This window comes from Pinus tabuliformis, chromosome X (genome assembly GCF_031772625.1).
Source record: "Pinus tabuliformis cultivar Carrire ecotype Pingquan chromosome X, CPIR1, whole genome shotgun sequence".
In the NCBI taxonomy this organism is placed as follows: domain Eukaryota; kingdom Viridiplantae; phylum Streptophyta; class Pinopsida; order Pinales; family Pinaceae; genus Pinus; species Pinus tabuliformis.
Genome location: NC_142308.1, coordinates 202455621 through 202527709, shown reverse-complemented (window position 1 = coordinate 202527709; position 72089 = coordinate 202455621).

Genomic DNA, 72089 nt, shown 5'->3' with positions numbered 1-72089 from the left:
CTAATTCTAATCTAATAATAAGGAAATTGTATTCTAATAAGCAGAAATATCTAAGTCTACACTAACCTGGGGTGTAACCTTTCTTTTATGTGATCTAAAATGATTTCAAATAACAATTGGTAATAAAGATCATTCAACTGTTATGAGAAAATAATTCAATAAGGATGAACCACTTCGTATAAAAAGTTAGACGAAACAGTTGTGAGAAACATATCGCATAATAAGCTACTCATACATCAAGCATAAATAAATAGCTATCACCGTACAAAAGTGCCAAATGATAACTCAGGCATTCATACATTAATATATAAATAACTGAACATGAAAATCACTTTAACACAAGGCAGAAATAGTTAAGAGATAGAAATACCATTTATAACTAGTCCTACTCATGAGCTTCAAGTGATAATGATTTATCTCTTCTTGATCTAACATCTACTAAGAGTACAAAAGTGCAACATCAGTAGCAGATGTCAAATGCAAACATCAATAAATCATGTTCCATTCATTCATCAAAACCTCCTCAAAGGGTACAAAAGTGCATGTTCTGGGGATAAGTTTTTGACAAATTTCAGGACCCTTCTCTAAATGCATGAGAAGGGTTTAAATACTACTAACTAAATCTAAAAATAAATTATTACAAAAATGTAGGATGCGGTTTAAATGACCGTCCTCATTTCAAGAAAATAAAAAAAAATTAAAACTAAAATTGAATCTAAAAATTAAACTACTTCTGTATTTGGTCCTTGAAATCGCATGCATGCAGCATCTGTTTGAGAAGAGTCGGCTGGCTGACTTCCGATTTTAGCTGAGCTGAGAAAACAGAATCGATAAGATTTGGCGCCATCTTTTCGGTCGAATTGATGATACACTTAAGAGTCATCCACTGGCTATGTGGCTTTACCAAGTATGCCCAGTAATAATCCCAGTTCAACTTGGTTAACCCTTGGATTGCTTGTGCCTTTTCTTGAGCTTTCTGCTTCCAATCTGTCTCTATCGTTGCTTTCTTGCAATTTTCGGGGCTTGCAGGTGACTGAGCAATTAGAAGCTTTCTTTTTTGAGAATTTTTTCTCAGCAATGCGTGATTAGTGCTAGGCACTAATCGCGCATCGGAAACTGCCTCTGTTTCTTGGTCTGGGTTTCCTTGATGCGTTTTTCGCCTTTTGCGCTTTTTCCTTCCAGCAGATATAAAGTTCAAATTTTGTGAAAATAATGATTCCGTAAGCTCTTGACCCTGAGTTTTAAACTGTCTATTTCTGATATCAACGCTGTCTAGTATCCACTTAACCATGTCCGTGTATGGGAGAATTTTGGGCCTTGCTGCTATCCGGTGCAAGAATGAGCAAGCTAGCTCTGTGATGGATGCCTCAGAAGAACTATTTGAGCCCGTAGTAGCAGCAACTTCCATTACTCTGGGATTCTCCTCTTCAAGCAGATTATACATGCCTTCCCACGTAGCAATTCCTGCGTCTCTGTTATAGGCCGTGTCTGTATACAAGGGTGCCATTTCTTTTTTTCACCGCTCAGAGCTTTGTTTTTCTTTCCCATTTTATCCTGCGTATTGCTTTGTATCATTCTTTGTTCTCCGTTCCTACAATTCACAAGTGAAGTGAAAATAATGACAAGGAAGGGTGATGGGAAAGTTTTAAATGCTGAAGATGCATAAAGTATACCACCTTACGTGAGATGATTTTTCGATAAGCATGAAACCATATTCCATTAATAATTGGCAACTAATTCATTTATTAGCATTAAAGCGCATAACCAGGTGTCAGTTTATGGAAAATACTTTTCTTGAATAACGAGCCCGAAAGATCTGCGATGAAGCGATTTTTCCATTTGCTTCGCAATATCGCAGATTGCAACATCGCGAAATGATAACGTCGCAGAATCGTAACATTGCAGAATTGACCGCTCGTGACATCGCATTATTGTTGTGTCGTTGTATCACGAAATCGCAATATCACAATATCGTAGATCGCAGGAACGTTATATATGGCAATCTTTGTTATTCTGTTTTCTGCGAAATGCGATTTGCGTTCGGTGTCATCGCATATCGGTAAATTAAAGTGTTTCAATGTAAATTGTGCTTGATGTATGCGATGTGATATTTGTTTATTATCGCATATCGCGACCTCGCAATGTTGGAATTTCATTTGTAAGGTGGTACCCTGTCATCTTTTTGCGATGCAATATTTCCTAAGGAAAGATTTTGTCTTACCTTATCATAAAACTTAGATTTTTAGATTTTTCAAGGGGGGCTTCCTAAGCTTATGATGGTAAGCTTATTCGAAAAGGAAAATTAAGCACTATTTTGATTTTTTAAATTTTTAACTAAGGGTCCCCACTTATTTAGTATTAGGAATAACATTAAATAAGAAGGGGGGTTGTTGTTGGCCACAACAATTGGTGATTCACTTGGAAGAACCAGTTATCTCTGCTGCTTTTTTGAATTTTCAAAACTTCCAAAACAGAAAATTTTCCAGAAAATTAAACTTTACTATAGAAATACTAAGTACATTATGCTTTTGCCTATCAAGGATATTTTATTTCTTCTTTTTCCCAACTTTGATTATTTACTTCTTCAAGCCAGTTCTTGTATCTACATTAGTCATTACTTGGTTTATAAAGATAAAAACAAAGTCTTCTCTGTAAATCAGTTTGAAATATGCTCATCTTTCGTAGGTAGAGCCTCTGCTTCTAGCAAGCGTTTATAGCTTCGACAGGGTTACCTATTATCCGGCAATGATCATGTATCCTACTTAGAGAAATTTACAACTTTTCAAAGAAAAATCCATTTCCACACTTTTTCTTTCATTTTATTTTTATTCTTAAAGAGAAATGTCTTGGTTTGGTAGCCAATTCATGACACAGTCATTCACTGATTTATGACTTTGCTGAAAAAGCTGGCTTGTGATGAGACCCCTTGTCTTTTGCTTGCAACAATCTTGAGTCATTGCCCTGTTGTGGTATGCAGTATTTGGCAAAGTCAGCAAGTTATAACATCTATGATCATGATAATTCGGCTCATGATGAGACCTTTTACTCTTTAAGTTAAAGTGCATCTTTGGTTCATTCTCTGAATATTGTAGTTTCCTAGGTGGGGAGGAAGTCATTTTTTTCCTTAAGACAGCTCTGGATGACAATGATAGAGTTTTTGGAAAGAGCCTTTCTATAGAGAATCTTCATTTTATTATTGATACCTTTCATTGGACTGAAATAAAACAATTTCTAACTAAAGGTGTTTTTTGTCAAAGTTTATACAGTTGAAACTAATATCATTTCTAGGCATATAGTCTTTAACTGTATCTTTCAATAGTAATGATTAATTTTTCAGAAAGAATTCTATTTATACAAGTGAAAAAACAAAATCTAGAAGAGAATTTGTGTCTTTTTCGTGAATCTCAAATGTAACCATTTACAACCGATTTTATTATGGAAAGAAAAACAACTACTCTACAAGAATAGAAGAATGATGATCTTCTATGGAAAATATTTCTTAATAATCTGACCATTAACAGGTAAAAAATCTCTTCTCCCTGTTAAATCTTGTAACATGAAGGTAGACGGACCTATGACTTCTATGATTTGAAAAGGACCAAGCCACATTCAATGAAATTTTGTATGTTTTCCCTTTTCCTCATGAGCCTTGTCCCATTTTAAAATTAGATCTCCCATCTGAAAATCTTTTCTGGATATCATGTTCGAATCAAAAGAGGCTTTCACCAATGCTTGATGATGAGCGTGAGTAAGCTTATCCCATTCTTGTTGTTCTTCTAGCTTAACCAAATCCAGCTGCCTTAGTTGTAGGGAAGAAGTTGGTGCTTCATCAATATATTGAACCAAGGATAAAGAGGGAATTGCTAGATGTGTTGGAAGAACTACTTCTTTCCCATAAACTAAATTAAAGGGGGAAGTGTCGATAGAGGCTTTCTGCATTATTCGATCTACCCATAAAGCATATATTAAAGACTTGTGCCAATTTTTATGATTTTGGTCAATGGTTCGCTTAATGATTCTGATTAAGTTCTTATTTATAGATTTAGCTAACCCATTCCCTTATGGGTAATAATTGGCCAAGTATTTAAGCTTGAAACCCCTTTTGAGTGAAAATTCAGTCATTGCATTACCAGAAAAATATGATGCATTATCAAACATTAAAGCGGAAGGCAATCCAAACCTGGTGATTATGAACTGATCTATGAATTCAATGATATTTTCAACATTAGCCGTCTTGAGTGGAACTGCTTCTACCCATTTAGTAAAGTAATCTGTTGTTGTAAGGATGTATCTATGCTGTTTAGAAGAGTGAGGAACGATCTCACCTATTACGTCCAATCCCCACTGATCGAAAGGCTATTCAATGGTAACTGGTTGCAGTGGCAAGGATGGTTTCTTTTGTCTCCCAGCAGTGGTTTGACAGACTTGACATTTCCTTACATAGTTATGTGCGTCTTTGAATAATGTGGGCCAGTAATAGCCTACGCATAAAATTTTGTGAGTAGTAGCGTCTCCAACGTAGCGTCCGCTTGCTGGCCCATCGTGGAGTTCCTGCAAGACTTTTTCAGCTTTAGCTTTCTCAAGACATCTAAGGAGAATAGAATCATAATTTATTCTAAAAAGAACGTCATTCACGAGTTGATATTTTTTGGCTTTTAACCTTAGAGCTCCTTTATTGGTATGATCAAGGTTTGAAGGAGCATATCTGTTCTTTAGATAATAAATAATATCAGCGTATAATGACTCAACATCGTTTAGGCCTACCTCATACACTTGTACCTCTTCAGATGGATTTTCAAATATTAGCGATGCTCCTGCCAGCATTTTGCAAAAGCCTTGACCTTTTACAATACTTGTTGGTTTGATTTCTACGTCATATTCCTGTAAGGCAGTAACCCAATTGGCCCTTTTCTCACCCACATCCTTCTGCATTAGAAGATTTCTTACCGCTGGAAATGATACTATGATTTTGGTATGTGTTTTGAGTAAAAAAGGTCTAAAATATTTAATTGCTTTAAAAATAGCGTAAGCATGTTTTTCCACATTTGAATAATTCAATTAGGCTCCTTGTAAATTGGAACTGAAAAAAGCAATTGGGGCTTCCGCCTTTTCTTGATTTTCTTGAGTGAGTATCGTAGCATATGATCTATCCGAGGTGAATGTATACAAAATAAGAGGATTGGAAAAGTTTGGAGTTGCTAAAGATGGAGCATTGATAATTGCTTGTTTGATTAGATTGAATGCCTCATGTTCATCTTGGCCCCATTTAAAGTTTTCTTTCTTTTTGATCATGGCTTGTAAAGGAGATACGATTCTTGAAAAGTCTGGAACAAATCTCTTTACAAAGTTAATCTGGCCAAGGAAAGATTGCATGGCTTTCTTGTTGTGAGGTAGGGGTACTGCGGAAATTTCATTGATTCTATCAGGATCAATGTGAATTCCAGTTTTTGACACTATAAATCCTAGAAGTTTTCCTTCACCTAATGCGAAAAAATATTTTTTTGGGTTAAGCGAAATCCCATACCTTAAACAACATTGGAAGATTTGTTTTAAATCTCTGAGATGGTTGTTTCATTTCTTGGAATAAACAGTTATATCATCCAAATAGATTACCATTGATTTATTAACTAACCCCTTGAATGCAATGTCCATGGCTCTCTGAAATGTGGCACCCGCGTTAATCAAACCAAATGGCATCTTTTGATATGCGTATGTGCCCCATTTAGTTTTGAATGTAGTTTTTAATTGATCGTCAGGATGTACCAACACTTGATTGTATTCTGAGAATCCATCCAAGAATAACATTATTTCTGAGCCCGCAACTGCCTGCAGTATTTGTTCCATGGGAGGTAAAGGAAAATTATCCTTTTGGCAGGCCTTGTTTAGGCTTCAAAAGTTAATGCATATTCTAGTATCTTCGTTTTTCTCTCTAACAGGTACCATATTGGAGAGCCCATTTAGAATGTCTAATGGGAAAGATTATTTTGGCTTTCAATAACTTATTGAGTTCAGTTTTGATCTAATTTTCTAAATTGGGATGAATCTTTCTTAACTTTTGTTGGACAGGTTTTTCATTATCAATCATTGGGATAGTATGTTGGATGATGGAGGTGTCATATGTTTTGAGTTCATCGTAATTCCAAGAAAAGACATTTTTGTATTGTTTCAAGAGATGGATATATGCTAATTTTTCTTCAAGGGCTAGGCCAAGGCCTAGCTTGATATTCTGCGGTTTGGCATCAGTTCCTAGATTTACTAATTCATAATTCAAAGTTGCACTTTGGAGTTTTGAATTGGTAGATCTTCTGAATCGATCTTTCAAATCATAAATGTCTTCTAATTTGACTACTGATTTAGGTATAGCATTGTTACTACTATCCTGTTGCAATTGTTGGTCATGTTGGTCTTCGTCAATTATTTAATTGGTATAGGATCCTTTAGATGTGAGAAAACTCACGATATCAGGATCGTCGTTGAAAATCCTCCAATTAGTAATGTTATCAGGAATAGATGGTCTAAAAATTAACTCAATTGAAAATCGGTCAGGGCTAAAATCTTCTGAAGGAATGAGCTTGGAAGCTACGTTAGCTAAGAGGTCTGCGCTAGCATTCTAGAGTCTGGGAATTGATGAAATATTAAATGCTATAAAATGTTTAGTCAGATCTTGAACTAAATATTGGTAATGCTTTAAATGACCTGATAAATAGTGTATAGTATTACGTACCTGTCTGATTACAATTTTAGAATCTATGAAAACTTGCAGGTATTTGACGTCTAATCCGATTGCTTTGTATAACCCTTGGACTAGAGCTTCGTATTCTGCGGTATTGTTGGTGCACTCAAATTCGAGTCTGAAAGTTAGCATGGTTTTATCTCCCTTTGGGCTTACTAACACGCATCCTGCTCCTGCTCCTTCGTTAGACTTAGAACCATCAAAAAATAATTTCCAAAACAAAGATTTATTTACAAGACTATCTATAAAATTAATGCATTTAGAACTATCTGTTTGAGAAAAAATTTCTACTTGAGATAAAACAGAATGTTCTAAGTAAGGTGAAGTATGAGCATTAAAATTTCCTAGGAAAGAATCTACTGAATAGTTTCCTATGATGTTAGAATTATATGCTACTGGTTCATTTTCTCCCTCGAGTTCTATTACTATGTATTTATGATGTTGTTCGTGCTCGAATTTTATCTGGTTTGGTTTACCATTTTAAGGTAGCCACATGTGAGACCAGTCAGTTACAAAGTATCCGTGAAGTTTTTCTGACCAATCTCTGCTAAGAATTAAGCCATTAAATTTTGGGATATCAGCAACTAAAATGTCGATAACTTGACATACCTTTGGGTTGGATGACAGCCTTATGGTAACCTGATTTAACTCGCCAATCACTTTGACTTGCGATCGATCTAGCTGAACTATGCGCACAGCGGATTTCTATGGTTGAACGTTCAATTTTGCACAAATTAGTCTTGGTAAGATATTCGATGAAGCTCCAGAATCCACTAAGCAATTATGCACATTTTTATTCAAAATTTCATAAGTAAGGAGAAATGGGGGAGTATGAGATCTCGATCTTCCTCCAATTAATGTGATATCATTTGGATCAATTTTATTAATCGTATCAGTTGGAGGTCTTCCCATATCATGGGAAGCTTGAGAGATTACAGTGGCTGGTAAAGGTGCAACTGGTACAACATGTAATTCTTTCAAAAGTACTTTTTGCTGGTGTTTTAACTTGCTCAATTCAAAAAGAGTAATATTGGCCCTAGTCTTTTTCATATCTTCTATGATATTATACTCCATTTCATCCAAGACGATTATCGTTTTAGATGGAGTTGATGTGTCTGTTTGGACTAGGCTGGTTTGAGTCGCTTTAGGTGATGTTTTCTTGGCCGTGACTTTATCCTTAGTCATCGAACTTGCGCTCTTTGGCTTAGGTGTAGGTTGAGGAGGATCAAGTTGATTTTTGCTGCGAGTACTAATCGGGAATGCCTCTTGATCCTCTTCATCTGGGAGGATGAAATCCCACATACCTTGTAATTCTACAACTTCTTCTTCATCGGTATGTTCTTCCGTAACGTTTTCCTCTTCTTCTTCTTTTGATTCAGTATTTGAAATAGCATTAGGGGGTTTGGAATCGGTTGAAGGATTTATTTTAAAAGGCCTGTATGGCTTTTTAGAAGAAGTTTCTACCACTTGTTTCTTAATGTTGACCATCTCGTTAGACATGGTCTTCAAAACTTTTTGTAATCCTTCTAAATTGAATGGATCTTTCGATTGTTTTTTCTTGGGATCTTCTTTGAAAGACACCACCTTATATTTTCGTTCCTCTATCGCGTTTTTCTTTTCTAGGGCCATAATACGTTTCTCTACTGCTATTGCTTCTTTCATATTTTCCACTAAAGTTGTTTTGTTAGCCCTATCAACAAAGATTGCTAAGTTTGATGGTAAATAAGTAATGTACCATTCACTTCGCACTTCTTGACTAGGCTGAGAAGCAATAGGAATTTTGTTTAAGATTTTATTGAAACGTAAATTGAAATCTTTGATAGGTTCTCTTGTCTTGGCCCTAAGGTTAGACAAGTCATTGATTAGTGTCCCTGTAGACCTGTCATCACCAAACTTGGTGAGGAACTATTCTTGGAAGACGTTCTAACTAGTAATAGATCCAGATGGTAATGAGAAATACTATGATCCGGCTCTTCCTTGCAGAGTATAAGGAAAAAGTCAAACAACAGCATCCTCATTAACAACTCCATTGAGATTTATGGATAGCATAAAGTTATTTATATGTTCTTCTGCTAGCATGCCTGCCTCAGGATTAAACTTAGGTAGCCATTTTTCAGGATGGGCCGGTAACTGACTCAAGGGTGCAGGCATTAAGACTGCCCCTGGGTTATTCCATGGAGATTGGGCCATTGCTGAACTACTAACAAAGGAAAGTGTAGAAGATGATCCCTGCGGTTGAGAAGATGAGGATATTACGACTCCAGATGGTTGAGAGGGAGTCGTGGAAGTTCCAGTAGGCTAATGGACAATGATCTGAAGTGGAGGAGTGGATGGTTGACTTCGCGGTGAAGAGGTTGAGATGGATGATGATGATGAAAGAGTCTCGCTATTGGATCCTTTAGGAGACTTCCTTGATCTCTTCCTAGTAGGTAGAGGTAATTTGGTTGGATGAACACCAAACTTTTCACTTTTTAACCTGGTAAGAGGATGAGTAGGGTTATATTGCGAAGTCATGCTGCCTTGACATTTATCAGATTTTTGAGGAGATAGTAGATTGTTCTGAAATGTCAGGGTTTGTAGTGCTCAGCGGCTGTTGCTCCAGCGACTTCTAACTCTGGATTTAAAGATTTTAAATGCAATGGAGAAGTCGGAGGAGATGGTGAGGGCGATTTACTCTCAAAATGGTATTTAGATTTAGATTTGCTTGCCATTCACTGTTCGGGGCCCTCCTTCTAGTGCCAAATATGCTGAAGCCCCAAAAATCGGGTCTACAATAAGGGGGATACCCACCCGGTCCGGACCTTGGTTAGCAGCTCCTTTTCCGTTTGGTATAGTGGGTCTGACTGGGGATATGGGACCAGTTTCCCAATTTATGTGTGTGTGTGTGATGGACTGATATTTCTTTTTCTAATAGTTTCTAAATGGAATACTTCTACTCTAATTCTAATCTAATAATAAGGAAATTATATTCTAATAAGCAGAAATATCTAAGTCTACACTAACCCGGGGTGTAACCTTTCTTTTATGCGATCTAAAATGATTTAAAATAACAACTGGTAATAAAGATCATTCAGCTGTTATGAGAAAATAATTCAATAAGGATGAACCACTTCGTATAAAAAGTTAGACGAAACAGTTGTGAGAAACATATCGCATAATAAGCTACTCATACATCAAGCATAAATAAATAGCTATCGCCGTACAAAAGTGCCAAATGATAAATCAGGCATTCATACATTAATATATAGATAACTGAACATGAAAAACACTTTAATACAAGGCAGAAATAGTTAAGAGATAGAAATACCATTTATAACTAGTCCTACTCATGAGCTTCAAGCGATAATGATTTATCTCTTCTTGATCTAACATCTATTAAGAGTACAAAAGTGCAACATCAGTAGCAGATATCAAATGCAAACATCAATAAATCCTGTTCCATTCATTCATCAAAACCTCCTCAGTGGGTATGGAAGTGCATGTCCTGAGGATAAGAAAATTTCAGGACCCTTCTCTAAATGCATGAGAAGGGTTTAAGTACTACTAACTAAATCTAAAAATAAATTATTACAGAAATGTAGGATGAGGTTTAAATGACCGTCCTCCTTTCAGGAAAATAAAACAAAATTAAAACTAAAATTGAATCTAAAAATTAAACTACTTCTGTATTTGGTCCTTGAAATCGCATGCATGCAGCATCTATTTGAGAAGAGTCGGCTAGCCGACTTTCGATTTTATCTGAGCTGAGAAAATAGAATCGACAAGAGTTTGCGCCATCTTTTCGGCCGAATTGATGATACACTTAAGAGTCATCCACTGGCTATGTGGCTTTACCAAGTATGCCCAATAATAATCCCAGTTCAACTTTATTAACCCTTGGATTGCTTGTGCCTTTTCTTGAGCTTTCTACTTCCAATCTGTCTCTATCATTGCTTTCTTGCAATTTTCAGGGCTTGCAGGTGACTGAGCAATTAGAAGCTTTCCTTTTCGAGAAATTTTTCTCAGCGATGCGTGATTAGCACTAGGCGCTAATCGCGCATCGGAAACTGCCTCCGTTTCTTGGTCCGGGTTTCCTTGATGCGTTTTTCGCCTTTTGTGCTTTTTCCTTCCAGCAGATATAAAGTTCAAATTTTGTGAAAATAATGATTCCATAAGCTCTTGACCTTGAGTTTTAAACTGTCTATTTCTGATATCAATGTTGTCCAGTATCCACTTGACCATGTTCGTGTATGGGAGAATTTTGGGCCTTGCTGCTATCCGGTGCAAGAATGAGCAAGCTAGCTCTGTGATGGATGCCTTAGAAGGACTATTTGAGCCTGCAGTAGCAGCAACTTCCATTACTCTAGGATTCTCCTCTTCGAGCAGATTATACATGCCTTCCCACGTAGCAATCATGTGTCTCTGTTACAGGCTGTGTCTGTATACAAGGGTGCCATTTCTTTTTCTTCAGCGCTTGGAGCTTTGCTTTTCTTTCCCATTTTATCCTGCGTATTGCTTTGTATCGTTCTTTGTTCTCCGTTCCTGCAACTCACGAGTGAAGTGAAAATAATGACAAGAAAGGGTGATGGGAAAGTTTTAAATGCTGAAGATAGCATAAAGTATACCACCTTACGCGAGATGATTTTTCGATAAGCACGAAACCATATTCAATTAATAACTGGCAACTAGTTCATTTATTAGCATTAAAGCACATAACCAGGTGTCATTTTATGGAAAATACTTTTCTTGAATAACGAGGCCAAAGGATCTGCGATGAAGTGATTTTGCGATTTGCTTCGCAATATCACAGATCGCAACATCGTGAAATGATAACGTCGCAGAATCGTAACGTCGTAGAATTGACCGCTCGTGACATCGCATTATCGCTGTGTCGCGAAATCGCAATATCACAGATCGCAGGAACATTATATATGGCAATCTTTGTTATTCTATTTTCTGCGAAATGCGATTTGCGATCAACGTCATTGCATATTGGCAAATTAAAGTGTTTCAATGTAAATTGTGCTTGATGTATGTGATGCGATATTTGTTTATTATCGCATATCGCGACCTCGCAATGTTGGAATTTGGTTTGTAAGGTGGTACCCTGTCATAATTTTGCGATGCGATATCTCCTAAGGAAAGATTTTGTCTTACCTTATCATAAAACTTAGATTTTTAAATTTTTCAAGGGGGGCTTCCTAAGCTTATGATGGTAAGCTTATTCAAAAAGGAAATTTAAGCACTATTTTGATTTTTCAAATTTTTAACTAAGGGTCCCCACTTATTTAGTATTAGGAATAACGCTAAATAAGAAGGGGGGTTGTTGCTAGCCACAAAAAGTGTCAAGCCTCTAACCTTTGTAACATAAAACGCCAATGGAGGTGATGTTCTTGACATGGGAGCATCGTTAGATGATGTGTCATTCCTCATGTGTAATGTCCTTTTAACGAAGTGACAGAGGATCATTGAGGCATGAGGTAAGGTTACCAATTGGGTCTACCACTTTAAATTGTTGGTTATGGAGATGGCATGGAAAACATGTGAGGTTTGTGTGAATGAGGGCAAGGTCAGCTACTCATTCTCCCTTTTGTGTTGTAAGATGGTGAATTTTATGATTAGTCTCACTTGTATAGAGTGCGATAGTAAATTCTTAAGGTAGTTGTAGTGTAATTTGTTGAGTAGCTTTGTTCAACCTGGTCACAATTTCCAACATTTATATTTCTGGGTGTTGTCGTAAAAAAAGTTGTTCAGATTATGCTTTGACAAATGTTGTTGTTGGTTGTGGGGTTATGTCATGTCTCTGAGTTGTAGGTTGATTGAATATATGCTTTCATTTACCCCATTTGCATGGAATTTGGGGGATGATTTGGTAGTTCTCATGTTCGAATACAGTTTTGTGTATCTCACCCATTTTCTTGTTTTAAAGGCAAAGTTTATTTTATTTTTTTTTCTCAATGTTCATTGGTTGTTGCACTCGTGCCTCCTAGGTAGAGGACATGCAATAAGAGAGCTGGAGGAGGAAATTATCTCTAAAAGAAGTTGACCATTTTCCTCTGGCTCTGTTGCCAACTTTTTTTATGCAGTCCCTTTGGAATTTCTGAAGGAAATTTTACTACTAGACAGTAGAGAAGCAGGAGATCTCCCATATCACTCATATAGGGGAGGATATGAAATGGATGCTAGACCCTAGAAGATTTCAGAAAAGATGACTTCATTTTACGAATTCATTGGCCTTGCATCAAAAAATGGTCACTCTACTATGCCTAACTTTAAAAGGACAAGCAAGCTCATAACTATAATATTTTTTCCTAATATGAGGATGTCAAATGAATGATTCATAATATTAGGTATTGTTTGGATACTGTGGACCCTCTCTTGGCTCGTGTAGAAGGCTTCGGGGTGGGTGACTCTGCCTCTAGAGACCTCACTGAACCTCGAGTTAAGAATTGGAAAACCCCTACCATAATTTTCTCATATCAAGATTAGAAATGGTTGGTTTCTAAAGTTTTGTTGTAAATTTTTGTTCATGTGTCCTTCAACTACAATTTTTATGGGAGTCTAACTTTAATGTCCACCAGATGGGATCTTTAAAATTTGGCCTCTTATCTCCTATCCCCTAGTTTTATCGGTGGTGAGTTTGGTTTCTGGTGTTCTCGATGCACTCTGGAGGGTCTCTTGTTATGCACATCATGTTTATGGTTTTGAGGTGGATGTCTATCATTATTTATGTTGTTGATATGCTTTCAAAAATATTTGTGGAATGTGGTGTTTGTTTAAGGTTTTTTTTGTGTGGATAATACCCTATTTCGAGGCTTTGAACATTTGTCTGGGTTGGTGCATTTGCAACTTCATTAATAAACATTTTCTATCTAAGTATGTTTATGTATGAGGACATGATGATGAGTGTTTTTGTGTTGGAAACATTACAGAAAGTTTGTTTTTTCAAACTTTATTATTTTTATTGCTTCCTTCCCATGGTTTCACAATATGTATGTTCAACCCTTGGTGAATTTTTAAATCAAAGTGTAGATGGGCATTGTTTACAGAGGATTTTATGGAAGATTGGAGCCCAATATGGAGTAATTGTAATATCTTCCATTTGTTGGTATTTACTAACTTCATTATAGGTTTTAACCCTACACAAAAATTACCTACAAAGAAATTCTTCAAACAGAAAAAATATACAATGGCAAGAACATAAAACAGATATACACAGATATTTTCCAGTGGATCCTAAAACCAAGACTACCAAATTGGTTTTTCATTATATTCCTTTCAATGTTACAATACACTATCTATATATATATATATATATATATATATATATATATATATATATATATATATATATATATATATATATATATATATATATATATATATATATATATATATATATATATATATATATCTGTCGAAGCACTCATAAACCCCAATCAAGTAACCCTCGATTAGAACATAACCTTATTTTCTTTAACCGGATCTACAAAATAACATAGGTAGAAAATCATCATGCCCAAAACCATGTGAAAAATCATGTGGATCCCAAAACATTATTCTGGGGTGAGCCATGGAAAGAATATAACACATAAACAACATTCTCCCACTTGTTGTTTTCTTTCCACATATGAGGCCACATGAGGGCATAGTGACCCATTGATCCAAGGTTGCAATGTGCATTGTTTCTCTACACTAAGAACACTTCTTAGTGCTTATAGACTTCACCAATGCATCTGCAACATTCTTCAAAGTTTCCACATTTACCAGAAACAACTTTTTGTCTTGAATCATATACCTCACAAAGTGATACTTAACATCAATGTGATTTTTATTTGAATGATAAGCAGGGTTATTTGCCGAGAAAATTGCACTTTGATTTTCAAAGTTTATCCTTATACCTTTCTATACCAACCTAATACTTAAGCACAATCTCTTCGACCAAACTTCTTCCTTCCTTGCATGAGTGGATACCATGTCTTCAACCTCTATAGTGGAAAGTGCCACTACAGACTGGCTCTTTCTCATCCAACTAACTGCTCCTATAAATAGGTTAAACACAAACCTACTTGTAGATATTCTTCGATCCATATATCTAGCCTAGTTTGCATCAACAAAGCCATGTATGTTCAAAACTCTGTCCAATCCTAGTCTTCCTTGGTAGCACAAACCCCAATCACTAGTGCCATGCAAATACCTGAAAACTCAACTCACTACTATCAAATGCTCCTTCCCGAGTTTTGACATAAACCTATTTAATACTCTCACTGCATATGTAATGCTTGTTCTGGTGCAAACCATTACATACATCAAAATACCAACTACACTTGCATATGGAACATGGTACATGTCCTCTTCCTCATCTTTCTCTTGGGACAATGTTCAATAGATAAATTTACACCTACGGGAATAGGAACCTTCACCAGATTACTATCTTGCATATTAAAACTCTGTAGTATTGTCTTGACATACTTCCTCTAGTTTAACCATAGCATCCCCTTTTCCCGATCTTGTTTAATTTTCATGCCAAAAATAGAGTTTGCAGAATCAAGATCTTCATGTGGATTTTAGAGGACAATTAGGTTTTCAAATCATGGATAATTTCCTTTTCATATCCAATCAATAACATATAATCCACATACCAGACCAAATAAATAACATAGTCACTAATTAATTTAAAATACACACAATGATTTGCCTTTCTTCTAGTAAAGACAACTCCCCATATATATGTATCAAATTTTTGATACCACATCCTTGGTTACTACTTTAACACATATATAGTTTTTTTAAGCTTGCATACCAATTCTTTCTTACCCTTCACTGCAAAGCCTTCAGGTTGCTTCATGTACATATTTTCTTCCATATCCTCGTGAAGAAATGTTTTCTTCACATCCATATATTCTACTTCAAAATCAAAAGAAGAAACAATAGATAAAAGTAATCTAATAGAAGCTAACTTAGAAACAAGAGAAAATATATCACCAAAATCAATTCCCAACAACTGGGAATAACCTTTTGCTACCAATCGAGCTTTGTATTTCTCCACCTTTCTTTCTGCATTCATCTTCTTCTTAAACACTCATTTGATGCCAATGGGTTTCCTTCTAGATGGAAACTCCAGCAGATCCTAATCCTCATTTTTATCCAAATATGCCATTTCTTCAACCCTTGCCTCTTTCTAGGGTTTGTCATCCTATTAATTCACTGCCTCCTTGATAGTTATGGGATCATCATCAGTAATAGATAAAGAAATTTTTGAACAGAAAGTAGATGGAATATACCTCTTTGGTTTCCTTCTCTTTCGAATTAATCTTCCCAAAACTGGAGTCTGTGGCTCTTCCTCTTATGATTCATGTTCTGAGGTAGAGTCTGATTCCTCCTCCTTTAGTTAAAACTCTACCTTCTCAGGTTCCTTTTATAGGACTTCATGTTTAACAACATCCTTCACCTCTCTAAACACCACATCTCAATTGTACACATCCTTCCTTGTTTAAGGGTTCCAAATATTACAATCTTTTAAACTATCTTTATACCCAATAAAGATGAACCTTTTATATTTACTATCCAACTTGGTTTTTTTCTCCCTTATAACATGTACGTATGCATCACAATCAAATACCCTAAGATGTGCGAGAGAGGGTTTCTTACCAGTGCATACCTCATGGGGAGTCCTATCCTCCAATGTTGATGAAACATGTTACATGTAGTATGCACTACATCTGCCAAGAATTGTTTCCTAACCTGGCACCACGAAGCATGTTTCTTGCCTTTTCCATCAACATCCTATTCATTCTTTCTACAACTCCATTTTGCTAAGATGTGTATGGGATAGTCTACTACCGTGCTATACCACACTTCTTACAGAAATTTTCAAATTCCTTCCTGCAGAACTGTCCACCATTATCTATCCTAAACAACTTGATCTTCTTCTTTGTCTAAGTTTCCATGAGAGACTTAAATTATTTAAACCTGTCAAAGAATTTAGAATTTTTCTGGAGGAAATATAGTCATGTATTCCTCGAGAAGTCATATATAAATGAGACATAGTACACATACTTACCTAGTCATGGAACTGACACAAGTCCCAACACATCACTATGCACAAGCTCTAATATCCCTTTCGCCCTCTTAGCAAATGAGGGGAAACTCACATGATTCTGCTTCCCATATACACAATGTTCACAGAAATCAAAATCTAGAGACAAATTAGACATACCTTCTACCATACCATTACCATGTCTTATTCATAGTGCCTTATCTCCAATATTTCCAAGCCTTTGATGATTTTGTAGCTCATTCTCACTATCTCTAAAATGCGAAAAAGAAAAAATATATATTCCAAAAAAAAAAATCTCATAAAGAAAAATCAAGATTACTTAGGATGATACTTTGTTTTCTAAAAATAATAGAGGTGGATTGATTTCAGACTAACATAGTGTAGTATTAAGTAATTTTTATGATTGGAGGGGCCTGGTGGGAGTCCAAAAGGTTGAAAGCTTAGCGCTCAGGCATGTTTGGTGTGTGACCTTAGTGGAGATGTCGGGCCTTTCCAATGGAAGAAGACCGACATCACAAGAAGCATAAATTTTATTGTTACGGGTTCCCCCATGAGGATGTCAATGCTAAACTGCTAACTTATGATAAAAAATGAAGATCTATTATGGTATCACCATTATATGGTCCCTCGAACCCCCATGGGTGCTCCCGTGAGTTTTAAGGAAGTCAATTTTTAGAGCATAGAGATGGGAAAGTCAAAGAAGTGGGTTACAAGGATTTCAAAGGAAGGTATAGGTACAACAAAATCTCAAGAAAGTGAGTATTATTTACCAACCCCTGATTTTGATGCAGATAACTACTGGATATGGGAATCTAGGATGGAAGTATCTTTGTAGGCACATGGAGTATGGGAATCAATTGTTTCTGGAGACACATCTACCGACGAAGATAAAAGGTACAATTCAAAGGCCATGAATGTAATTTTGAATGTTTTGCCAAATTCTATGAAAACAAAAGTTGGTCAATTTTCAACAGCTAAAGCTCTTTGGGAAAAGCATCATAATCTATATTCAACAAGGAAATCAGGTCAATATGTTATTGAAAACTTGGAGCCTTCTGAGTATGACGAAGAAGGGTTCACCATAGAAGAATTTTCTAAGGAGAGAATCAAGCTTATAAAAGAGCTCAAGGCTGAGAATATCCATTCCAATACTCTTGAAGAACAAATTCAAGGTCTCAAAATTGAAGTTGAAGAACACAAATGTATTGAAGAGTCACTTCAAAAGAAGTTGGAAGAAATTAATAATACAACAACACGAGACCTCAAGAGGGAAGTCCAATAGAAGCAACAAGAAATCAACACAACATTTGCAGAGATTAGCATTTTCACACAATAGATGTAGGAAGTAGAAATTGAAAGGAAGGAATTTGATCAAAGATACATATCTGTCATTGACCAAAAGCAAAAGAATCAGAAACATCTTCAATAGAAATAAGTAGGCTCGAGATTGAAAATGAGATGCACAAGGAAGTGATACAGGGTATCAACAGAGAAGTAGAGAAGATCACTCTTCTCAAGCTACAGGTTGAGGAGGCAGGAAAAAGAAGGAAGATATTGAAAAGATGGTTTCAAGAAGATCTTGCTCAAAAGCAAGAAGAACTTGATACAACTCGTGATGAGATCAACAAACTCAAGGGATTGCAAAAATAATACTTACAAGATAATACAGATGAAGAAGCCAAAATGAAGGCAATTAAAGATGGTAAAGCTCCAGTTGACGAAGGTACAAGCTCCACAGCTTCACAGGAAGATTCTAAGAAGGTAGTTGAACAAAGTTAAAAGCCAAAGAAGAATGATTCCACTCCAAAGAACAAAACCAAAGTAATCAAGAACAAAGGACCACAAGAAACTACAACACCGCCTCCAAAGAAGAATGAAAAATCTTCCAGGTATGTTCGTTTATTTAATGATTTTTGCTTTTTATGTGTAAACTATGGACATATTGCTAGGGACAGTGAAGTTTTTTACAGGTACAATCATTATCTGCAAAACCCTAGAAGTAAGTTTGCAAGATCACGATACATGTTCCACGATGATTTTGTCAGAAGAGAATACATACTAGATGGGCCAAATATTGAATGTTTCAAATGCCATAACTATGGACATAGTGCTCGTGGTTGCAGATATCAGATGGAATCGCCTATGGACAACATTGAATGCTTCAAGTGCCGTAAATATGGGCACATGGCTCGAGATTGCAGGAATAAGAACATCTGGAAAAGGGAACAGGTACAGGAAGATAAAGTAGATAATAAGGTTTCAACAGTTATGCTTTCAGGATTTGTAAAAGGAAAAGGTCATGAGGAATTAGTAGTTGCTTCAGATAATGAATCATGTCAAGATGGCCCATTAGGCGATTGACTATTTTTAATAATATATCTTGTTGAATCCTTAATGTTTGTACAAGAGGAGTCTATGTAGCAATGAATGGCACAAGTCTACGATTAACACGAAGGTAGTTTGAACAAGATGGTAGTTTCATTAAAGGTTCAGGGGGAGAAAAATAGTTGAAGGATTACAGGTTACTAGGAACAAGAGAAGATTAGTCTACAAAGGATATGCACAAGTGGAAGGAATTGATTTTGATGAAACATTTGCACCAGTTGCCAGAATGGAAGCCATCCGGATGTTTCTCGCCTATGCATGTTCAAGAAAATAAAAGTCTACCAAATGGATGTTAAGTCAACATTTTTGAATGGAGAATTAGAAGAAGGAGTTTACATCGAACAACCTGAAGGTTTTCCACTATCAGAAAAAGAATACTATGTTTGCAGGTTAAAGAAGGATCTATATGGTCTCAATCAGGATGACAGAGCATGGTATGCTTGTCTTGACGGATATCTATGTCAACAAGGGTTCAAGAAAGGCACTGTTGATAGCAATATTTACATACAAATAGATAAAGATAATTTAACAATCATTGAGGTATATGTGGATGATATAATATTTGGTAGCAATGATGATCGACTAAGTAAGAAATTTGCTACAAAGATGCAAAGTGAGTTCGAGATGTATTTACTTGGTGAGTTGACATACTTCTTAGGGTTTCAAATATCTCAGCAAGAGAAAGGAATATTTATATGTCAAGCCAAGTACATCAAGGAAATTCTCAAGAAATTCAAAATGGAATATTGCAAACCCATCCTTAGAAAACGTATCTAAGGATGTGGATCAGAGGTTTTACAGATCTATGATTTGTAGTCTTCTATATGTAACAGCCTCCTGGCCCGATGATATGCAAACAGTTGGACAAGTAGCAAGATTCCAAGGAACACCAAAAGAATCACATATTATTGCCATCAAAAGAATTCTTCGATATCTAAAGGGCACAATAGAATATGGCTTGTGGTATCCCAAGGGAAACAATATCATTATTCAAGCCTTTACAGATACAGATTTGGTAGGAAGCGTTGATGATCGTTAGAGTACTAGTGGAGCAGAATTCTATCTAGGTGGTTGTCTCGTATCGTGGTTGAGAAAAAAGAAAACCTCAATCTCGCTATCCACAGCAGAAGTAGAATATATCACAACAACAACTTGTTGTACTCAAGTTCTCTTGATGAAGAAAACTTTTCAAGATCTTCAGTTCAAGTTTGATGAGCCTATTCCCATATTTTGCGATAACACCAACGCCATCAATATCTCCAAGAATCCTGTGATGTATTCTAAAATGAAGCACATTCTGATTAATTTTCATTTTGTTAGAGAGCAGGTTGCTGAAAACAATATCAAGCTTGAATATTTTGGTACAAAAGAAAAAATCATTGATATCTTCACTAAACCTTTACCTCGTGAAGAATTTGAATATCTTCACCAGATGCTTTGGATTCTCCCAAGTTCTCATTAGATTTTCCTTATTCAGAAAATAAAGGGGGATTTGAAGTTTGTACAGGTCCGCAGGATGGTTGTGTGTAAGGGGGATTTACCCTTTGCCATTGGTTTCAAAGGGGGAGAGAAGCCAATAGAAAGAGGTTCCCTGATCGCAGAGGAAGTACTTGTGTTGCCATCAGTGCCAAAGGGGGAGATTGTTGATCTAAATATGATCTGAGGTTTTCATTGATGTCAACCCAAGCAGCACCAGGGGCTACCTTGATCTTGTGAGGTAATTTTGACTTGAAAATTTACTCTATTTTAAGTCAAGGATCTTCTATATGGATTCTACTTGTCAAGATGTTTCTGTTGATATATGGCATGCCAAGTAATACTTCACGGCTTGAGAGATATTCATGTTTGAAGTTAGTAACCCCAGTTAGTGGGCTAAAACCCTATGGGGTTGTGGCATGGCACTCATAATTGGTTCTGGTCATTGAATAGTCAATAATTAATAATTTTTTAAGCTCCTAAAATCCCTCCAACATTCTCTATATAAGCCCCTCTGAACTCTATAAAAAGAAATCTCATATATCCTCCAAATGATGTGATCGTGGCATTCTCGCTATAACTTCATTTCTGCGAAGTATTAGATTCTGAAATGAAAACCTATTTTATTCATGATCCTGATGAACGTCGTGACTAAATTTTTGATCTTGGTTCGCTATATTTTCGGAGATATGATCTGTTGAAGTTAGGGTTTTTGCAGGCTCCTGAATTTCATCTCAAAGAAGTGAACTTGGGAAAATCGTCATAACTCTCTCTCTAAGAGGAGGATTGGAATTCTCTAAAAAGTGGAAGATAGGCATAGATGGTAGTTTTCTGTGTACTAATTTTAGTTCTGAAGGAAGAAACAATGACACATGGTACGTCGTACAAGTTCGGTCTGCTGAACTAGTCCATAATTAGGTCATTGTGAGAGCTTGGGCATAACTTTGTCTTGAAGAGTCCAAATTGGGTCAGACCTATGGCATTGGAAAGAAGACTCAATGGGATACTATAGGACCGATGATCACATATTGGGGATCTTAAATCATAGAGATACCTCATATTAAATATAATTCTCCTAGAAGGCGAGAAAACTAGATCAAGTGTTGTCAAGGGGTGCAAAGGAATAGACTTTCTAGGGCAGAAAAGAGCAAGGTGCAGCAAAATGATGTAGCAGAGGTAAGATACAGGTAAGTATCTTTTGTATATGCATGTTCATTTCTTAATTGCATTAGGTTCTTTGTATTCGAATTTGTTGTTTTTGTTTAGCACTGACATATGCTCTGCCGGATGAGGTATGTTTTGCTATTATCATGTCATGGGTATTTCCTTAAAGAATTTTTGTAGGTATTATATATTCATCAAGAGAAGACTCAATGCATAATATAATGTTCTGAAGAGTGAGAAAGGGTAGAATGATAAGAGCAGCAATCAAGGTGCAGAACAATAGAAAGAAGTTCACCATATGAAGTCTTCAAGTGGGAAGCACTGCATACAATGATTGTAAAAGTATCATTGTACAGAGTCATTGTAAAAGCATCATTGTAAAAGTTGTACAGGTGTATATTTACCAAGAGTTGAAGAGGCAATGTTGGGAGGTCTAGGATCATCATTAGGTGGTTTTTTCATAGTTAGGGTTATGGTCTAGTGTGTCTTCTTCTTCTACATCATTCTATATCATTGTAAAGTGGACCATTTTCCCTGGTACGGGAGTCCATTCTTCTTTTATTCTTCTATCGCATGGTAGGGTGGTGCTAGGCTAGTTCATGAAGTCACCAAGAGGTTCAAGCCTGTGAAAAATTTAGGGTGGTAGGGTGGTGCTAGGGTGAGTTGTAGCTCATTGGGTGTTGGGGCATTTGTTCAGTTGACTACTAAAGAATCTTGAGCGTTGGAGTGTCCATCTAGTGGGAACTGGAGAAGAATGCTCTTCTAGATTCTAGGAAATTGGAGCTTTCTTTTCAATTGGAGTTGAAGATTAAAGAATTATTAGAAGAGAATTTAGTGGTTTTTTACCCCGAGGGGGTGTTCCACCTAAAATTTTTGTGCCTCCAGTGTTCTTCTATTCACTGTTATTACTACATAAACATTAATTATAATTGAAGATTAACTAATGCTTTGAAAACATTTAAAAGTGCTAATTTCCAAGGAATACTAATTCACCCCCCCTAGTATTTTCCAACAGTTAAGAACATCCCCTTGAAATACTTGAGAATGGTAGCATGTAATGCTTCCTCCCTACATGAAGATCACTCCCATAGCACACCCACTCACACCTATCTCCACTTTGAAGGGCTATTACAAGTTTAGTAGTGCAAGAACTAGTGCTTAAATGATATTTTTCTTTAACTTTTGAAAGGTTTGTTGTAGAGACTTTCCGCACTATAAACTATTTCCATTTTTTGTTATGAGATGGATTGGTGCCACTAAAAATGAGGTTATGAATTTCCTCAGGTACTATTTTGTCCCAAAGAAACTCATAATCTCAGAAACATTAATAGGCACTAGCCATTTCAAGATGGCCTCCATCTTGGTAGAATTTATATTCAACTCTCCTCCACCTCTCACAAACCCCAGATATATGAAAGACTATTATGAAAACTCACACTTTATATTTTCTAAAAATTTGTGCTTCATTAACGTTTCCAACAACTACATCAAATGTGAGATGTGCTCCTCTTAGGTAGCACTATATACTAGTATATCATCCATATAGACAATAAAAAAAATGAATCTATAAAAATTCACAATATATCTTTCATTAATATAATAAGTATTGTTGGTACATTAAATAGGCCAAATGCAATGACTAAACACTCGTACAAACCTTCATTGGGTTTGAAGGTGGTCTTCCAATTACCTTCTTCTGTAACTCAAACATGGTGATATCAAGACTTTAAGTCTAGTTTGGTGATGTAGTTGGCTTGCTGCAATTGATCCAACAAATCTGAGCATGATTTTGTTCAGTTCCCTATAATCAATACACATCCTCCAAGTCTCATCCTTTTTTGGCACTATGATGATGGGTGACCTACATGGTGATGTACATGAGAAAATGCCATGTCTTAGTAGCTATTGCAATCTTTTGTTCACCCCACTTTCTTCTATAACATACTACCTATATAGTCCAATGATTACCAATGGGAAGTCTAGAAAAAACTTGCCCTCATGCTCCATTTTCTTCTTAGGCGGTAACCCTTTAGGCTCCCAAAACACATCCCTGTATTCCTATATAAATTCTTCCATTTGTAATTTCTATTTATTAGTACACCCCTGCAAGGATTCATTTTCTATTACTAACTATTTTAAAGATTGATTCTCTCTTAAAAATAATAAAACAAACTTTTTGCTAGAACAAATTAGTTTCTTGGCTTAGTTGGGACTTACTAATGAATTTTTTTACTTGTATTTGTGCACATTGATGGTGAATGATTTCCCATCATTGAAAAATTAGTACTAGTTGGATCTCCACATTAATATTGCATCTCAATGTACATATAGGGACTTCCAAATACCACTCCATATATATAAGGGGGAACTAAATCTAGTTTTACTTCATCAATAAAATCTCAACTGATAGCAAATCTAATTTTCATTATTTATTAGATTATGCGCTTAGATGACCATGAAATTATAATCCTAGTTAGGTCACCAGATCTGATGCAATGAGATTTTCCTGCAACCCTGAGATAAAGAGAGAATGAATATTTGTCTTCTTGACCTTTATTTTATGTAGAAGAACTTGGTGATTTCTTTGTCTTCCTGTTGTTGAAGGGTACATAGATTCACCTAATTCTACACTAATGTACAAATGATCTTCTCATCCATGTTTGAACTACTTTCAATATTGTTGCTTGAATCAGTGGCCTTAAGATTCTTCTTCTTATTATATTTCTTTTTGTTCTTCAGGTAAATATTTGAATGTAGCTTCTAACATGTTTCCTTAGTATGGTCATCAATATCACCATGGTTGTAGTGATTAACAAGACCCCTTCACTGGTGTGCTATGGTTCATCTCAACCAACGTCCTCAAATTATGATGTCTAAAACAACCATGGTGTAAATCCAACTAGTTTTCACCCACCTCAATGAATAAAATATCATTATTCATTTCTTAAGCATAGTTAATGATTTAGAGATCGAATAAGAACAATACCATATTGATTTTAAATCAAAAATGGTTTCCAATCTAATTTATTTTTGAGTGTCAAGCCTCTAACCTTTGTAACATAAAACCGCAATGGAGGTGATGTTATAGACATGGGAGCTTCGTTAGATGATGTGTCATTCCTCACAAGTGTCATGTCCTTTTAACGAAGTGACAGAGGATCATTGAGGCATGAGGTAAGGTTACCAATTAGGTCTACCACTTTAAATTGTTGGTTATGGATATGGCATGGAAAACATACGAGGTTTGTGTGAATGACGGCAAGGTATGCTACTCGTCCTCCATTTTTTGTTGTAAGATGGTGAATTTTATGATTAGTCTCACTTGTCTAGAGTGCAATAGTAAATTTTTAAGGTAGTTATAGTGTAATTGGTTGAGTAGCTTTGTTCAATCTGGTTTGAATTTCCAACATTTATATTTCTGGGTGTTGTCGTAAACAAATTTATTCAGACTATGCTTTGACAAATGTTTTGTTGGTTGTGGGGTTATGTCATGTCTCTCAGTTGTAGGGTGATTGAATATGTGCTTTCATTATTCCATTTGTATGGAATTTGGTGGATGATTTGGTAGTTCTCATGTTCGAATACAGGTTTGTGTATCTCACCCATTTTCTTGTTTTAACGGCAAAGTTTCTTTTATTTCTTTTTCTCAGTGTTCATTGGTTGCTGCACTTATGACTCCTAGGCAGAGGACATGTAGTAGGAGAGCCAGAGGAGGCAATTATGACTCTAAAAGAAGTTTACTATTTTCTTATGACTCTATTGCCACCTTTTATTATGCAATCCCTTTGGAATTTCTGAAGGAAATTTTACTACTAGAGAGTAGAGAAGCACGGGATCTCCCATATCACTTAGATAGAGGAGGATATGAAATGGATACTAGACCCTAGAATATTTCAGAAAAGATGAATTAATTTTATGAATTCATTGGGCTTGCATCAAAAAATGGCCACTCTGCTATGCCTAATTTTCAAGGACAAGAAAGCTCATAATTATAATTTTTTTTCCTAATTTGAGGATGTCAAATCAATGATTCATAATATTAGGTATTTTTTGGATAATTTGGACCCTCTCTTGGCTTGTTTAGGAGGCTTTAGGGTGTGTGAATCTGCCTCTAGAGACTTCACTGAACGTCAAGTTGATCACGGGAAAACCCCTACCATAATTTTCTCATATGAATATTAGTAATTATTGGTTTCTAAAGCTTTGTTGTCAATTTTTTTCCATGTGTCCTTCAACTACAATTTCTATGGGAGTCTAACTTTAATGTCCACTAGATGTGATATTTAAAATTTGGCCTCTTATCTCCTCTCCCCTAGTTTCATCAGTTGTGAGTTTGGTTTCTGGTGTTCTCGATGCACTCTAGAGGGTCTCCTGTTATGCACATCATGTTTATGGTTTGGAGGTGGATGGATATCATTATTTATGTTTTTGTTATGCTTTCAAAAATATTTGTGGAATGTGGCATTTGTTTAAGGTTTTTTGTGTGGACAATACCCTATTTCGAGTCTTTGAGCATTTGTCAAGGTTCGTGCATTTGCAACTTCATTAATGAACATTTTCTATCTAAGTATGTTTATGTATGAGGATATGATGATGAGTGTTTTTGTGTTGGAAACATTACACAAAGTTTGTTTTTTCGAACTTTATTATTTTTACTGCTTCCTTCCCATGGTTTCAAGATATGTATGTTAAACCCATGCTGAAATTTTAAATCAAAGTGTAGATGAGCATTGTTTACAGAGGATGTTATGGAAGATTGGAGCCCAGTATGGAGTAACTATAATATCTTCCATTTTTTGGTCTTTACTAACTTGATTATAGGCTTTAAACCTACACAAAAATTACCTGCAAAGAAATTCTTCAAACAGAAAAAATATACAATGGCAAGAGCATAAAACAAATATACACAAATATTTTCCACTCGATCCTAAAACCAGGACTACCAAATTGGTTTTTCATTGTATTCCTCTCAATTTTACGATATATATATATATATATATATATATATATATATATATATATATATATATATATATATATATATATATATATATATATATATATATATATATATATATATATATATATATATATATAGATAGATAGATATATATGAAGCAGAAAACTTCTGATAAGCAGAATAGATATATAAATATTTTATTAATAAGATGAATAGACAGATGATGATTGTTTACAATAGGTTGTCTGGCTTATATACTGCCATGGGTACCCTTTGGGAAAGGGCATGATCTTATGATCGTGCCCTTTTGTCTAACTAAACCTAAAATTAACTAGTTTTTTACATAACAATATATATATATATATATATATATATATATATATATATATATATACATACACAAAAGTCGAAGCATTCATAAACCCCGATCAACTAACCCTTGATTAGAACATAACCTTATTTTCTTTGACAAGATCTACAAAATAAAATATGTAGAAAATCATCATGCCCATAACCATGTAAAAAATCACGTGGATCCCAAAAAAATTATTCTGGTGTGAGCCATGGAAAGAATATAATGCATAAACAACATTCTACCACTAGTTGTTTCCTTTCCACATAGGGGGCACATGAATGCACAGTGACTCATTGATCCAAGGCTGCAATGGCCATTGTTTCTCTACATCAATAAAACTTCTTAGTTTTTATAGACTTCATCAATGCATTTGAAACATTCTTCAAAGTTTCCACCTTTACCAACAACACCTTTTTGTCTTCAATCATATCCCTCACAAAGTGATACTTAACATTAATGTGATTTTTCTTTGAATGATAAGAAGGGTTATTTGCTAAGAAAATTGCAATTTGATTATCACAACCTGTCCTTATACCTTTCTATACCAACCCAATACTTAAGCACAATCTCTTCAACCAAACTTCTTCCTTCCTAGCATGAGCGGATATCGTGTATTCAACCTCTGTAGTCGAAAGTGACACTACAAACTGTCTCTTTCTTGTCCAACTAACCAGTCCTATAAATAGGTTAAACACAAACCCACTTGTAGATCTTCTTCGATCCAAATCTCCAGCCCAGTTTGCATCAAAAAAGCCATTTATGTCGAATCTTGGCCTTCCTTGGTAGCACAAACCATAATCACTAGTGCCACGCAAATACCTGAAAACTTGTTTCACTACTATCAAATGCTCCTTCCCGAGTTTTGACATAAACCTATTCAATACTCTCACTGCATATGTACTATTTTTTCTAGTGCAAACCATTATGTACATCAAGATACCAACTACACTCGCATATGGAACATGGTACATGTCCTCTTCCTCTTCTTTGTCATGGGACAATGTTCAATGGATAGATTTACACCTACAGTAATAGGAACCTTCACCAATTTACTATTTTGCATATTAAACCTCTGCAATATTGTCTTGACATACTTCCTCTAGTTTAACCATACCTTCTCCTTTGCCTGATCTCATTTAATTTTCATGCCCAAAATAGAGTTTGCATCACCAAGATTCTCATGTGGAATGTACAAAAAAATTGCGTCTTCATGTCATGGATAATTTCATTTTCATATCCAATCAATAACATATAATCCACATACAATACCAAATAAATAACATAGTCACTAATTAATTTAAAATACACACAAGATTCGCTTTGCTTCTAGTGAAGCCAAGTCCCCATATATATGTATCCAAATTTTGATGCTGTTACAAGGAAAAGTGTCTATATAGAACTGCTCTATCCCACTAAGGTGTGACAGCTGACTTAGAAACAAACAGAGTAAAGCTACTTTCATTTTTCGTTTATGAATTATAAATAGAGAGGAACAAGAACACCAACCTCTGTCTTGCGCTAATCTCCTGATTTGCTTCCTCTCTTCTTTGATAGTCTTTCACTATCTGCTCCCTTGCATGCCCAGCTTCTCAAAGTACCTGTAAAATCACAGTAGCATAGTACTATACAAAGACATGGATCTATAATCATAAACAATCTAGGATCAGATGTAAATTGACCATACAAATGCAACAAATATCAGTGACACAAGAGTATGGAGGAAAACTAGAATAGCTTTTTATTGATAAATAAGAAAGAGCTAAGAGGAGTTACAACCAGTTGTTCTGAACCAGCTGATGAGCCCCAATTTTGGTACAATTTGGGCTCATTTTGGCCTATTCTACCTGCTCAAACCATTCATATTTTATTGCTTATGCATGCATTTCTTAGTTTGTTCGTGTTGTTTGTAGGAAGAAGGGTAGACATATTATCTACGTGACTAATGCATTATGATTCCAGGTTTTGGCATTAAAAGGGAGCAAAAGACAACGAAAAAGGAGACAAGGAGACAATGAGGTGGCACTGCTGGTTCTTAGGAGAGGATGTCCACGGTCTTGGGACATTCCTCGTGATTCCCACTAAGAACTCCGAGCTCCAATCCATCTCCCCTCCGAGCTTAGAAGCAGCCAGCTGTTCTACAGGAACAACAGTTACAACTGTTCTACAGGAACAGCAATTATGACTGTCCTACAGGATCAGCAGTTAAACTCTAGTTGGACAGCCGAGCTCCTAAAATCAAGGACACTTGTTGGATCATTGTTTTGCATAAGTATAGAGGCCGTAGCCTTTGATAGGTTGTTGAAACTTTCGCATTACTATTGTAATTTTTGAGCACAGCTCGGTGTTAGTTCTTGTTGTAAGCCAGTTTTGGCATAACATCAGTTATGAATAAAGAAGGCAGATTTTGATCTAGCTTTGAGTTTTCTTAAGGAGACTATAGCTCTCAGGTTAGGGCCCAACCTGAGAGCCATAGATCCCCTCTGCTGTAGTGTTGTTTGCATTTCGTTTCAGCACTCTGAGTTTTCATTTTCACATGCAATTTGAATTACAGGTTGTTGAATTAGTCTTTTTCATGAGTTTAGATAGGATTTGCTTATGGTAAATTTGTTTCCAGTTGCTTAGGTTAGCAGAGGATAGATATAATCTATTGGAGCTCCAGCAAAAAGGTTGTTAAGGCTCACTGCCATCTCCCTTAGAGATTGGGGTGCAGCTCATAACTAACCACCAAAAATACGCATTTCTTTACTTGATGATTGCTGCAACACAGTCACGTTTATGTCAGATGCTTCCACATGATTCACACCTGCACCACACACCTTCATTACTGCTTCATACACATTTCTCTTCACATTTTGGATTGCTGTTCATTGAATTTATACACACAGGTAGTTTAGGTTAATGCATTTTCGGTTTGGTGACAGTCATAAGCATTTGTTTCATTTACACTGCTCTCTCTCGTTCCATTACCTCATTCTCCATCTTGATCACGCATGCAAACACATCGTTGACCCCTGCTCCACTCTGTTATCTCCCAAAGTCTTTCACTCCTCACATAGTTTTATTCTCTAGCCCTTTCGTTGACCTAGTCCTCTATCTTCCAACCTACTCCCTACACTCACTCCCTATCCCATTCTTCCACTTCTGAGCCATCACCAGCCTTATTCCTACCTTACACATCTCCCCCTACCATTCCATCACTCCTCCATCACTTCAAACACTCACGGTAGGTCATCCTGTAGCAATTTGTAGACATCCTGTAGAAATCTCTACGTATCCTGTAGGATCCCCTGCAGACATCCTGTAGGAGGCCACTCACTCGGTTGCTGAGCATCTGAATGCGAGGAACCTCTGTGGATGGATGCTAAGGATCCCTAGGGACCTCTCCTAGCCTCCCCAACCTGTCCCACGCTTTCCTTCCTTCTCCATCCCATCTGCACAACCAAACCCTAGTTAGCACAAAATCACAATCATTCCATCCACTTAAAGGAAAAATACAAAAACATGTCTTTTATGATGCAAGTAGCTTAGATCCATGCATTTCCACTTATTAGAGGTAACATCAGCATTGGTAGAGGTTTCATTCACATTCTTTGCATTGTAGAGGTTAGACTAGTTAAATTAGGGTTTCCTAGGTTTACATGCTTTGATTTGCTTTCAGTTCATTTTTGTCAAGTAAAGTAGCTTCCTTTGAGAATAGCTTTCGTCCATCAATTAGCAAGATTCTTCTGAGAGCCTATAGAAGTTGGCTTGAGCCCTAGCGGACTTGTGCCAGTTGACCAAGTGACAGCTGCGACAAGAGCTAGTACTTGTGCATATAGCACCGTCGCTTCCAAGTTTGTACGAACTACCGGGTTGATAAAATGAGAGACAGGAATCCCCATGAGTTGTAGCATTCTTGCTACAATACTGGAGCTCACCATCTTTTTGGCGCCGTTGCCGGGGAAGTGTCAGAGTATTAGTAATTGTTGCTTTTCTTCTACTTTCGTACTCTTGCTTTCTGTTAATAGTTTACTTCATTTCCATTCTACAAAAGTAGCATAGACATTTCCTGCTTTCATAGATTAGCATTTCCTGCTTTCACAGATTAGCATTTCCTGCTTTCACAGATTAGCATTTCCTGCTTTCATAGATTAGCATTTCCTGCTTTCATAGATTAGTATTTCTTGCTTTCCTAGATTAGCTTTCCAATTCCGCAATTTCATTTGAGCAAGATAGTTAGTTGTAGATCACTCTGTTTCAGTTTTGCAGGTACCAAAGAAAAAAGCAAAAGCAATCAAAAAAGGAAAAGTCCTTTCCATTTCATGCCTCGTAGGAACCGAGATAGATCAGGCAAATTCCTACCAAACACCCCCACCACATCACTGAGTCACCCTTCTCTCTTCTTTGGTGACAGTGACCCAGAGGAACCTATAGGTGAACATCCTGAGATATACCAAGACCCTATAGAAGAAGAAGAGTTAGAGACCACTCCATCTGAAGCCATGGCTGATAATAGAAGAGAAGATGAGAGAATAGAAGGAGCTTTCCCCATCCGAGAGACCAATGGAGAGATGAAAATGAAGAACATTAGCCCCTCCGCCTTACCTCACTTCCATGGGTTGACCACTGAAGATCCAGATACCTTCCTGTTTGAATTTGCTGTCCTTTGTAGAACCTATGACTATACTGAAGATGAGCAAAAGCTGAAGCTTTTCCCTTCCACTCTTAAGGATGCAGCACTACGCTGGTTCATGGGATTACCTGGGAATAGTATCGCTACTTGGGCTCAGATGCAGCAAGCCTTCAATACCAAGTATCGGGATTATTGTAGGTCTAAGGAAACCAAGGGAGAGATCTTTCGGATGACCATGGGGAGTGATGAGTCTTTAGAGGATTATGAGGAGAGGTTCCAACTTAGCTATAAGCAGGCCAGGTGCACACTTGACCCTGAATCCCTCAAGTTGGTTCTACTCCGAGGAGTCCCTGAAGATCTCTTAGACACCCTTCACATGTTAGCTGGGGGGGACATTTACCAACTGCCTTATGAGGACATCAAGACTGTGTTTAGAAATCATTCCAGGGCAGCTAGGAAACGAGGTAGAGGAAATCTCCTCTCCACTGGTGTCCCTTTCTCCAAACATGAGTTTACAAACCAATTAGAAGATCTTAAGAGCGAGGTGAGACAGACCATTGCCATGCAGCTGGACACATTCAGGATCCAGCAGAAGAAAGAAGAAGCTGAGAGAGCCTTGGCTGTCTTCTGTCCTAGGTGCACCAGAAGACACCCTAAGAACGAATGTCCATTGCATTCGGTTGAAGTGTGTTTCGTTTGTGAGGAGGACCACCCAACAAATCAGTGTCCAACCTTACCTGGGTTTAAAGCCATGTACCAAGGAACCGAAGCTCCCATAGAGCCTCTCTATTACATCAACCAAAGGAGGCCACAAGGATCTAGACCTTATCAGCAGGGGATGCAAGGGGCACCACAAGCTTATTATAACCCCAACCAATCGACTCCCATGCCTTCTTGGGGTCCCCCTGCTCATCCTTCTTGGTCCATGCCTCCTCCATGGTCTTATCCACCTCAGTACCCCACTCAACCTACTTCTCATTCCTATCACTCACATGCCCAGCCGCAGCCTCAATGGAATGCACCTCAGTCGGGGTGGAGGCCTCAGTACAACACTCCACCCGCCATTCTGCCTCCACCTCCAGTTCAACCACAACCATTACCTCCTGCTCCTCCAAGGCAACCTCAAATGCCTGCTCAACCGAACCCGAACCCCAACAATAGACAGGCTCAGCAGGTATATACTGGGGAAACCTCATGTCCTACCTATGTTGTGGAGATCCAGGAGATCAATCTTAGATCTGGAAAGACTCTTCCAGATCGCCAACCTCCTCCCCCAGAGGATGAGGAAGACCATCAGGAGAGTGAACCAAAGCCTATTCCACCCTTTCCTGAGAGACTAACAGCCACCACACAACCCAACCCAGAGGAGGATGAGCTTCTGGGAGAGCTCAAGCAGTTGTGTGTGAAGATACCCCTTCTCCAAGCTATCAAGGATGTGCCCATTTACAACAAACTGGTTAAGGAAAAGTGTTTCAAACACCCAGGCAGATGGAAGAAAGATGCCTCAACTATCAATGTCATAGGACAACTGTCTGACCTTATGCTAGGACAAGTCATCTGCCCAAAGTACCTAGATCCTGGAAGTCCTGTAGTAGATGTTCACATCAATGGCACCATTATCCCCCACACCTTGATTGATCTGGGGGCGACCATCAATGTGATGACCAGGGATACCATGCTTAAACTCAATCTTCAGGGTTCCTTGAGAAAGACCTCGACAGTACTGCAATTAGCAGATCGCTCCACCGTGACTCCCGAAGGGATTGTGGAGGATGTCATGGTCTCCATCGATTCTTGGGAATACCCTGCAGACTTCCTGGTTCTGCAACCAAAGGCCAAGCTTACTGGATATCCTCTCATTTTGGGAAGGCCTTGGTTAGCTACTGCAGATGCTTACATAAGTTGTCGGGCAGGAAACATGACCATCAAAAATGGTCCCATGTCCAAGCAACTAGTCCTATACCCTACTGCCCAACCTTCTTTAGAGCATGATTTACCACTCTGGTTGGAGGAAGGAGAAGAAGACGAGGTGTATTCAGCACCTCTGTGTACCCTAGATACCACTAAAAGAAACCCCCCAACCGAGGATGACTTGATTGAGACTCTGATCCAGAATCCACCTTCCAGTGCACTACCCTTAGAGGAATTGGTGGAGAATGCCCAAGCTAGCACCTTGGTGGATCTCTGTACAACCAACCCTGTTACTCCCAGAGTCAAGAATGTGGAGTTCGGCCCTGAGAAAGCATTGAAGATCAGCTCCTCCTTATCTCCTTCTCAGGAAAAGGAGCTGTGTAGTTTGTTGGCCAACCAACTAGATGCTTTTGCTTGGAGCTATAAGGAAATGAAAGGGGTCCATCCTTCGGTCTGTACCCATCATATATACATCAAAGAGGATTGTAAACCGGTTAGGCAACCTCAAAGGAGAATGAATCCAGCTCTTAAGGACATTGTCAAGGAAGAATTGCAGAAACTGTTGGATGCCGGATTCATCTACCCCATCTCAGATAGTGAATGGGTGTCCCCTCTAGTGTTGGTTCCCAAGAAGAATGGGAAGTGGAGAATCTGTGTGGATTACCGGGAGCTGAACAAAGCTACCAAGAAAGACCATTTCCCTCTACCTTTCATAGATCAAGTGTTGGATGGACTGGCAGGAAAGAAGTTCTTCTCTTTCCTGGATGGGTTTAGCGGGTACAATCAAATCCAAATCAGCCCGGAAGACCAAGATAATACCACCTTCACTTGTCCTTGGGGTACCTTTGCCTACCGAGTCCTTCCCTTTGGGCTATGCAATGCTCCTGCTACTTTTCAGAGAGCTGTCTTGAGCATCTTCTCGGAGTTGGTCCATGATGTAGTGGAAATATACATGGATGACTTTACTCCTTATGGGGCCAACTTCCAGGAAGCATTGTCCAACCGTGGGAAAGTCCTAACCAAATGCACCGAGATGAACTTGTCCCTTAGTCCTAAAAAATGTGAATTCCTAATGACTGAGGGGACCGTGCTAGGCCATACCATTTCTTCCCAAGGATTGCAGGTGGATCCTAACAAAATTGCTCTCATCAAGAGGGTTCCACCTCCTCAAAAAGTAAGGGATGTCCAGAGTTTCTTGGGATTAGCAGGATACTACCGGAGATTCATTAAAGATTTCAGCAAGCTAGCCTCGCCATTGTTTGGTCTGTTGGCAAAAGATGTGGAGTTTAAGTGGACTGACGATTGTCAGAAGAGTTTGAATGAGTTAAAGGACAAGTTGGTGTCAACACCAATCTTGAGAGGTCCAAACTGGGCCCTACCTTTCCACATCCACACTGATGCCTCGAACAAAGCCATAGGTGCAGCTTTAGGACAAGTTGAGCAGAAACTTCCATATGCCATTTACTTTGTTAGCAAAAACTTGTCCAAAGCTGAGCTGAATTACACTGTAACTGAGAAGGAATTCTTGGCTGTGGTCCATGCATTAAACAAGTTCCGACATTATATTACTGGTTACCAGACCTTTGTACATACTGACCATGCTGCTATTAGATATTTGATGAATAAACCAGATTTGAATGCTCGTATTATTAGATGGTTACTTTTATTGCAGCAGTTTGATCTAACCATTGTTGATAAACCAGGTAGAGAAAATGTTGTTGCTGACTTCTTGTCTAGATTGGATTTGTCTGCAGATGAAGATGGGACGGTGGATGACCAGATGCCTGATGAGCATCTGTTTGCTATCTCAGTACTCTCTCCATGGTTTGCTGATATAGCAAACTACCTTGTTTCGGCTCAGTTCCCTCCGCACCTCTCTTCAAAAGAGAAGAGCAGAATCATCAGAAAAAGTGCCTCATTTACTTGGATTGGGGGCAACCTGTTCAAGCTTGGCCCCGATCAGATCTTAAGGCGTTGTGTAAGGGAGGAGGAAGTCTTTGATATCCTCCTCACTTGTCATGATGGGCCTTGTGGAGGGCATTTTGCAGCAAAGAGAACTGCCTTCAAGATCCTGCAGGCAGGCTACTATTGGCCCACACTTCATCAAGATGTCAGAAGATATGTCAGTCAGTGTGACCAATGCCAAAGAATGGGGAAACCGACCCAAAGGGATGAGATGCCTCTCCAACCTCAAGTGACTCTTGAGCCATTTGAGAAGTGGGGCATGGACTTTGTGGGTCCAATCAATCCCTCTTCGAGGCAAAGATCCTACATCATTGTGTGTACTGACTATTTGACAAAGTGGGCAGAGACCAAAGCAATCAAAGCAGCAACAGAAGAGAAAGTGGCCGAGTTCCTAAGAGAGAACATCTTCTACAAGTTTGGCTACCCAAGAGAGCTGGTGACCGATCAAGGGAGCCAGTTCACATCCAACTTGGTTGAAGATCTCCTAGCTCATCACAAGATCAAGCATAGGACTTCCACTCCTTATCATCCTCAAGCAAATGGGCAGGTGGAAGTCACCAATAGAGCATTAGAGGGGATCTTGACCAAAGTGGTGAGCAGCATCAGAAAAGATTGGGCAGATCGCCTGGTTGAGGCCACATGGGCTTACAACACCACTTGGAAGACCACCACCGGCTTCACACCTTATGAGCTGGTCTATGGGAAGAAAGCTTTACTGTCCATTGAGTTTGAGTACAACACCTTGAGGATGGCAGCTCAGCTGGATCTAGATCTCAGCCATGCACAACAAGAAAGGCTACTGCAGCTGAATGGACTGGATGAGCACCGCATGCAGGCCCTCCTTCACTCAGAAGTGGTCCAACTTCAGAGAAAGGTGTGGCATGACCAACATCTCCATGACAAGCAATTTCAGCCGGGAGATTGGGCTTTGTTGTATGATTCCAGATACAAAGATTTCAAGGGGAAGTTGAGAACCAGATGGCTAGGACCATATACAGTGGAGAAATGCCATGACAATGGATCTGTCCTCATTCGAACCATTGATGAGGAAGCCATTCCCATGCTTGTCAATGGGCATCGATTGAAGATCTACAGGAGACCTCTCTCAAGACAAGAGTTTATCAAAACTATGGAGAAATCTGTATTGGTCATAGAGAAGGGTTCTGCCTCTGCCTCTGGCACACCCTGAAAGAAGATCTGAAAAAAAAAAAAAAAAAAAAAAAAAAAAAAAAAAAAAGAAATAAAGATCCTTGGGTGAAAACCTCTCCGAGGCGCCCAAGGCAGGTAGTAGGGGTGAAAACCTCATTGAGGCGCTCCTATTGCTTTTGTTTAAAAAAAAAAAAAAAAAAAAAAAAAAAGGAAAAAGTTGAAAAAGATCCTTGAGTGAAAACCTCTCTGAGGCGCTCAGGGCAGATGGCACGGGTGAAAACCTCCTTGAGGCGCCCCTGCTATCTTTCAAAAAAAAAGGAAAAAAGAAAAAAACAAAAGAAAAAAAAAGATCCATAAGTTATTTGCATGCAGATTGCAGGTGTTCTATGGAGGAGAGGAAGCCTCTCAACTCAAGGTCAAAGGTCCTTATCATGCAACCAGGACACCTCACCAGCACCTCCTCCAAGAATGCTTATGTTCTTTAAGGTATATGCACTTTCATTATAGATTGAGTCCCCTACAGGAAGACACAGATTTTCTACAGGAAGGTGCGAGTTTCTACAGGAAGAGCTGCCTATCTACAGGAAGCTCTGTATTTCTACAGGAAACTTCCTGTAGAGGCTCAGAACGGGCCAGAATGCATTTCATGAGCAGATCTGATGACTACGGGTTGGTGTGGATGCATGCAAGCCTATTTTGGGCCCATGCACGACGCTGTTACCTTGCTCCACCATCCTCGTCAACATGCATCCAAGTCCCCTGCACCAGCAAAACAGATCAATGAGTTCTTGCGAAAAAAGGCATTTTCAAAGATAAACAAGCGCGGAGATCTTACACCACATCCATCAGAAGCTCCGGAAGCGGGATTGAAAGACCAGATCCTCTGCCGTGCAGCATACACCCAAGGCAGAAGAACTGGTACGAGACACCCGCGGGAATCCTGTAACAGTTCAACCTGCTGGAGTGGATACCGTTCACAACACCGCCATTTCCAAGGTAATGCGAGCACATGCAACCACAGCATTCCCTCCATCGTCAGCAACCTGTAACCATGAGCCTCCGGGTCTGTGCGAGTGCGCATGCAGCAGGTAGATCCGCTCACCATCATCGAAAAACTGGAAAAATCGTGTGCAGCCACGCAGGTAAGCGTCTAACCCCTTCCTTCCATCAAATCGCATGAATATTACTTTGATTTGTTTGCATGGCGTAAAGGTGAATGGTTGAGCAGCCGTATGGCCAAGTAGACTGGCCACGTCGGCGAGTTATGGTATAGTTGAATGTTCGGGTGGCGGCCACAAAAAAATCAGCAGCACGCACTGGAGAATCCGTGGGAATGAGTTCAGCAGAAAAAGGCGGTGGCAGATCTGTGGGAATGAATGCGGCAGCACGTGAATACGCCGGTGAGTGGTTGATGACGTCGCTCAACGGTCCGGTGGGGGATGAGCTGTCCCCCGCGCCACGGATCGCGCCGATTCAAAATCTAATCGGCTAGATTTTGACATGCATTCAATCAACCACCACTTCGAACTCGAGTGGCTATGCCGATCGTCTCTGCACCTTGATACGCCGAGCTGTTGGCTACCAGAACACCGGTGAAGCGCACCTCAACCGCGGTCCAATTGCAGTCCTCCCGAAAATTTGCGCACTGCTCCTACAGGAACACAGTTCTACAGGAACACAGTCTACAGGAACGCAGTCTTCTACAGGAACGCGGGTGTTCATGTAAAAAAAGGTGGCCGAGTAACGAGGTAACCCTGGACTTCTCATGCAAATGGTCATGTAAGGTGGTAGAATTGTCAGTTACTATCTGGGTATAGAGAAAGTGGTGAAATTGCTGTCTGTAGACTTATACTGTCATTCTACAGGATTGTTGAAGTAGTTAGACTGTGTTGTAAAATTTTGTGGATTATACGCATTGTTCTGCACTCTGTCACCGAAACTTCACACTCCTCCACCATCACCACCTCCGGTTAAGAAAATTGTGCCATCATGCCGGGTGGATTTATTAGGCGAGAGCCCACTGATTCAACCACACTGAGGAGAAATCAGGCAGTGGTAGAGCTCTTTACACAAGCACAGTGGATGTCTTTTTGTGAAAAGTTGCAGGGGTACGATGAGGAAGTGGCCGAGGAATTCTTGCAGGCCCTGAGGCGAAAATCCAAGGTGCTGGCCACAGTCAATTTCAGAGGCCTAAGCTTCAAGATCACCCCGGAGTCTATCAGCAGAATCACTGAGCTTCCTATGGGTCTCCCGTGGGATAAAGAAGAACGAAAGCTAAGCCAGCAAGCCAAGAAAGAGTTCTTCCCACCTGAAGAATCATTCACAGAGGACAAAAATGGGGTGAGAAGGACAAGTCTGTTGCCACCATGGAACGAAGTCAGTTTGCAAATCATGAAATATATTACCTGTGAGGGTCGTTACAGCATTGTGTATGCATATCACTTCCAGCTACTCAGTGAGCTAAGACACCGGATTGATGTTCCTGCAGAACAGAGATTGAGCATTCCTTACTTTCTACTACAGTCCTTGACGGAGTGCGCTACAAAGCTCAAGGACGACATTCCGGATCAGGTAGCCCACCATGGGCTAATCAAGCTTCTTGTGGAGGATGCTCTCCACTCATATAAGGTCCCCCTCGCATGGGAATCATTTAGGACTTTAACAAGAGAAGGGGACATAAAAATGTTGCTTGAAGAAACGGGGTCCTCTAGCGGTGCGGAAGAAGAGCCAGTAGCCAAGAATAAGAAAGGGAAAAGCCAAAAGATCCCGACTCCAACACAGAAGAAAGAACGAAAGGAGAAGGAGGAGGGAAAGGATGACAGAGCAAAAGAGGACACCCCCATCCTGTCAGCAAGGGAAAAGAGGTTGAAAAGTAGGGCAGTCAAAACCGAGGTGGTCCCTGCCAGCCCAAGCACCTCGTCAGCTCCTGCAGTCAAAGCCAAAAGCAAAATCCATGCAGCCAAGCAAGAAAAGGTGGTGAGAGTTGCATCTGCAGGAACGCAAAAACAGGCTTCTACAGGAAGCCCAGAAGCAACACCTACAGGAAAACAAAAGCAGGCTTCTACAGGAAGCCCAAGAACTACGCCTACAGGAAACCAAACAAAGAGAAGGGGAAGGACCCTCGTCACCGAAGAAGGGTGAGCTAGCACCTCCTGGAGAGGAAGAAAGAGAATATATCCCTGAATCTAGCCCTTCACCGAATCTGAACTCCTACTACACCTTCTTGGAGGCGGGAAAGATCATACCGCAAAAATTTACTGTACCTCTATTTTTTGAACTAGAGAAAGAAAGAGTCCGTTCCCACACATGGATGCAGATCGCTAAATCAAAGGGTGTGGCAGACATAGGCCCTTTACAAGATCAACTCAGGGAGGTCAGGAGTGAATTCACCATGGCAAAACATGTGGCTAGTTGCTAACATGCGCTTCTACAGGAAGAAAACCAGAAGTTGAAATTGCAGCTACAGGTGCTAAGGGCAGGGGTAGGAACCTCCTCCAAGGACACCACAAATGAGCAGCAAGGAAAACAAGAGCTGACCACCCATCTTGAGGGGCCAATTACACTTCTACAGGAAACAAGACAGCAGGGCCAAATTGAAACACAAGCTCTGAAAGAGCAGCTGAAACAAAAGGAAACACAATTGGCCTGCATGGCCAGTTGGGCCATGGAAGCCCTGCAGTGCAGACATCCTGCAAAGTCTTATGGGTTGTACTTAAAGGATCAGTGGCTACAGTTCCAGATAAACACATTAGCACAAAGAGGTATTGCACAAGTCCATAACCCACAGCAATTTGCCGAATTATGCAATACTAGCTCAGCAGAAGACAAAGCCAAGCTAGCAGAATTCTACATCCACAATCTGGTTTTGCCTAATGAAGTCTCTTGGGATCCCAATATCGCCTTGGGTGATATGCAGTTGATGGCCTTCGCTTCATGGCTAAATCATGAGGATCAGAGAGCAACTGAAGAAAAATCAGTCATGAGCCGAGAAGTGAGTGAGCCACTGTACATTCGAGCAGAACCAGAGGATCCGGTTGCTCTCATCTCAGCCCGCCAACAGTTGTCTAATGATCCCACAGCTTCCTTGAGATTTATGGACCAGCAGGCCCAAGCAATAGCCCACTTTGAAGACATGGAAAGATTATTGGGAGAAACTGCTGCCCAGGCATGTGCACGCAGGTGGCATACTTTGGCACATAGTTTGAAGATCCGGGAATACCATACCCCAACCCGGATGAGGGAAGCATTAGCAAAAGTGAACCTTTACAAGAAATCCATGCAAAGACTTCAGGCCAGCTGGATTGGCCTTAAACTCAGCCCCCCATTGCTGCTAGGATTGGCCGAAGGAAGTACAGAGAAAGATGACAATGCACAATGGGAAGAGGTGGACAAAACAGCCGGGTTTCATATCAACAAAGAAGACATCACCACAGAAGCTTGGGATGTAAGGGGAGCAGTGAAAGCCATGAAGGATGAGGATCTTGACTGAGTTGCTCAAGGATGAGCAAATGGTTCAGCTGGGGGGTGATGATGAGCCCCAATTTTGGTACAATTTGGGCTCATTTTGGCCTATTCTACCTGCTCAAACCATTCATATTTTATTGCTTATGCATGCATTTCTTAGTTTGTTCGTGTTGTTTATAGGAAGAAGGGTAGACATATTATCTACGTAACTAATGCATTATGATTCCAGGTTTTGGCATTAAAAGGGAGCAAAAGACAACGAAAAAGGAGACAAGGAGACAATGAGGTGGCACTGCTGGTTCTTAGGAGAGGATGTCCACGGTCTTGGGACATTCCTCGTGATTCCCACCAAGAACTCCGAGCTCCAATCCATCTCTCCTCCGAGCTTAGAAGCAGCCAGCTGTTCTACAGGAACAACAGTTACAACTGTTCTACAGGAATAGCAATTATGACTGTCCTACAGGATCAGCAGTTAAACTCTAGTTGGACAGCCGAGCTCCTAAAATAAAGGACACTTGTTGGAACATTGTTTTGCATAAGTATAGAGGCCGTAGCCTTTGATAGGTTGTTGAAACTTTCGCATTACTATTGTAATTTTTGAGCACAGCTCGGTGTTAGTTCTTGTTGTAAGCCAGTTTTGGCATAACATCAGTTATGAATAAAGAAGGCAGATTTTGATCTAGCTCTGAGTTTTCTTAAGGAGACTATAGCTCTCAGGTTAGGGCCCAACCTGAGAGCCATAGATCCCCTCTGCTGTAGTGTTGTTTGCATTTCGTTTCAGCACTCTGAGTTTTCATTTTCACATGCAATTTGAATTACAGGTTGTTGAATTAGTCTTTTTCATGAGTTTAGATAGGATTTGCTTATGGTAAATTTGTTTCCAGTTGCTTAGGTTAGAAGAGGATATATATAATCTATTGGAGCTCCAGCAAAAAGGTTGTTAAGGCTCACTGCCATCTCCCTTAGAGATTGGGGTGCAGCTCATAAATAACCACCAAAAATACGCATTTCTTTACTTGATGATTGCTGCAACACAGTCACGTTTATGTCAGATGCTTCCACATGATTCACACCTGCACCACACACCTTCATTACCGCTTCATACACATTTCTCTTCACGTTTTGGATTGCTGTTCATTGAATTTATACGCACAGGTAGTTTAGGTTAATGCATTTTCGGTTTGGTGACAGTCATAAGCATTTGTTTCATTTACACTGCTCTCTCTCATTCCATTACCTCATTCTCCATCTTGATCACGCATGCAAACACATCGTTGACCCCTACTCCGCTCTGTTATCTCCCAAAGTCTTTCACTCCTCACATAGTTTCATTCTCTAGCCCTTTCGTTGACCTAGTCCTCTATCTTCCAACCTACTCCCTACACTCACTCCCTATCCCATTCTTCCACTTCTGAGCCATCACCAGCCTTATTACTACCTTACACATCTCCCCCTACCATTCCATCACTCCTCCATCACTTCAAACACTCACGGTAGGTCATCCTGTAGCAATTTGTAGACATCCTGTAGAAATCTCTGCGTATCCTATAGGATCCCCTGCAGACATCCTGTAGGAGGCCACTCACTCGGTTGCTGAGCATCTGAATGCGAGGAACCTCTGTGGATGGATGCTAAGGATCCCTAGGGACCTCTCCTAGCCTCCCCAACCTGTCCCACGCTTTCCTTCCTTCTCCATCCCATCTGCACAACCAAACCCTAGTTAGCACAAAATCACAATCATTCCATCCACTTAAAGGAAAAATACAAAAACATGTCTTTTATGATGCAAGTAGCTTAGATCCATGCATTTCCACTTATTAGAGGTAACAGCAGCATTGGTAGAGGTTTCATTCACATTCTTTGCATTGTAGAGGTTAGACTAGTTAAATTAGGGTTTCCTAGGTTTACATGCTTTGATTTGCTTTCAGTTCATTTTTGTCAAGTAAAGTAGCTTTCTTTGAGAATAGCTTTCGTCCATGAATTAGAAAGCTTCTTCTGAGAGCCTATAGAAGTTGGCTTGAGCCCTAGCGGACTTGTGCCAGCTGACCAAGTGACAGCTGCGACAAGAGCTAGTACTTGTGCATATAGCACCGTCGCTTCCAAGTTTGTACGAACTACCGGGTTGATAAAATGAGAGACAGGAAGCCCCAGGAGTTGTAGCATTCTTGCTACAATAGTGGAGCTCACCACCAGCATCAACCTCTCAGCAAAAGAAGCCCCTCTTCACCTCATACAAAGCTTAGATCACCCAACAATCTAATGTTTGTCTCAAGAAACCAACAGCAATTCCTTACAATATGCAAAATTCTAGCCTTTGGATCTCTGGGATGAGGGATCCATATATAGATATCTGTAATGGAGATGAGTTAGCTTATGATTTTATTAGTGTCTTCCATCTGATAGTTCTTGCTTCCACTTGGAGATTGATGATCTCTTACTCATCCTTGGTCGAATTCAGTGAGGCAAGTGTCACAGGAGAAGTTTCTGGAAGCTTCCATTGCCTCTCCACCTCGCGGAATGACACTGCCATTTGTCATTTCTCGCCCATCGCACCCTATAGAAGGGATTTTTGAAATGAAATGCACCCACACAGTGTATTTAGGTGAGATGCAACGCATTTGGCCAGTGGAGCAGCTGAAATGATCATGTTTTGACCAATTCTGAGCAGTTTTTCATGGAGAACTTCTGGGAGAAGCTGTAATCTGTTGACCTTGTTCCTTTAGGGGTTAGAACAACACTTTTAGGGACTTAGGAGCCCTTGGTTTATGGACATTTCATGCTTGGGGTTGTAGTGCCCAAAAATGTCTATAACAGTTGCCCCCTAAAGCTGGAGAGGCCAATGGCTCGGCAATCTTTTCATATTTTACGAGTCAGTTGAAAAGAGCTTAAAGGAGACTCGTCTTTTGAGGAACGAGTGATAAAATGGGTAGCAACTGATTCTAGGTAAGGTTTGGAATTTTCGAATCACGGCAGTGTTACAAGGATGGCTAGTGAGATCACTCTTCGCAGCTGTTCCTCAAAATGGGTAAACAATCAAATGGAGGTGAATGATCAGCCAATGCAAAAGTGGAGGTGACGGTGCAAACACGACCAAGGCTTTAATGGCTGAAGTACTACATTCACGATGGTTATTTACCGGGGAATAGTTCATTTTTTAATGAGCTTAAATGTGGGGGGAAACATTTGCTCATGTCTTATGTTTATTTTTTAACGAGCTTGAACTATGCGCTAAAACTGCTCAATTAATCCAGTCGTATAATAAGAATGTCTCATATGAAAACAACAATTTTTAGTGTTTTGCCCCACATCCTTTCTTTATGCAAGTTAGGAAACAACCAATCCAAAAAATAGATAAATGATCGCTCTTTGCTTGCATGCCAAAAGGTTTGCATGCCCCCAGGTATAAAACAAAGTTTCAAGGTTACCTCTTCTTCTTTCCGTTAAAACATTTGTTTTACCAGGAGAGGCCTACCTCTTACAAGTCACCCAAAGATTGTTCTATTCACAGCGCAAAAAAAACACTTCTTCGGCGATGTCTACCGAAATAGACAAAGGTGAGTGCAGGAGGCTACTCCACTTAGGTAACTTTGACAAGAGAATCTTGTTCTAGAATAACCCCCTCTTCCAGTCACGGACGGGAGTACAGACTAGTCATATTCTCTCACGGAAACCTACCCTATACCCGAAGATTTCCTGTCGAAGTAGACTAGGGTGCATGCCCCCTGGGTTTTAGTCATGTCCCCCGAATCACTCGCGCTCATCAGGCGGGTGGACTAGAGATTGAGACATTTCTTGCGTGAAAAGACCATTTAGGGATGGTATATGACTATTTGCTATGCGTGATCCGGGGAATGAAAGCTGGTCCACGAGCTTGACCACTCTTCCTTCGTGCAGAAAACCCATTACTCTAAAGAGTGAGGAGACAATGGCTCCCATGCAATAAATATAGTCTCATCCAAGGAGTAGATTATAATCTAGGGGTCCTTGAACTACCATTACGTTCATGTGAACAATTTTCCTTTTCAATGTTATGGGCACATTGGGAAGTATCCCTAATGGTCGACTGGTTCCTTTATCAAAGCCCGTTAGATTTCTCATCTCAGGCAAAAGCGATGGCGAACCAATCGCTTTCCAAGAAGTTGAGGAAAGGATACTCACAGAAGCCCCTTCATCTATGATGGTACCGGCCATAACCATTCTATATATTTGAACAATGATTCGGAACGGTATACTAGCTGGTAAACGGGGTCTGGCTAGTTGGTTCCAGTCGAAGGAGACAACTAGGTTGCTTGGAGGTGGGACCGAATAGACGGCTGGGTATGACTCTAACGAACTTCCTTCCTGCGGTAAAGGAACGGGTAAATTGCCCCCATGTTCATTGGAGTCTGTGCTTATGAAAAGAATTTGGACGGTATCATCCTTGTTCTCTTCGGCGGCTGTATCATCTGAAGATGGAACCTCTGAAGGCAAGATCGGGTCAACTGCCACCTCGACCTTTTGACTTTCTTCTGGTATGGGTTCAGATGGTTTGTCTTCAATGATAGATGCTTCAGCCGACCACCTGGGCGGGCCAGCCGGATTTTCAACTAGTGATGGACTCGGCAAGAGTTTTTTATATCCAGGAGGAAGTCGTAACGGTGAAACCGGACGATCGTCCAAAACTATTTTAGCCTCGTCTAAGAAGGGACAACGGTGGATGGCATGATCTCCTTTGCACAGTTTACAAGGAAATCTATATTTTCCTTTTTGTCCTGGGGCTTCACTTTCACTAGTCGACGGTGTGTTTTCAACATGATCACCAGAGGTTGACGACACCGGGTTGTGCAAACGAGGAGACCAGTCCCTTAAGATCCGAGGGATGCAAGGAAAATCTCTGTGATAGTGGTCTCCTTTGCAAATGACACATGGCGATTTAGGCCTGGTCGGTGCAGTGTGTGGATTTTCGCTAAACGACACTCGTTTACCCCCATTTGCTTTTGGCTCCTTCTTCTTCTTCTCTTTCTTCTTCTTTTCCTTCTTCTTCTCAGGTTCTTGACTTTTGGCTTTACCAGCCCCATCAAGCGAAGAGGAAGGAGGAGAGGAATAATTAGAGGAAGTAGAAGGTTGGTGGGTAATTTTGGACTCGTCTAGTTTCTAATTTGATTGTTCAGGAATTGCAGTGTTCTAAACGACAGAGGTTGAGAAGAGCCATACAAGCAAGCCGATTGTCAGTCCTGGAAGGGACAATGTGGCCATATGGGGTGCACCAACATCTCCCCAAGAGGAGAAGGGACTAGGATTTCCTCCAAGGGGAATTCCTTGGTTGGTGGATTCCATTTTCTCAACACAAGATCAACGTAGGAAAGGGTAATGACTATTCCGTTTAAAATAAATTTTAGATGCTTTGACACAACTTGTTTTTTCAATTTTTAAGAGTCGAGAAAAAATAAAATATGACTCTAGTCTCCTTCGATTTTTAATGAGCTTGAAGTGACAAGTGCTCAGATGGACCTTTTTTTTTAAAGAGTCTGAAAAGGAATGAAAGGGACTGCTCTGGAAATCTAGGTAGAGGGATTACCAAACCAATCGCAAAATTGCAGAATACTTTTTACGGTACAACAGTCAATCTTCCCGAATGCTGTGTTCAGTGCATTGCGATCGATAGGGCGGCAGACACGGCTTCCTATGGATAAAGGATTAAGCCTATTGGGGTCTCCCAAAATATACTCGACGGTACGTGGGAGCACAAGTCCGTAATGGCACTTATCATCTCAAAGTGGAGGAATCACCCAACCATCAATGAGAACAATAGTTACCAGGCTTTACGACGTCGGAATACGTCTCTAGCCTAGACTTCTAAATGTTGTGCGTTAAGTTCCAAAGCGTTGTTAGATTCATTGAATTTATTTTATAGTTGATCTTGTTTATGAAGTTTGCCTTTCAAGTTCACTGCGAGATGTAGATGTAATTCCTAAAATGCAATCTAAGATGATAAACAATCTTTTATCTTCTTTTTATGCAATGAAAATCCTAGCTACTAAGGAAAGAAAGACAGAATCTTTTCACAAAGAGCAAAGAGCACAATCTAAATGCACTTTCCTAAATCAAGCCAATCAGACTGTCTATATGCAAATGCACATGCATGTATTTGTTTTCGACTTTCTTACTATATGAGTGCTAAAAAGAAAGTTGATGCACAAATCTGAATTTCTTTTCAAGCGACAAATATCAACAAGTTTCTTTTCGAAATCAAAAATTGAGACGATCACAACACCTTACGATTTTGAAATGAATACTTGTTCTTGACACTAGAAAATTACAAATCCAGACCAAAAACAATAGTAACAGGATAATCGACCATCAACAGCAATCAAACTCTTTCCTACGATTGAAATCGACACTTGCGACAGTTTCAAATCAAAGGACGACAATACGATTATGCTACTTTTGCAAAGGAGAAGTGAAAATGACTCAACAAACACACAAAAACATTTACAGTTCTTTTGTACAAAGGAGGCAGAATAACAGCAAGGAGAAGGGGTTTCAAACAGACATATACTGATCACAGGCAACAAAATTCAGGAATAGAACTGGAAAGAATGAATCACAGAAACCAACACTGCACAAAGCCTAGTCTGATCAGCGCACCTGCAACACAGAGAATTTGAAATGCAACGCACCTTCTCCACTCGGGAAGTGCGCTGAAGTTCAGATTCTCTGAAAAGTACCTGCGCTAAGCTAGAAACGAGACTCTGTTTGGGTTCCGGGTCACAGTTTGCAGTTCATTTCATGGGTTTTGGCTAAGCAAAAGGTAATCAGTAATGCAACAATCAGGGGTAGATCTAAGGAGGATCTAAGAGCTATCACAAGGGCAATCAGAGAGTTTGTGAATCAGTTGTTTAAATCATAAACAGATCCAGTAGATGGACTGAAGTAGCATTTATCTACTTTGCATTTGCTATGGCAAATGCAGTTCGAATGCTACCTATAAGTTTATGAAATAGACAACAAGGAATGATAAACAAACAAACTAATACTTCCCCAGCGGAGTCGCCATTTTGTTACAGGGAAAAGTGTCTATATAGAACTGCTCTATCCCACTAAGGTGTGACAGCTACCTTAGAAACAAACAGAGTAAAGCTACTTTCGTTTTTCCTTTATGAATTATAAATAGAGAGGAACAAGAAGACCAACCTCTGTCTTGTGCTAATCTCCTGATTTGATTCCTCTCTTCTTTGATAGTCTTTCGCTACCTGCTCCCTTGCACGCCCAGCTTCTCAAAGTACCTGTAAGATCACAGTAGCATAGTACTATACAAAGACATGGATCTATAATCATAAACAATCTAGGATCAGATGTAAATTGACCATACAAATGCAACAAATATCAGTGACACAAGAGTATGGAGGAAAACTAGAATAGCTTTTTATTGATAAACAAGAAAGAGCCAAGAGGAGTTACAACCAGTTGTTCTGACCCAGCATCAACCTCTCAGCAAAAGAAGCCCCTCTTCACCTCATACAAAGCTTAGATCACCCAACAATCTGATGTTTGTCTCAAGAAACCAACATCAATTCCTTACAATATGCAAAATTCCAGCCTCTGGATCTCTGGGATGAGGGATCCATATATAGATATCTGTAATGGAGATGAGTCAGCTTATGATTTGATTAGTGTCTTCCCTCTGATAGTTCTTGCTTCCACTTGGAGATTGATGATCTCTTACTCATCCTTGGTTGAATTCAGTGAGGCAAGTGTCACAGGAGAAGTTTCTGGAAGCTTCCATTGCCTCTCCACCTCGCGGAATGACACTGCCATTTGTCATTTCTCGCCCATCGCACCCCATAGAAGGGATTTTTGAAATGCAACGCACCCACACAGTGTATTTAGGTGGGATGCAACGCACTTGGCCAGTGGAGCAGCTGAAATGATCCTGTTTTGACCAATTCTGAGCAGTTTTTCGTGGAGAAGTTCTGGGAGAAGCTGTAATCTGTTGACCTTGTTCCTTTAGGGGTTAAAACAACACTTTTAGGGACTTAGGAGCCCTTGGTTTATGGAAATTTCATGCTTGGGGTTTTAGTGCCCAAAAATGTCTATAACAGATGCCACATCCTTGGTGATTGTTTTAACCCATATATAGATTTTTTAAGCCTGCATACCAATTCTTTCTTACCCTTCACTGCAAATCCTTCAAGTTGCTTCATGTACATCTCTTCTTCCATATCCTCGTGAAGAAATGTTTTCTTCACATCCATATATTCTACTTCAAAATCAAAAGAAGAAACAATAGATAAAAGTAATCTAATAGAAGCTAACTTGGAAACAAGAGAAAATATATCACCAAAATCAATTCCCAGCAACTGGGAATAACCTTTTGCTGCCAATCGAGCATTGTATTTCTCCACCTTCCTTTCTGCATCCATCTTCTTCTTAAACACCCATTTGCTGCCAATGGGTTTCCTTCTAAATGGAAACTCCAGTAGATCCTAAGCCTCATTTTTATCCAAATATGCCATTTCTTCAACCCTTGCCTCTTTCTACTGTTGTCATCCTATTAATTCACTACCTCCTTGACAGTTATGCGATCATCATCAGTAATAGATAAAGAAAATTTTGAACAACAAGTAGATGGAATATACCTCTTTAGTTTCCTTCTCCTTCGAATTGATCTTCTCAGAACTGGAGTCTGTGGCTCTTCCTCTTATGATTCATGTTCTGCTGTAGAGTCTGAATCCTGCTCCTTTAGTTCAAACTCTACCCTCTTAGGTTCCTTTTATAGGACTTCATATTTAACAACATACTTCACCTCTCTAAACACCACATCTAAGTTGTACACATCCTTCCTTGTTTATGGGTTCCAAATCTTACAATCTTTTAAACCATCCTTATACCCAATAAAGATGCACCTTTTAGATTTACTATCCAACTTGGTTTTTTTCTCCTTTAGAACATATACGTATGCATCACAACCGAATACCCTAAGATGTGAGAGAGAGGGTTTCTTACCAATCCATACCTCATGTGGATTCCTATCCTCCAATTTTGATGAAGGTGACCTATTAAACATGTTACATGTAGTATGCACTACATCTTTCAAGAATTTTTGTCCTAAACTTGCACCACTAAGCATGTTTCTTTCCTTTTCCATCAACATCCTATTCATTCGTTCTACAACTCCATTTTGGTAAGTTGTGTATGGGATAGTCTCCTATTGTGCTCTACCACAATTCTTACAGAAATTTTCAAATTCCTTCATGTAGAACTCTCCACCATTATCTATCCTAAACACCTTGATCTTCTTCTATGTCTGAGTTTCCACGAGAGACTTAAATTATTTAAACCTGTCAAAGACTTTAGAATTCATCTTGAGGAAATATAACCATGTATTCCTCGAGAATTCATCTATAAATGAGACATAGTACACATACTTACCCAGTGATGGAACTGACACAAGTCCAAACACATCAATATGCACAAGCTCTAATATCGATTTTTCCCTCCTAGCACATCAGGGGAAACTCACCATTACCATGTATTATTCAAACTCCCTTCTCTCCAATGTTTCCAAGCCGTTGATGATTTTCTATCTAGTTCTCACTATCTCCAAAATGTGAAAAAGATAAAATATATATTCCAAAAAAAAAATCTCATAAAGTAAAAATCAAATTACTTAGGATGATACTTTGTTTTCTAAGAATAATAGAGGTGGATTGATTTCAAATTGACATAGTGTAGGATTAAATAATGTTTATGATTGGAGTAGTCTGGTGGGAGTCTAAAAGGTTGAAATCTTAGCGGTTGAGCACATTTGGTGTGTCACCTCAGTGGAGATGTCACGCCTTCCCAATGGAAGAAGCCCGACATCACAAGAAGCACAAATTTTATTGTTGCGCATTCCCGAGTGAACAAGTCAATGCTAAACTAATGACTTATGATCAACAATGAAGATCTATTATGTTATCACCCATAGATGGTCCCTCTAACCACCATGGGTGCTCCCATGAGTGGTATGTGGATGCCACTGAGGGTTTGCAACAAGAGAGAGTGATTACGTGATATCACGAACCTCTCACCACCATGTCATCCAAGTCCACCACATGATAATTATCACATCATCCACGTCATCACTGCCATGTTATTCTGTACACTCGTCACTTTCTCATTCAATTTTGTTTTCCCTCACCCTTTTTCCATTTACCCATAAAACCTTGCTTATTACTTTCACAGTTCACCTTGGTTGTTCAAGTTTGCATGCATCTGCCCTCACCCTTTTTCCATTTACCCATAAAACCTTGTTTATTACTTTCACAGTTCACCTTGGTTTTTCAAGTTTGCATGCATCTATAACAACATTCATGTTAGCTAGCTCATCCTTTCAGACTCTAGCATCACCCAACAACATCTAGGTACTTATCCACTATGTTTACCTCCACTTACTAATTTAAAATGTCGAAAGTTTCAATGGAAGGCTCTGCAACACATATTCCCCTCATAGACATAGAAAGAGACAATTTTGACCCTGTCTTCCTGTTGAACCTGATGGAACTCTGCCAAAACATTTTAGCTGCCCAAACATACTCCCTTGTATACTTTGTAGTTGTAAAATCAAGCCTATTTTCTATCATAATCGTTCAAACATATGTTTAACCATAATTTATTTCTTGGTTGGTCTCTTCCCTGTATCCTCAAAAATGCTTTATAGGGAATGCACTAGGAGGAAATACATTTCAAGTCTCTCCCTTATTAATCTAGAAAGATATTGATTTTCCACCCTCAGAATGATGTACTTCATTATCAGAGGAAAATGTGGTAACAAGATTTCAAAAATTTTATGTAAGAGATTATGCCCTATTAACATTCTATCTTATGCCATCAACACAAAATTTATCTCTTGAACCAACTCAGTTTCACCTATAAACTTTTGATTAGCATGCTAAGTCAATCTTACAAGTAATTGCCAAGGTTTTGGGAAGAGAGAGTACTATTAATCCTTCATTTCTAGGGATGTTTAATTTAGTCATGAAGCCTAGAACTGTTTTTGATTACCAACCTTCCATGAGGGCTTAGTTAAATCTCAATTGTAAATCTGAGTCCTACTAGTGGTTTCAAGTTTCCATCACTATTGACCTACCTATTCCTTTATGTCCATGTGGAAAGATTCATGCACTTAGGAGTGAACACAATGGATGTACAAAAAATGAAACAATTAGTAGTGAACTGGAGAAACATTGTCAGAAGCCACACTAATCATGAAGGTTTTGTATATTTCACTACTTCTTTCATGTCAGTCATATATTCCATTATAAACATATCTATTCCACCATGCTTCTTCCCACAAGCACAAACCTTCTTACAACTTAGCAAGTGTTTCAAAGTAGGGTATTGGTTTCAATTTGAAAATTATGTTGAGATAAGATTATATGGAGTAGAGTTTGCCCCTTACATGCTTCCTTCTTTTCTACCAACGAGACAATTTTCTTTGGAATTCATTAGACAAAGTTTGAATGTAGATCAAGTTCATTTTGTGCCAGCAAAGAAGGGACATTTATTCAAGTTTCCCAAGATTTTTGGGCCTTTATTGTCAACAATAGACAAGCCATGCATGAAGCTGAGAAAATGCTTGAAAACATGAAATTCCAACAATGGGATAAATGGCCCTATGACTGTTATCAGGAAATCTACTGCCTATGCAGAGCTGCTAGTCCCACTAAGCTTGGTAGCTACCTTAGAAACAAACAAACTAAAACTACTTTCTTTTTCCTTTATGAGAAATAGATAAGAGGGGAATAAAGGAGACCAACCTTTGTCTTGCGCTTGGTTCCTTGCTTGATTCCTCTCCCTTCTGATAGATCTTTGCCACTCGCTTCCTCGTCTACCCAGCTTCAAAGAGCACCTGTAGAATCAAAGCAGCATAACACTATCCAAGAACATAGATCTATTATCATAAACAATATAGGACCAGATGTATATTGACCACACAAATGCATATATCATCAATCATACAAGAATTTGGAGGAAAACTTGAATAGCTTTATTAATAATCAAGAATAGCAAAGAGGATTACAACCAATTGTTCTGACCCAACATCATCCTCTCAACAAGAAAGCCCTTCTTCACCTCATGAAAATCTTAGATCACCCAACACTATGATGTTGCACCAATAAACCAGCAGCACTTCCTTACAAGATACAAAATTCCAGCCCCTGGATCTCTGGGATGAGGGATCCATATATAGATGTTTGCAAGGGGGGTGAGTCAGCTTTTGAGATTTGATTAGTGTCTTCTCTCTGATAGTTCTTGATTCCACTTGGAGATTGATGATCTCTTACTCATCCCTGGGCGAATGCAGAGAGGCAAGTGTCACAGGAGAAGTTTCTGGAAGATTCCATGATCCTCCACCTTGCAGATTGACCCTGCCATTCGTCCACTCTCGCCCATCGTACCCCATAGAAGGGCTTTTCAGTATGCATCGCACCTCCTGTGTGTATTTAGGTGGGATGCAGCAAACTTTGACCATGGAGCAGGTGAGATGGTCCAGTTTTGACCAGTTCTGAGCAGTTTTTCATGGAGAACTTCTGGGAGAAGATGTAATCAGTTGACCTTGTTCTTTTAGAGGTTGGAACAACACTTTTAGGGACTTAATATCCCTTGTTTCATGGAAATTTATGATTGGGGTTGCATTGCCCAAAAATGTCTATAATAGTTGCCCCCTAAAGCATGAGGTCATTAATCTGTTGATGTCGGGCGAAATGCTTTATCATGAGGATCTGAAGTTTTTTCAAGCTGGAAGGCGACCTGTAATAAGGTACAATACAATACATTATCTTCATAATATTTTCATGATCTAGCTGAGGCGGGCATTCCCGTGCTCAGCTTTATAAATTCATTTTCATGTACATAAGACAGACAATCGTCTGAGTGTAGACTGATGATTCTGGTAGAGCCATCATCCCTTGGATTGGATTATTATCTGTGCAGTAATGATGTACATTTGATGTCTTTGTTTTCCTGAATATATATCGTAGCCCGGATGGCTAAAACTAGATCCGAGGTCTTCAATCTCGTTCGATCTTCACTCAAAGTACAAGTCGATCCATGTGAGAGATGTTCTGGAGTCGAGCATGGAAAGACATCGCTGTATTACCAGCCAATGATGTAAGTTGTTAATAGGCACGAGAGGAATTACCGATAATGATGATGACCCTCAAGGTACTACAGTATAATTCATGTGGTGTGAATAAGGGACTTGGCATCGAACACCATGCAAAATCTTTCGGTCAAAGGCCATTGATGTAAACCTGTCGCCGGAAGTGAGAAACTTGCCGTTGAGGCATGCAAGATTCAAAGTACTGAAAGGGTTGTTCCTAGATCGACTTCTTGGATAATGAGCTGATGTCGACAAGAAGCGATCCATCATAGGAGGGCCTTAGTGAATCCCAAATCAATGACACGGAACGGAGAAAATGATCTTAATGGAGGTGAAAACGATCTGGTGATACAAGGTTCAGGGTGGTGGTCATGAATGAATGGAGCGTAAATGTATTGTAGTGGGTGAGACACAGGTGAATTCTCTGAGCGACTTCTCTTGAACATATCGGCGACACTGACATGATGGATTGGTAGCGTTAACCCCAAATATGGATGGTGTGATGGACCCATGGTGATATGACCAGTGAACAGAACAACCCAACCCGACTCAGATGCGGAGTGAAAGTGTCATGTTCAAGAGCGACTTGCTACCAATAAAGTTTCTTCAAGTTTTCTTCCCAATTTTTCCCCAGTCATTGCTGACCAGTACCTCTTTATTTTTGTCAAGCTTGAGGAGGATAACATATGCTTGTTCTATAATTTTCCCTTCGGGAAAACCCATCGCTATGTTTTAACGAGCCTAGCGATAGTGAAACTCGTTCTTGTCTGTATGGACAAGTTTGTCACTATTCGGTTTTAACGAGTTTAACGACAAAGATAACTCGGTCCTTTTCAATTTTAGAGAGTCTGAAAAAGGGACGTAAAGAAAACTCCAATAATCCTTTTTCATCATATAATCCCTTAAGTCCGAAAAAGTATAAAACAATACAAAAGGGATGAATTGTCGGTAATTTTAACGAGCCGAACAAAACAAGCGCTCGATCTTTTTGTGTAATAATCCGTCAGGTCCAAAAAGATTAAAATCTAAAGGAGGGATAGCACTTCCGGTCACTTTAACGAGCTGGAGAGGCCAATCTCTCGGCAATCTTTTCATATTTTACGAGTCAGTTGAAAAGATCTTAAAGGAGACTCGTTTTTTGAGGAACGAGTGATCAATTTGGGTAGCAGCTGATTCCAGGTAAGGTTTGGAATTTTCCAATCACAGTAGTGTCGCAAGGATGGCTAGCAGGATCACTCTTCGCAGCTGTTCCTCAAAAAGGGTAAACAATCAAATGGAGGTGAATGATCGGCCAATACAGAGTGGAGGTGATGATGAGAAGAAAACCAAGGCTTCAAAGGCTGATGATAATACATTCACGAAGGTTATTTACCGGAAAATGGTTCATTTTTTTTTAATGAGCTTAAACTCTGGGGGAACATTTGCTCATTTCTTATGTTTATTTTTTAACGAGCTTGAATTCCGCATTAAAACTGCTCGATCCAGTCGTATAATAAGGATGTCTCAAAAAATGGCATTTTTTCAAAGCTTTGCCCTGCATCATTTCTTTATGCAAGTTAGGAAACAACCAATCCTACGAGTTTAAAGGGTTAGAGGACCTATAAATTTAAAAAATAAATGGTCACTCTTCGCTTGCATGCCAAAAGGTTTGCATGCCCCCAGGTATAGTGAAGTAGAGTTTCTAGGTTACCCCTCAATTTGCAGACAAAACATTTGTTTTATCGGGAAAGGCCTACCTTTTCCAGGTTACCCTTCAATTTGCAAACAAAACATTTGTTCTATCGGGAAAGGCCTACCTTCTAATGGAGGTATCTTATTCCGGTTTAACCCCATTTTCCTAAATGGATGGGTATGTCAACGAGTCATATATCCTTCATGGAAACCTACTCTATGCCCAAGGTTTTCCTACCGAAACAGGCCAGGGTGCATGCCCCCTTGGTTTCAGTCATATCCTCCGAATCACTCGCGCTCATCAGGAGGATGGACTGGGGACTGATGAGACATTCCTTGCATGAAAAGACCATTCAGGGATGGTATATGACTATTTGTTATGTGTGAACCGGGGAATGAAAGCTGGTCTACGAGCTTGACCACTCTTCCTTCATGCGAAAAACACATTACTCTAAAGAGTGAGGAGACAATGGCTCCCATGCAATACATATAGTCACGTCCAAGGAGTAGATTTTAATCCAGGGGTCCTTGGACTACCATTACGTTCATGTGAACAGTTTTCCTTCTCAATGTTATCGGCACATTGGGAAGGATCCCTAATGGTCGACTGGTTCCTTTATCAAAGCCTATTAGATTTCTCATTTCAGGCAAAAGCGGTGGCGAACCAAGCACTTTCCAAGCAATTGAGGAAAGGATACTCACAGAAGCCCCTTCATCTATGATGGTACCGGCCATGACCATTCTGTATATTTGAGCAATGATTCGAAATGGTACACTAGCCCGTAAGCGAGGTCTGCCTAGTAGATTCCGATCGAAGGAAACAACTAGGTTGCTTGGAGGTGGGACCAAATAGACAGTCGGATATGATTTTGACGAACTTCCTTCCTGCGGTAAAGGAACGGGTAGACTGCCCCCATGTTCATCAGAGTCTGTGCTTACCAAGAGAATTTGGACAGTGTCGTTCTTGTTCTCCCCGGTGACTGCATCATCTGAAGATGGATCCTCTAAAGGCAAGACCAGGTCAACTGCCGCCTTGACCTTTTGACTTTCGTTTGGTGTGGATTCAGATGGTTTATCTTCAATGATAGACGCTTCGGCCGACCATAATGGCATGTCAGTGGAATTTTCAACTAGTGACGGACTCGGCAAGAGCTTCTTATATCCAGGAGGAAGCCGTAACGGTGAAACCAGACAGTCGTCAAAAATGTTTTTAGCTTCATCTAAGAAGGGACAACGGTGGACGGCGTGATTGCCTTCACAGAGTTTACAAGGAAATTTACATTTTCCTTTTTGTCCAGGGGCTTCACTTTCACTAGTCAACGGTGTATTTTCAACATGATCATCAGAGGTTGATGACACCAGATTGTGCAAATGAGGAGACCATTCCCTTAAGATCTGAGGGATGCAAGGATAATCTCGATGATAGTAGTCTCCTTTGTAAATGAAACATGGCGATTTAGGCCTGGACTGTGCAGTGTGTGGATTTTCGCTAGACGATGCTTGGTTTCCCCTTTTCGCCTTTGGATTCTTCTTCTTCTTCTCTTTCTTCTTCTTCTCCTTCTTCTTCTCGGTTACTTGATTTTTGGCTTTACCAGCTCCATCAAGCGAAGAGGAAGGAGAGGAAGAATTGGACGAAGTAGAAGGTTGGGGGGTAACTCTGGTATCGTTTAGTTGCTGACTTGATTGTTCAGGAATCACGGTGTTCTGAACGACAGAGGTTGAGAAGAGCCATACGGGCAAGCCGATTGTCAATCCTGGAAGCGACAATGTGGCCATATGGGGCGCACCAACATCTCCCCAAGAGGAGAAAGGACTAGGATTTCCCCCAAGGGGAACTCCTTGGTTGGTGGACTCCATTTTTCTCAACCTAAGACCAACGTAGGAAAGGTGATATTTATTCCGATTAAAATAAATTTTATACGCTTTGACACAACTTGTTTTTTCAATTTTTAAGAGTCGAGAAAAAACAAAAGATGACTCTAGTCGCCTTCGATTTTTAATGAGCTTGAAGTGACAAGTTTTGAAAAGAAACGAAAGAGACTACTCTGGAAATCTAGCCAGAGGGATTACCAAACCAATCACAAAACTATAGAATACTTTTTACGGTATGGCAGTCAATCTTCCCGAATGCTGTGTTCAGTGCATTGTGATCGATAGGGTGGCAGACACGGATTCCCATGGATAAAGGATAAAGCCTATTGTGGTCTCCCAATGTATACTCGATGGTACATGGGAGCACAAGTCCGTACTGGCACTTATCGTCTCAAAGTGGAGGAATCACCCAACAAACAATGAAAACAATAATTACCAGGCTTTATGTTGCCAGAATACATCTCTAGCCTAGACTTCTAAATGTTGTGCGTTAGGTTCCAAAGCGTTTTTAGATTCATTAAATTTATTTTACAGTTGATCTTGCTTAAGAAATTTGCCTTTCAAGTTCACCGCGTGATGTAGATGTACAATTCCTAAAATGCAATCTAAGATGATAAACAATCGTTTAATCTTCTTTTTGCAATGAAAATCCTAGCTACTAAGGAAAGAGAGATGATATTCTTTCAACATAGAGCAGAGAGCACACACTATATGCAGTGTCCTAAATCAAACCAACAAACAGTCTAAATGCAAATGCACATGCATGTATTTATTTTCAGCCTTCTTAATGTGTGAATGATAAAAAGAAAGCTAAGTTCAAATCTGAATTATTTTTCAAAGTGACATTATTAACAAGTTTCTTTTCAAGACAAAATGAAGACAATGACGACACTTTGCAATTTGGAATTGAAAACTCGCTTTCGACACTTGAAAAACTACTAATTCAAATCAAATACAAGAGTAACAGTGTAATCAACTATCAAGAACAATCAGATTCTCTTCTATGACTAAAAACGACACTTGCGACACTTTCAAATCAAGAAACGACAGCTCAATTACGCTACTTCTTTGTAAAGAGAACTGAAAATGGATCACAATATATAAAAACATTTGTAGTTCATTGCACAATGGAGGCAGAATAATGGCAAGGAAGGGGGTTTCAACAAAGGTATACTGACTACAGACAACAAAACTCTTGAATAGAGCTGAAAAGAGTGAACACAAAAACCAAAATCTAGGAGCAAGAGAGGTCTAATCTGATCAGCGCACCTGTAACACAGGGAAAGTGGGATGTAGCGCACCTACTACACTCGAGAAGTGCGATGCATCCAGATTCCAAAGAAGGGACAGCTCGATGGTCCAGGGACGAGACTTCAATTGGGTTCCAGGTCATAGTTTGCAGCTCAGTTCAGGGATTTGGGCCGAGCAAGTGGTAATCATTAAATAAATCACAGGGGTAGATCTAAGGAGGTTACTAGAGCCACCACAAGGGCAATTAGAGAGTTTGTAAATCAATTGTTCAGTTCATTGATCTACTGAAGCAGCATTGATCTACTTTGCACTTGCATAGCAAATGCAGTTCAAAGGCTAGCTGGCTTGACTTCAGGCTCCGTCTGTAAGTTTATAAAACAAACAAATGTAGACAAACAAACAATCTATTCGCTCCCCAGTGGAGTCGCCATTTTGTTATCGGGAAATCTAGTGTCTATGCAGAGCTGCTAGTCCCACTAAGGCTGGTAGCTACCTTAGAAACAAACAAACTAAAACTACTTTCGTTTTCCTTTATGAGAAATAGATAAGAGGGGAATAAAGGAGACCAACCTCTATCTTGCGCTTGGTTCCTTGCTTGATTCCTCTCCCTTCTGATAGATCTTTGCCACTCGCTTCCTCATCTACCCAGCTTCAAAGAGCACCTGTAGAATCAAAGTAGCATAACACTATCCAAGAACATAGATCTATTATCATAAACAATATAGGACCAGATATATATTGACCACACAAATGCATATATCATCAATCATACAAGAATGTGGAGGAAAACTTGAATAGCTTTATTAATAATCAAGAATAGCAAAGAGGATTACAACCAATTGTTCTAACCCAGCATCATCCTCTCAGCAAGAAAGCCCTTCTTCACCTCATGAAAAGCTTAGATCACCCAACACTATGATGTTGCACCAAGAAACCAGCAACACTTCCTTACAAGATACAAAATTCCAGCCCCTGGATCTCTGGGATGAGGGATCCATATATAGATGTTTGCAAGGGGGTGAGTCAGCTTTTGAGATTTGATTAGTGTCCTCTCTCTGATAGTTCTTGATTCCACTTGGAGATTGATGATCTCTTACTCATCCCTGGGCGAATGCAGAGAGGCAAGTGTCACAAGAGAAGTTTTTGGAAGATTCCATGATCCTCCACCTTACAGATTGACCCTGCCATTTGTCCACTCTCGCCCATCGCACCCCATAGAAGGGCTTTTCAGTATGCATCGCACCTCCCGTGTGTATTTAGGTGGGATGCAACGCACTTTGACCATGGAGTAGGTGAGATGGTCCAGTTTTGACCAGTTCTGAGTAGTTTTTCATGGAGAACTTATGGGAGAAGATGTAATCAGTTGACTTTGTTCTTTTAGAGGTTGGAACAACACTTTTAGGGACTTAAGAGCCCTTGTTTTATGGACATTTATGATTGGGGTTGCATTGCCCAAAAATGTCTATAACAATGACCCTCATCATGTTATTTCAAAAAGAAGGGTATACAATTATTATGCTACCTATACACATGGATTTAGACTAGAAATGGAAAAGTTGGCTAATGGTTGTAAATCTCAAGTAGAAAAGGAAATGGAGATTGAGACTCCCCTTCCTACAGAAAAAGGATTGAAGAGAGAAATTTAAGAGATTATTGATCTGGATGGTGAAACAAGTCACAATTCCAAGAAAACAAAATTACATGGGGAAGAAGATGAGTCTGGTCCTCTCGATGAAAGTTCCACTACTACAGTAGGTTTCTATTTACAATTAGGTGAAGTGACATGCACACCTTATTCCCCTATTCCTGAAGAGAATCCCTAGAGTTACATCCCATTTTTAAAGGAGTTATATGGCCAAATTGAAGAAAAGAATAAGAAGATTAAAGAAAATGTTGTCTCAGCTTGAAGCTTAATCAATATCAGAGTATCAGACTAGGTTAATATCAGCAATGGATTTAGAAAGGAATAAACTCAAACTATATTTTTGTCATCCTTCGGCTTTGACTATTTCTTCATCATTTGGTTTCAAAACTGTGAATCTAACTATAGATGGAAGCTTTATTCTATTTCCTATCAAAATCAACTTGCATAGGAAAACTAGAGAACTTAACTATAGTGATTTGAGTAGAACATCCATAACAACAAGAAACAAAAAGGCCTTTTTGGGGAAGGCGGTAAATCAATTGAAGCTGGAAAAGGCAAATCCAAAGCCTTATTTACCCAAAATCAATAATTGAAAAAATAAATTGTCAAGATTGGTGTAAATCCTAAAGATATATCTATTGTGCAAAAGAGTTTATAGGGGAAGAGACAAAAATTCAAGTGCTGATAAGGAAATTAAAGTTGCCTATAGTAGAACATGTTATGGCCCGAGAGGTACCCCAAGTGGAAGAAGAAAAGGATATTTTAACAAAATAATTACTGGAGAGAAACAATGAAGTGGCTATCTTGAAAGAAGTGAATACTAGCTTGCAGAAAAAGTTGAATACTCATGTCTACACCATTCAGTACAACTAGATTCAGAAGATACAAATGAAAATTTAACCCAGATTATGACTGAGTTGAAAATTTTAGAAGATCACATGAGGAAAATGCAGAAGAACCTAGATGACACAAATGAACTTCTAAAAGTTAATGAAAGGCAACTGACTATCAAAAAACATAGTGCATCACAATACCAAAGAAATTATCAGACAACTTGTGATGAGATCAAAGAGTCTAAAGGAGAAAGTGAAGGGTAATATATCACTTATACAAGCTAGATAAATAATTTGGAATGATATCATCCAGCAAGTAAAGGCTATTTGGGATTATACATTGATAATAGCAGAAGAGAAGATCATTGTTAAGGTCCTCGAAAGCATCATTGTTTCCCATAAAGAGAAAACCCAACAACGTGCCTATCTAGCTAAGAAAATGAAAAAAATTCTTAATTCCAAATCAACTCAGGAATTAAGAACTATGCAAGTTAAATATAGAAAAAATTTGGTGTTAGAAATAAACAAAATGGTGTATAATAATTTACACAGAAAAACAATAGATGCCAATCTTGGTGAGATCAAAGAAACTATCCTCAAAATCTAATATAAATTTTGAAAAAAAGATGAGGGTATTATTACCCTCATGTTGGGATCAACAGGGAAATTTGTGTCCACGAGATATATATGAGAATTTGTTGGTAGAAACAAATAATAAGATTAGTTCCTCTCATGAGAAAACAACATTCTTAAAGGGTCAACTATTGTCAATTACCTTCACAGATATTTTCAGCGATTATGGTTAATTAAAACCCTTTTTATAGAGAAACCATCTTACAGTTGGATCAGTAATTTTAGGATTGATCATACAGGGTTTATCAAATGTCCAAGTTCAGACTTGACAGTATGGAAAAGGTGTAGATCATGGATATTTCTAACATCAACAATGACAAAAATTGGACCTTCTACAAGTGATCCTACACAAGCATCATGTTATCTAGTGAAAAATGGCCACCTATTTTCTTTTATGAAATATTCGAATATTGTATTTGTAATATTGAAACAATTTTTTTGTTAATTTTATAAAAGTTCTAAGTCGTCAGAAGGATCAAATAGAACTTGAAGTATTTTTTAAGGTAGTTTTAGAAGTTTGTGATAGTTAACAGTTTTTATAACTGTCACCATTGTAATGCAACTACAAAATAGACTTTAGAGAACCATTTGGGATTCCAAATTTTTGACTTCAGAAGTGGAATTTTTTGTGTAATGTTTCTATCTTTTTGGGAGATTAAATAAATCTTTTAAATGTGATTCCAAGAAGCATTTGAAATTGATATGTGTTGATGTTCATTGTAATTCATTTATTTTTATTTCTTCTCCAGAAAATAGTAATGAAGTTGTTGGCTTTTTTCATAATATGGATTTATTAAACTTACAGTACCTGTAAGCTTTAAATTAAATAACTTTACTATTCTCTCTTCTTTTATATAATCTCATTTTTATGTCTTTCATATTTTGTGCTAAGGTTTGAAAGAAAAGATTATGCAGTAAGTGGCCTTCTCTTCTGGACCTTTTATCATTTCTTTCCATCACCCTGCTAGAAATTTGAAAATTTTTATTTCTGAGTGAGGCCATATTGAAAGGTGTTTTTATCCTAGAATATTCCCTTAAGATTACTTGTGAAACACACTTTTCAACTATCATAATGGGATAAAAAATAAAATTCACTATCTTTTTGTATGGATGTCCTAGGCACTAACATCTACTCAACAAGGGGTTGTCTCTAGGGTTACAACACCTTTTAATGTTGTTGTTGGGGAATGAAGAACGAAGTTATTTTTCCTTGGGTTTATTTTGAAAACCATTTCTTTGTTTGGTGAGTAGAGAAAGTATGCTAGTTCAGATTTCTCATAATGAGTGAGTAAAGGTAGCAGTCTAGGCTCACAACAAGCCTCACACAAGGTCATATGCCTCACAACAAAGAGACCCACAATCCCCGAAAGGTCATCATCTAGAAGAAATCATAAAAAAATTGGATTTTTCTTAAGGCATTTCGATTTCCCCTCAAGCCTTCTTTCTTAAGGCTACTCTTGAAGAGAGGTACTTTGAGTTTATTTTCTTTGCTTTTTCGGTTATTTCAGAAGTTGAAGAAATAAAAACAACTGATTTTTTTGCTTCATACCAGACTGTCCCTGCAATTTCTTAACCCATTCCTATATATGTCGTTCCACCTCCTCCTTTTGTATTTGAGGCAGGAAACCCCTCTACTCCCCTCCAAAATCAAAACATGCCAATTCTTGGTTTTTCTTTTGAATTGATATGATCCTTTAAATCTTTCGTAGCCCATGAATGTTATGCCTCAGGATTATTTTAAGTTACGACCATGATTCATAGGAAAGGATGAGATAATAATATAAAAACATGTGGCAGCTTTCTACACTTTCGTAGAAAATTTGAATGTGGAATATTTGGATGCAGTTATGAGGTTGTTTGTATAATCATTGGACGGAGAACCAAGAAAATGGTTCAATACCCTCCTAATTAATTCAATCAATACCTGAGAGGATTTGGAGAATTATTTTATACATAAATGGGGAGAAAAGAAAGACCATGGATATTTCTTGACTACATTTAATGCAAAAAAAAGGAAACCAAATGAATAAGCCATTGATTTCATCAACAGGTTCAATAAACTATACAATAGTCTTGTTGTAGAAATAAAACCACCTCTTGTTGGTGTAAAAGTGGTGTTTGTAGGGGCATTCAAGTCATATTTTGGTTTAAGGGAAAGACAGTCTCCTGCTTTAGATCAAATTCAGACTGATGCATTAGAGATTGAAGCCAATTTATCTGCAATAAGGAAAATCAAACAAAAAGGTGAATTTTTTGACAAAAGGAAAGGAAGGAAGAAGCAAGGACTTCTAATTACCCTAAAGATTTACTTGAGAAGAAATTGGAGGAGATGACAAAAGTGGTTCAGAATTTTTCTATCACATTAGTGAAGCTGGAGCTTGGCAATAAAAATCATCCAAGACAAATTCAAGAAACACAAAATAGAAATTTCAATGCTCAATTTAGGAGACCACCATTGTAGATTATGCCAAGGGAGAAGAAATACCAAGATCGGGTTCAAACTCCTTTTTAATTTGAATATGAACCTGAAGAAGTAGTGGAAGAGACTCTTAGATTGCAGGAAAACCAATATTCTACTTTGTTAGAGGAAGAAGAAGAAATAATGAATAATGAGGATCTAAATATTGATCCTCAAGTTGCATTAGATGATGAAGAGATTGATGAATATTCTAGGAAGTTTACAAATTTAATGCAAGAAGAGTTTCAAAAGAAGTATGATCTTAGATCAAGGAAGAGGTCGAAGACTCAAGGTCATGTAGAATACCAGTCAAATTAGGCAGCCCTATAGTTTATGTCAAGAACGGATGATAAGGGGCAGCAACCTTTGAGAACAATTCTAGTTTAGCAAGGAGAAACTTCTAGAAGCCAACAAGTTAAGGTGACACAGGGGAAACAAGTTTAGCACCCTGTAATAAGTCAACAAAATCTATAAAAAGAGAAGCCAACAGAGGAGGAGTAGTCTAAAGTAGCAAAAGAGGCTCATTTTTTCGGTGTTCAGAAATAATTAGAGAAGATGAAAATAACTATTCCATTGACTGTGTTGGTGAAATATTATGCTTACAAAAAGTAGATTTAAAATTTTATCAATTTATCTCAAAGCAATGATGCAGTATATATAGTCTATTTGCAGGAGGAGAGGCCAATGGTGATGTTTGGACCTCATGTGGAGCAACAATATTCTTCAACTCCTCCTTTCTATATCTCTCTCCTAATACATACTTTTCTTCTTCATAATTGTATGTTGCATTCATGATCTTCTCACAAATTTAAGCCTCTATTTGTGATGAAGCAACTAAATCTCTAGATCACCAAACCGGACAAGGATTTATATTCATTTGATTCCAAAAATGTCAAGTGTGTTGGACTTATTAAAGTCCTTGTGGTCTCTCTCGCTCAAATTCTAGCCCAAATTATTGTGATGGACGTGGTAGTGGCAGATATTCTAGCTCGATTTGGAATGTTTCTTTCAAGATCTTGTGGAGCTAAACTGGGAGGAGTAATGAAGTTGGAATTTACTTATGCCATCATTCTAGTCTTCGGTGGAGAAGAAATAAAACTATATAAAGAGTCTAGGTTTGTAGAATGCTTGATTAATTCTCCTATTTATAGGCATGAGAAAGATGATTTTTCTTATTTTATGTTGGAAGTACCTGAAGAGATTATTGAAGATACAAGGTGCAGGTTTCTTTAGCAATTGACAATAAAGAAGTAGTATTAAGTGGAATTTGGAAGTTATGTTTTGATGGAGCTTATTCAAATGGAAGGGAATGGTGTAGGTGTTCTATTTCTTTCCCCAAAAGGTGAGATCATGCATCTTTCTTACAAATTGGAATTTTGATTCTATCAATAATATAACAGAGTATGAGGCTCTAATTCTTTGTCTGCAAGTTGCTAAGAACATGAAGATAGAATGTGTTTCTGTCTTTGGATATTCTGAGTTAATTGTGAAATAGAACAGACGTAAGTGCTAGACAAATTACCTAAGTCTTAGAGCCTACTGGAATGAAGTTTGTGACCTAGTGGATATTTTCTTTTCAGCTTTAAACATTCATTTTCTAACAAGGGAAGGAAACAGATTTCCTGATTCATTTTATGTGGTAGCCAACACCTTTAAACCTCCACAAAATTCTAAGTTGAGGTATGAAGTTTAGGTTTGAAACAAACCTTGAATACCATGCAATGTTAAATATTGGTAAGTATTTGAAGATGATAAACAAATCAAAAGGTTCTTGGATGTGGTAGTTGAATTTTACAATTCAGAAATTGATCAAGAAGCATAAGTAGAAGATAATGTAGAGCAAGGAATTGAAGATGAAACACATTGGAAGAATTTCATGGTTGGCTAAAAAATTGTTCAATTGATGGGTAATGTGATTCCCAAAGGTCTAGTATCTGTGGAAAAATTGTTTGATGAAAATTGTGTTCCACTGACTGTCAATAAGTAGTGCTGGGAGGATGATGTTGAACATTGTAACCTTGGAACTGAACAACAACCCAAACTTGTGAATCTGGAAAAGGACATTTCTAAATATTATAAGCAAATGTATGTGAATTTGTTCAAAAAATATATTGATTTTTTTTCATATTCTTATGAAGACCTCATGACTTATGATACATACATCATACAACATAAGATTCCTTTGAAGCTAGACCGTCAAACCATATAAACAGAAGTTAAGATAGATCAGCCCCCTTCCTTTGCCTCCAATAGAGAAGGAAGTGAAGAAATTATTGTAGAAGAAAATAATTGTTACTTTGAGGTACTCAGATTGGGTTGCTAATTTAGTACCACTGAGGAAGAAAAATGGAGAGATTGGTTTATACATAGATTTCATAAATATGAACAGAGCCTCATTAAAGGACAAATACCCCCTTCCAAATATGGATCACATCCTACAGAGAGTGACAAGATCTTCCAGATTTTCCATGATTGATGGTTTTTCAAGTTATAATCAAATTGTAGTGCAACGAGATGACCAAAATAAAACAACTTTCACAACTGCATGGGGGACTTTCATGTGTACAAAATGTCATTTGGGTTGATGAATGTTGGTGCAAACTTTCACAGGGCTATGGATATAACCTTTGTGGGAGAAAAGGAAAAATTCATGGTTATTTATTTAGATGACATTATAGTGTTTTTGAGATATGATGAAGAGCATTTGAAACACCTTGGGCAGACTTTTCAGAAGTGTAGAAAATATGGATTATCACTAAATCTGAAGAAGTCTCATTTTTATTTGAGAGAAGTCAAACTACTTGGGCATATTGTATCCAGGGAGTAGGTAAAAACTGACCCAAAAAGAGTAGAAGTAATCAGTAATATAGTTGTTTGTAAAAATAAAAGATAAATTTCGGTTTTCTCAGGAAGAATTAATTTTCTCAGGAAATTCATTCCTAATTATCCAGAGATTGTTAAAGAAATCATCGATATGCTAAAGAAGGATGCAAAATTTAAATGGACCCTAGCATCCAGGGAATATTTTGCTAGAATTAAAAATGTTTTTGGTGAAGCACCTGCTTTGGTAAGTCCTGATTACCATAAACAATTCCAATTTTTTTTATTTTGCTTAATCTTCTATTGTTGCACTTCTTCTTTTACAAAGAAATCAAGACAATAAGGAGCAACCAGTAGCATTTTTTAGCAAAGTATTAAGAGATGTTGAGTTGAAGTATAACATTTTGGAGAAACAAGCCTATGCTTTGGTTAAATCCTTGAAGGCTTTCAGAACATATGTTTTGCAGTCTCAAATCATTGCATATGTACCAAACATAGTTGTGAAAGATATGTTGATGCAAGGTGAGAGTGAAGGATGAAGGGGAAAGTGGATAGCCAAGATTCAGGAGTATGAAATGGAGATTAAACCAGCAAGATTAATAAAGGGAGATGGATTATCAAAGATTTTAATAGAAGCAAATTATCAGGCGATGGGAATTAATTTTCTTGCAGAAATTTTAGAATCAAAATCAGGTGATGAAAAGTGTAAAGGCAAGGAACCAGATAACATAATTCATTATAAATATCTCTTCTCTGATTGGTATAAAAATACTTTTCATTACTTCTCATTTATTAGTTTCGCAAATTCCTTAGATAGAACAAAATAGAAAGCCCTAATATTGAAAGCTCAAAAGTATGTGATAACAAATGGCCAGTTATATTGGAAATATCCTGTTGGTGTTTTGCTACTTTGTCTGACAGAAGGGGAAATGTTTGAAATTTTTAACGAATATAATGGTTGTTCTTGTGGAGGACATTATAATTGGAAGGTAACATCACATAAAATCTTGAAGACTAGTTTTTATTGGCCGACTTTATTGTTAGATGTTTATAGATTGGTCAAATGTTGTAAAAAGTGCCAACTTTTTGCTGAGAAGAAACAGTTAGCACCACTGGCATTCATTCCTGTGTATTTTGAAGAGCATTTTAGGCAGTGGGTATTGGATTTTATAGGGGAGATAAATCCACCTTCCAGTTGACAACACAAGTGGATCTTAACAACCACTGATTACTTTAAAAAATGGGTGGAAGCAATTCAAACTAGGAAGGAAACTCATACAATGGTAATCAAGTTCTTGGAAGAATATATTTTTGCAAGTTTTGGCTACCCTAAAAAATTGGTTATAGATGATGCCCAAGTATTAAAATCTGCAAAAATGATTAATTTATGCCAGAATTACAATGTCACTCTTTCTCATTATACCACCTATTACCTTAAAGGAAATGTGTTGACAGAGTCTTCAAACAAAGCTCTGGTAATGATACTCATGAAAAAAGATGCAGAAAATAAGAAGAATTGGGATTCTCAGCTAAAGTTTACCTTATAGGAAAACAGAGTGACTACCCAAAGGTCCACTGGTAAGTCACCCTTTGAATTAGTGTATGGAACAATAGTTCTTTTTCCTAGTCATCTAGCTAAGCCAATAGTTGCACTCATTCGAGATGCTAAGTAGGAAACCAATCCATCAGCTCGAAGGATTAACCTACTAGTAGAACTAAATGAGAACAGAGAGAATGTGATTGAAAATCTAATCAGCTATCAAGAAAAGATGAAATTTATTTTTGACAGAAAGGCTAAGGAGATAATCTTTCAACGTGGATACCTTGTCTTGAGATGTGATGTAAGAAGGGAATATAAAGGAAAGCATGTCAAATTTGTTCCTTTGTGGTTTGGACCTTTCAAACTAGCACAAACCAGAGGCAACAATACTTTCATTCTGAAAATTTTGGATAGAGAACTACTACAACTGCCTATCAATGGGTAGTATTTGAAACACTATTTTCAACATTAAGAATTTTTAATCTCTTCCATTGTGAATAACGATTTGATCACTGTTTCTACCCGATGATATTTTCATTGTAATGTTTTAAGTTGTGATGTGACTCCATGCCCAAAGTGAAGGCACTAATCTATGGTTCCTAGTGTTTTGTTCAAAAATACTATCCCTAGGTGGAGCTAGATTTTGTAGCTCATTTTCACTATGGCCAAAATGTGAAAAAGAAAAAATATATATTCAAAAACAAAATCTCATAAATAAAAAATGAATATTACTTAGGATGATGCTTTGTTTTTGAAGAATAATAGAGGTAAATTAATTTCATACTAAGATAGTGCAAGATTAAATCATGTTTATGATTAGAGGAGCCCAACAAGAGTCCAAAACATCTTAATCTTAGTAGTCAGGTATGTTTGGTGTGTGGTCTTAATGGAGATGTCGAGCCTTCCTGATGGAAGAAACCTGAAATCACAAAAAACATGGAATTTATTGTTGCAGGCGCCCTCGTAAATAATTCAGTCCTAAACCATTGACTTATGATCAACGACGAAGATCTATTACGGTATCACCCTTATATGATTCCACTTATTACCATGGGTGCACCCCTGAATGGTAAGGGGATGCCACTAAGGGTCTGCGACAAGCGAGCATGCTTATGCCACGTCACTGACATCTCATACCCATGTCATCCACTTCCACCACATCATCACTATCACATCATGCACGACATCACTGCCACACCATTTCTTACACCTCTCGCTTTCGCATTCAATTATGTTCTCCCTCACCTTTTTTTCGTTTACCCATAAAACCTTATTTATTACTTTCACAGTTCACCTTATTTATTCAAATTTATTCATATTCGTAAGAACGTTCATGTCTGCCAACTAATCAATTTAGACTCCAGCGTTATCCAACAATATCCAGGTACTTATCCATTATGTTTACCTCCACTCAGTCATTTAAAATGTCGAAGAAAGTTTCAATGGTAGGCTCTGCAACCCATATTCCCCTCATGGAAACAAAAAGAGACATTTTCGACCCTGTCTGCTCATTGAACCTGATGGAACTCTGCCAAAATATTTTAGCTAGCCAAATAGACTCCCCTATATACTCTGCATTTGTAAGATCAGGCCTATTTTCTACCATAATCCTTTAGGCATATGTTTACCCAGAATTTATTTCTTGGTTTGTCTCTTCCGTATATCCTCAGAAATGTTTTGTAATGAATGCACTAGGAGAAAATATCTTTTAAGTCTGTTCCTTATTAATCCAACAAGATCTTCATTTTCCACCCTCACAATGTTATCCTTCATTTTCAGAGGAAACCATGGTAACACTCTTTCAAAATTTGTCTACAAGAGATTATGCCCAAACGAAATTCTATCTTATGGCATCAACACATAATTTATCTTTTGAACGAACTTAGTATCCCCTAGAAACATTTAACGAGCATGTTAAGCCAATCATATAGTCAATTACTAGGATTCTAATAACATAGAGTACTTCTATTATTGACTATGATGTTCTACGGGTGTTTAATTTAGTCATGCAATGTGATTTTTTTTTTTGATATACCGACCTTCTAGGAGGGGTTAGTGAACTCTCAATTCTCAAATCTGAGCCTTACTCATTGTTTCTGATTTCCATCACTATTGACCTACCTGTTCCTTTGTGTCTATGTGGAAAGATTCATGCACTTAGGCTTGAACATAACAGATGTACACAAAAATAAATAATCAATAGTCAACTCGACAAACATTATAAGAAATCACCCTAATCATGAAGGATTTGTATATTTCACTACTTATTTCACGTCAGTTGTCTATTCCATTATAAACAACTTTGTTCCACCATGCATCTTGCCACAAGCCCAATCCTTATTACAACTTATCAAGGATGTTAATGTAGGAGATTCGTTTCAGTTTGAAGATTATGTTGACATAAGACTATATGGAGTAGAGGTTTCCGCTTATAGGCTTCCTTCCTTTGTACCAATGAGACTGTTTGCTTTGGAACTCATTAGACAAATTTTAAATGTAGATCAAGTTCATTTTGTGCCAACAAAGAAGGGACATTTATTGAAGTTTCCCAAGACTATTTGGCCTTATATTATTAATAATCGATAGGCCATGGAGGAAGTTTAGAAAATTATTTAAAAGATACAATTCTATGGAATAAATGGCCCTATTACCCTTATGATGTTATTCCAAAATTAAGGGTAGAAAAGTATTATGCCCCCTATACACATGAATCTAGAACAGAAATGGAAATGCTGCCTAGTGGTGGTAGATCTAAAGTAGAAAAGGGAATGGAGATTGAAACTCTTGATCCTAAAAAAAAATGCTTGAAGAGAGGAATTGAAGAGATTATTGATTTGGATAGTGAAACAAGTCACAATTCCAAGAAAACAACGTTACATGGGAAAGGAGAAGAGTTTGAGCCTCTGGTTGAAAGTTCCTCTACTGTAGCTGGTTTCCAATTACAATTAGGTGAAGTGACATGCACACTTTCAGTTGTTCCTGAAGAGACTCCCCAAAGTTTTGTCTCAGTTCTAAAGGAGTTATACG